At 45.1% G+C, this 72,089-nt stretch overlaps 2 protein-coding genes and 1 long non-coding RNA gene across 8 annotated transcripts; 2 read left to right on the forward strand and 1 right to left on the reverse strand.

The window, feature by feature from the left end:
- The first annotated feature begins 20,957 nt into the window (after positions 1–20,957).
- Positions 20,958–23,635, forward strand: LOC123074382 (uncharacterized). Its single transcript, XM_044497246.1, has 2 exons — positions 20,958–22,187; positions 23,267–23,635. The coding sequence occupies exons 1-2, from the start codon at positions 21,086–21,088 to the stop codon at positions 23,404–23,406; spliced, it is 1,242 nt and encodes a 413-aa protein (XP_044353181.1). The 5' UTR covers positions 20,958–21,085; the 3' UTR covers positions 23,407–23,635.
- Positions 23,636–28,820: 5,185 nt separating this feature from the next.
- Positions 28,821–37,596, reverse strand: LOC123077944 (uncharacterized). 5 transcript variants are annotated; one of them, XR_006436935.1, is made up of 4 exons: positions 37,067–37,596; positions 34,981–35,606; positions 33,873–34,023; positions 28,821–32,789 (listed from the first exon to the last, which is right to left on the reverse strand). It is a non-coding gene; the product is annotated as an uncharacterized lncRNA (long non-coding RNA). The 5 variants fall into 5 exon arrangements; XR_006436936.1 differs by having other exon boundaries at positions 35,176–35,611; positions 37,067–37,595; XR_006436933.1 differs by having other exon boundaries at positions 34,993–35,611; positions 37,067–37,595.
- LOC123077943 (uncharacterized) lies at positions 31,275–32,967 on the forward strand. Of its 2 annotated transcripts, XR_006436931.1 has the most exons (5): positions 31,275–31,636; positions 31,871–31,985; positions 32,293–32,363; positions 32,480–32,570; positions 32,668–32,967. XR_006436931.1 is itself a non-coding variant. In XM_044500302.1 (4 exons), the coding sequence occupies exons 1-4, from the start codon at positions 31,590–31,592 to the stop codon at positions 32,793–32,795; spliced, it is 381 nt and encodes a 126-aa protein (XP_044356237.1). In that variant the 5' UTR covers positions 31,361–31,589; the 3' UTR covers positions 32,796–32,967. The 2 variants fall into 2 exon arrangements, 1 of the variants encoding a protein (XP_044356237.1); XM_044500302.1 differs by lacking the exon at positions 32,293–32,363 and having other exon boundaries at positions 31,361–31,636.
- Positions 37,597–72,089: the final 34,493 nt, after the last annotated feature.

Genomic DNA, 72,089 nt, shown 5'->3' on the forward strand with positions numbered 1-72,089 from the left:
AAAGGTTCCTTTCGTATTCTCGAATGGTAGGACCCAACGGCGTACCAGCCAGACCTTGGCTCGTGTTGATCCTAAAAAAAAAAAAAAAAAAAAGAACCGGGCTCGTGTCCTTCGGTGGCGTGCATGGTACGCACATTAGGCAACCCCAACCAGTCGAGCCTCAGCGTTTCGAGTCGAAATATCTGGCGGCCAGAATTCCAGCCCTAGGAAATTCCCCTCATGTCCCCGGTCCATAATTACTACCGATGAACAACGGAGGGATGCTTTAGTAACTAGACAACGTTACCTATCGTGCCGAGCACGGTTCAATTCCCTCGGTCGCCGCTCGTCAAGGTCACCCGTCAACTGCATTGCCTAGTACTACTACTACACCAGGATGAGCACAGAATTGAGCCCGTTTGTTCATGCCTAGTACTTGAGTTAATATATCAGGCAATGCACTAGTACAGAGGGATTGTCCTTTTACTCTGCATATATAACTTGTCTGAAGTCTAACTAAGCAAAATGTTTGACCAAATCCTTTCTTAAGAAATACAACAGGACAGATGTACAGCTTGAAAATTTATTGCATGATGCAGGTTATGATATTGTTTCGAATCCTGGATCTTAAATTTCAGAAAATCCAAAAGTGTGCATAAATTCTTGAAACTGAGCATGGTCACGTGATATGGCACAAATATTACTTCGTAAGTTTTTTCTTCAATTTGAGACAAGCTGCTTATGACAAGTTGCACAAATGAAGAGACAAGGTATTTTGGAACAAAGACCTGTCACGTTAAGGCGAACGCTTTCACTATTGAAACCGTGGGCGTTTACGTGCCGCCACGAGTCCCCGCTTCTCATCGGCAGGTGCCGTCCGAGCAAGCGTGTGAGTCGACGGGAGGCGTGCGAGCAAACCGCTGCGCTGGCTGACAGGGAGGCGTGCAAGCAGACCACTGTGCAGGCTCACCAGGAGGCGAGCCCTTTTACCAGGCTCCGCCGCCCACCTTCGTCCCAACTGCTCCCACTTTTAATGTCGCCGGCGCCGCAGTTTAAAATCATCCCCGCACTACCCGGTATCGCTACAATCTTCTCTCTTCCTCTCCGATTCTCCTGTCATCTACCTCCAACTAGCCTGACCTAAACGTACGCCATGCCGCATCACGATGGTCTGCCCTTAGTCTTCCAGTTTCCTGAGGAAGACACCCAGCCGGAGTCTCAAGAACATAAGGCGCTTTGGGACGAGCTTGAACTGGCCTTGCGGGAAGACGCCGCGCCTGTCCCCGCTCCCGTTCCGGCTCCCGTCGCCCCGACTGCGCCAGCGCCCATCCCCATGGCATTGATGGGCTAGGAGCCGCACATTGTCGCCGAGCTTGATCCCACGGGGTTCCACGAGGTCCCCACCGACTTTCACGCGCCCGTACACCTGCCAGCGCATGCGCCTGCGCGTGCACTGACACGCACGCCCGTGCCGGTGCCCGTGCACCTGCCAGCGCATGCGCCTGCGCATGCACTGACGTGCGCGCCCGTGCCGGTGCCCATGCACACGAATGTCTCCGCCGCTCCGTTGACAGCGCCTGTCCCTGTGCGCGTGCCAGTGCCCCCCTCAGCGGCATGGATGGCCGCCGTCGACCGCTTCCTTGCACCAACGCCAGTCGCCTCCTCCCGCCAGTTGACTCGCTCTGAAGTCCAGAACATTTTGGCATTCCTTGAAGCTAGGCCAATGTCCAGGAGTACGCCAACAACGGCGCAAGATGCCGCCATCGGCGTCGGTCAGTGGCCCGACGACACACAGAGCACGGCAGAGGAGCCGCTTCCCACCGCAAGATGCCCCCACCGCCGCCGCGTAATCTAAATTTGCCATGAAAAATGTTCGGATTGCCATGCTTAAAATCCGAACGTTTATCATTTCCGTTTATTTTATATCGATCGTCGTATAATTTAAAGTCGGAGTCAGACTGAACGAAATCTATGGTTTGATTGATTGAATGTTCTGCTAGAGCCGTATCAAATTAAATATAAAACATCGTCAAGCCACATGTATTCCTTGTCATCCAACGACCTAGACTGCTTCAATGTCGAGCGCTCAACACGTTTAGCGTGCAGTTAATTTCATGCCAAAAATAGTGCTAATCACATAATAACACGCAAATAATATCCTACTTAATATCCGCATGCACTTGATATACTTCCAAATTAACGTGCATTGCACGTACACACTGACTAGTGCTGCTAGTACGTGAAACCGGTACCGTAACTTGTGAACGCGTCCAGATATGGTCAACGGCAACATCGCCCGCGAGTTCTTCGTGTTTACCCGTGCGTCTAAACGCAGAAGGGGAGGAGAGAGAGAGAGCACACATGGAACCCACCAGTAAGTGAAGGCGAATGGTACTAAAAATAATATTACATGTTATCCATTAAATAGGCTGTGGTAATATAAAAACATTATGTGAACAAAGGGGTGTACAACAAACATTGTTGTTCTAAGTATGTTGCCTATTGACGTGCGGCTTGAAGGCCCTGGTCGCATGTTGGATCCTCGTCCTTTATTTTTTAATTTGTATATGGGTCCAAATTTTTTTCATGACATGTGGGCCCCTCGGTGTGTAGTTTGTAGCACTTTAATTTGTGGGTAAAAATTTGTTCCATTCCAAATGGACTATCGGTGTGTAGTTTTGTAGCTTATTTATAATAATTAAAGAGAACAACAGAGTTTTTTGCCATAATACCATGGTGCGACGTTGAAGGCGAGAAAGGAAGTGCGAGAGAGCGATGACCGAGCCAGAGGGAAATCAACTAGGGGAGTTGCGGGGGTTGCAACGGTGTTTGGAGTAGTTATGGGCCGAATGCTACGAAAATATAATCTAAACCGACCGGAATAAATGCCTACATAAATTAATCCAAGGTTGTAGTGCCCCTCGCAATGTAAATAGCTCCGGCTTTGCGAGGGATGGAGAGGTAGCTTCAATGCGTGGAAGATACGGTGTGAGAAAGCGAGGTCAATCGAGAGACATATAGATAGAGAGACAAAGTGAGTGTGGTCCGACATTCATTGAACAGATATATATGCTCTGGAGAGATATTGTCCGATTGAGCTTTTGGCAAGGGTGAGGGCTGTAAGATAGAGCTTGAGAGATGATCCATTCACAGACGTGTAGATATATTTTGTGCGTGGGAGGAAGCAAGGTCAATCGATCACATAGGGTCGCCGTGCGATCGAAAGAGTGAGACGGGTTGGAGAGAGTGACCTAGATAGACAATGTGCGTGAGAGAGTATACAATGTGAATAAGTCAAATTGGGCTCAAACATGGTGATATATCGTTTGTCCGAGAAAGAGCGAGGTCAATCGAGACATACAAAGAGAGAGAGAGAGAGATTGAGTGAGAGTGGCCCGCCATGAGGTCGAAAGAGTGAGGGCGGCTTGGATGGACTGACCTAGATAGACAATCTGCGTGAGAGAGTATAGAGTGTGTCGATCGAGGCCCGAACAGGGAGATATATCATTTGTGTGTGAAAGAAAACGAGGTTAAACGAGACTCAGATAAAGAGAGCGAGATTGAGCGAGTGTGGCCCGCCGTGCGGAAGAAAGAGTGAGACAGTCTCGAGGGAGTGACCTAGATAGACAACGTGCGTGCGTGCGCACGAGAGGTTGGGGGCTGGATAGGCAATGCATGTATTTAGCGCGAGAGGGTGAGAGGGAGAGGGAGAGAGAGAGAGCTCGGCATGGGGTGCAATGGCGGGTGTGTGAGGTAAATACATTTGGTAACAGGGTGGAAAAAGGGGTTGTGTAGTTGAGAAACTTAGAGATCGAAACATTGAGAGAAAGAATGAACGTGTGTTGGAAACCGATAGCTTCCTAAGGTGGTTAGGAGAGGAAGATTGACCGATACAGGAAGTATGTAGCGTGTGTGCAGGGGGGGCTAAAAACAACATTTGAATGTACATAGTACGAGACATAATATTGATGTTTCAATTCGGTGTACATTGTAAGATTTGAACTGAGGACCATGCATACGGGTAATTATTTTGAATTCGTGCCATACTAAGTTTCGAAAAGTTGACATTGACTCAATTTGTTGTGCTATTTTGTAGGTCATATGTTTGAATCCATCCAAAAGTTTTCTCACTGCCATGGTGTTCCTCATATACATATGAATTTGTATTAAAAAAATTAGCATGGATACAGTGAAATGCGAAATCCACGTTAGAATTGGAGATCGCTACGTGACACACACTCTAATTCAAATAACTAATTATGTGACACACACTCTAATCCACGTTAGCGTGGATACCGTTTCGATTTTTTTCAAATAACTCCTCATTAATTAATTTATAGTACTCCCTCTGTTCACTTTTATAAGACCTTGAAGACATTTTCAGACAATGTGCAAAACAGTTCATTTTAAGTTGTCTGAAACGACTTACAAAAGTGAACGGAGGGAGTATCTCGTTTCGAATCACTAATTATTGCAAGGAAAACACGGGCATGGTAATACATACAGATTCGTTTTCAAATGAAAGAAGATTTGTTTGCATTCTCAAATGTAGGCGCACTAGGCAGACCAGGGTCATGTCGGGGTGGTCGTGTGTGTCGGACGGACGCGTAGCACCCAGCCACCCACCCCCCTCCCTCCCTCCCCCACTCCCCCCCCCCAAAAAAAGGACGACGACAAAATAAGTTCGCGCTTCCACGTTTCGGATTGAAATATCTAGCGGCCCCAATTCCAGCCCTGCAAAATCTCCCTTCTCCACCGTCCCCTTCTGCGCCCAGATTGCTCAAATCCCTAATTGGCCGCCAACCCAAGCAAAGTTCCAATCGCCCCTCGTGTCGTCTCTTTCCCCACCTTTGTGCCGGACGATGACGACGAAGACGACGGTCGCGCTTCACCACCGCACCGGAGCTACCTCATCTACGCCCTCGTCCACCGCACCGGGTGGTCCACCGACAACGTCGGCCGCCGCAACCGACGTGCCTCACAGACACCGACTTCCACCGCATCAGGTGCGCTTCACCGACGCCGTCTCCCAGCTCACCGGGGCTACTTCACCGAGCACATCGTCGCACCTCCGCCCCCCCAGGCCGTTGGGGCTTCACCAACGGTCTCGTCCACCGCATCGTAGCGCTCTGCTGCCACTCAAGATCTGCATCCGTGCGCGGCCAGCCAACGGTAGCGCATCACCCTCAACGGCTCTGAAGTGACCCGCACTCCAGCTAGGCGAGCATGCCCAAACGCCGGCCCGAACTAGGTATCCACACATCACTCCCTTATGCACTGTTCCGACGATGTTTGGATATCCTTTCACTGCTCTCTTAGCTTACACACCTATGCAACTCTGACTTTAACTATTATTTCTTCTGGAGATATCATCTGAAACAACCAAATCCATTTTTTAGCGAAGCATGACGGTGCTACGGGATCTGGTACACATCCTGCACACCCGTATAACCTTGTAAGTATCTATCCTCCGGTACAACATCAAGGTCGATTCCTCTTATTTGATCAACCATTCGCCGTGTCAAAAATGCAGAGGGGGATGCAAGGAGCACAAGGCCTGCACATCCAAGCAAGTGGTAACATGGACTTGTACATGGAACATCCCAAGCGCAAGCAGAGCTGCAGTGAGCCTATACAACGAGCTAGCGTAAGTCCCTGCATTTCATTTAATTCGTACTGGCATTCGTGTATGATTTGTGTGCAGTGGCGGATCCACGAATTCAAGTTACCAGGGGTGAACATTTAACTTAAAAAATACGAAGGCACTTGCACTCCGGAAATCAACATAACTTGAGAAATGTGAAGCTACATGCACTTTGAAAACCAGCTAATGATCCAAAGTAGTTCAGATTATAAACACTAAATGATGCAAGCACCAAAAAACACAAAATGCAACATGGTGTGCAAGGACTACAAACATGGTTTGTACCTGCTTGAATTATTCGTTCTCTTGCTGAAAATATCAAAGTGTAATTGCACCTATAACCAGTGCGCAAACTGCATATCGATATATCTATCCTGCACAAGTATGCCAATAGTTTCAAACAACAGATTAGAAAAGTATTTATGCTATGTTGTCATGATACGGGGACTTTCTCGTAGATGGCCTCGACGTTTCCTCAAGCTATGAAAATGCACTATAATTTGCTTGTCATCAATGCCTGCAAATATCTGTCTCTCTCAACATAGCAGATCATCATTAGACACTAAATCCTTCAATGAGCTTGCAAAATGCTTGCATTAGATCCCTCATTAGACACTATATGTTCATCACCAGGAGCATGTAAAATGTTTGCATCAAATCCTTCATTAGGAGTCTGTTCATTAGACACTTCAGGCTCAAGAACAATATGAGCTTGTATGTTTGCACCGGAAACTTGATTAGATACATCAGATTTAGTGAGTTCAGTATTGATTGGGGGAGTTATAAAATAAGTAGAAATTGGTTTCATTTTCTCATAGATTCCCTACATACAAGCAGTTTTACAACACCGTCAGGTTTAACTATTGGCCAGAAATTGAAGAGTTAAATTAGATATAATCAGGGATGTGATGTACCTGCTCGTTGCGCATGCTACTCTTGCAAGCTGCGACTGTCCGTGTGCGCAAGCTCGATGCCATGCCCGTGCTGCCGTCGCTGCCTCCCACGCAGGCTACACCCAGGGTTGGATCTTCACCTTCTTGTCCTTCCGTTCGCTTGAAGCCCGGCGACCGCCCTCCAACGAGGGCGCGAGGAAGTGTTGTGTCGGTCTGTCCAGCGGCGGCTAGCTTAGGAGCGAACCAGACTGGAGGCTGGAGCGAATGAATTGGGATTTTTCCTGCTGTCGATCGATATGGGAGGCGCTCGTTTGGGCCGCGAGCCTGCTATAGGGCCTGCCTTGCACTTATGTTATTGGCCCATCCAAATTGAAACATTTTTCTTCATTTTTTACATTGCCTGCTCATGCGTTGGGACAAACAAAACTAGCCTGGGCCAACCTGGACGACTCAAACTAGGTGCACACTTTCCAGCCACCTGAGGCGGCCGCCCATACCAGCCCCTATGGTGGCGTCGCCCCTTTTTGCGTGTATGATTGGGTAGTGAAAAATATTCCAGTGACGCTTTTGATTTACCCACAGAATGGTTGAATTGCTTATTTCTATGAACTGAGTTCGCCAATAATGTGAAAGATGCCAGTCTTTTCATCCTATTGTAGATTGCTTAGATCTCGATATGCCAAAAGTAATCGCATGAAATATACAGTAAAAGCCAGTGTGATGTGTGTGGCTACAACTAGTCTGACTACACGTCCTCATATAATATATCAAGGACGTACCATCTTACCAGATTAACCATTCGACTTACCAATGCAGTGTGGGAAGAAAGAAGTATTGGGACTGCGTATCCAAGTAATTGATGCCATGGACTCCTTCATACAACCTTGTAAGATAAAAAGAAGTTGCAGTGTGCCTGTACAAAGAACTACCATAAGTTCAGTTACCTGCTTCTCGGAATTTTAGTTGGCCACTTATTGCAAAATTGTTCAATTACGTTGCTTGGCTTAATTTAGTTTGCTACTGATTACATAATGCCACAGCCTGTTAATCCTATTGTAGACTGCGCCTATCTATGTGTTTGATACTTACTGTTAAGAATTACCTGTTTGCCTTAACTTAAATAGCTACTTGTTTGTTTAACTGCTTTGCTGCTGCAACAGCGGGTTACAATGATGTTAATAACTACTTTTCAGCATCCAATTGAAACTCTTTAATTCCTTGTTTGTTTAACTGGTTTGCTGTTATAACTCCCAGTTGAGATGTTTTGCTAACTTCAACTTTTCTGAATCCAATCGGAACTTTAATGGCAAAACAGGTTAGCCCAAGATCAAAGAGCAAGGTCCCCATGGACGTTGCATCATCCCACAGCAGTGGCACGGGCCCATCGTGCATTATGAATTGCCAACTGTTGATGCTCTAGAGGCTAAACTAGTGGTAGAAAGAGATTTTGCTTCTGCACTTAGAGATGAAGTTGACATGTTGAGGAAGCAAACAGCACAATCACAAGCAGTACTCAAGACAACCATTAAATATTTGGTGGATTTCAAAACAAAGCAAGCTGAGACTGACCACATTGTTAAGGTCCTGAAGGAAAAAAGGAAATTAAATTCCCACTTGGTAAATCATAGGTGAAATGTTCTTTCCATCGTTGAATAACCTTTGTGTTGTTTGTTCATGTAATCAATCAAACCATTTTTTTAGAGATCATGTAATAATTGTTGATATTATAGATGGACCATAAGTGGCACGCATTGGAAAGGGCCAAGATGTTGGCTAAAAAAAGGATGTTGTTGTAGCAAAAAAAAGTACAGCGGCCTGGCTTATGTATGTTAGTTGATATTATTGATCCATATACTCTATAAGTGTTTATATGTCTGTTAGTTCTGTACATTCTTGGTTGATTGACTCGGTATTTGAATCTTGATACATCGCTTGTGTACATATCTAAATGGGAGTACACATTATGCTGCGTGTGACATTTGAGTTCGACATGAAGTGTTCCAAATATTCGAATTCACCTTAAACTGGATTATAGCTTCTGAATTTGAGTATCGGCATTTGTAAATCATATTCATATATGACAGTGGAATACATCTTTATCGTCCTTTTGAAGATATATAAAAACACATAAAATGATTTATAAAGATTCATATAGGAATACAAAATGGATTCGAATTTAGTTGCCAGGGTAAACGTGGATGCTTATTGTCCCAAAATTCAAAAGAAGCGGCAAAATGTCCACTCCCATGTCGGCTGCCCGAAGCCAAGTGTTTGGGAGATGGAAATTATTGTCTACCCATTACACGGACAATCCATCGGCCCGATTTCCACTGCTCTAAATTGGGGTAGGTTAGTAACTTCAACTAGACGTGACAGGACCGCCTCTGAGCCCATTCCGACACGGTGGGCTTCAAACATGGGCGGCAAAACACATTTGATTCAAGGTCGTCCGAAAGACCTCTGTTTCTCCCTCCATTCCCCATTCATACACGGTGGGCGGCAAAACAAACTCGACTCGGCCAAAATCGATGTAGGCAAATATTTTCAATAGGGGCAGGTTTGTAACTTCACTCAGACGTGACACAACCGCCCTACCTGTCAGCCCCGTTCATACACCGTGGGCGCCAACCATGGGCGCCAACCACCCTCTTCTCGCCCGAAATTGCTCTAGGCAAATATTGGCGAGATGCGAGATTACCGTCCTATCCCCAACTGTCGAGACGTCCAAATTTTAAACAGGGGCTAAGTTCGTAACTTTCCCATATTTCAGATAGGCGCGTCCCAAAAACATGGTTCCCCGTACCTCTCCCTCCATTTTACCATTCATACGCCGTCTGCGCTAGAACACCATCCCAACATCAGCCTCCGTCCGCCACCCCATCCATCGCCGCCGTCCTCCACCACATCCATCGCCACCGTCCTCCACCATGCCGGAGCGCCTACCAAGACCGCGTCGTCCACTGCTAGAGATGGACGTTTCTCACCCACGGCGACGGACCAATAGCCTTACATCGCGTCCTCTCGCTTCATCGGCGCCGTCGTCCTCTTTGCCGAGGCCGCTCACACGACCTTCTCTTTCACTGCAACGGGACTTATCCCCCGATGCACCCGTCTACCGTCACAGATCTGCTTCAACACCACCGACAGCCATCGCACCCCCGATGCCTACACAGCGCCGCAAGAGAGGTGGTACTTCATATCTCCTCAACTTTTTGATCTCAACCAGAAAATAGATCTTAACTTGGTTACTCTACTTTATTTTCAGCTCTTAGAATTTAGTTCTTAGTTCGAAGCAAACAATGGATGCTAAATATCATTTCTCCAGTTTGCAGCTTCAAATCTGCCATGGCACAGTCATAATACGGTTTAATTGATCATGTTGGTTCCGTGGTGGTTTCTTTAATAGAAATCGGAGGGGAAACCCTCTTTTGCTAAAAAAATATGCTTAGAGTTTCCCCCTTTTATGATCACTATACGATCAGAATACGTGTTGCGTGTCATAATAACACTGCTCCACCCATCAAGCTAAACAAGCTTAGTTGTTCAAATACGAATCAGATATTATTAAAATAGAGTCGTTTAATTGGTCAGCTAAATGTTCCTAAATTAGTTTCGAAAATGCATGTTCGCCGCTCGGGTGTGTATCTCTACAGGGTGCCCACGGTGGGCCGGCCCACCCTGGGTGCCCACGCTCAGCTAAATTGATCAGCTAAATGTTCCTAAATTAGTCTCGAAAATGCACAAATTTCATATGATTCTAATGTTCCTACTTCAGTTTTGAAATGTGTGTCTGCCTGTTATAGAGACATAAGGGGTTTGTATTTCTGTGTGTGGTCTGGTCAGCACGGTTGGGGGTGAACTTTGCATATGCAGGGGTTTATAGGGAGACACTCTTCGAGTTGAATTTGCAATGCATTCCATAGATAATCTGACTACTTTTATGTTTTCATGAATCTCAGATTCTGAACAGCATCATAATGATTATGAGCTTGCGCGCATGAAAAGAATAAAGCAGAACAATGCCATGGCTGTCAAACTTGGCATTAAGGGACTGAAATCAAGTCTGGATGCAATGCAATGCAAACGCTCTCCACCTACAGATTCATGCTCAGAATATGATCCTAACAGTGATTCTGAGCTAGAGGGAGACCTAAGTCAATGTAGCTCCCTAGTGGAGGAGTCAGAGGAAGATGCCCTATCTTATTCACCCATCAAGGTGCTTGCTCTAACTTTCCAAGGTTACATTGGTCGCACATATCTTGCAACTGATGCTTTGCATTGCTTCTACTTTGTTGAACTGCCATTAGCTCAGTTTACACATCGTGTATGTGAATACGCCCTGCCCATCCATTTTCAGTACATATTCCATCTGTCATCATACCATATTTATCCATTCAAATGATGTTCTTGTGTATCAGACGTTCAAAAGGAAGAGGGCGATTGCTGATCGTGGAGGAGCACAAGCAAAGTATTTGGAAAAGGTAGTGGCACCTGATAAATCAAATAGCCCATTAGGTGTAGTTGCAATATCACCTGACCCACAAAACACCCCAACTCTAGCAGACTCGAGCCCTACTACACTGGTCATTTCTGATGCCCCAACTCAGCAGACCCCAACTGCAGCAAACAGTATGATTATGCCAGTTGACATAGCACCAGCTCTACGACGCAAAACCCCCATTCCAGCAAAGAGTACACCAAATCCAGTTGCCAAATCCCTTTTCGAACCAGAGAGAGCCCCAATTGCAGAAAATAGGACCCTTGTTCCATTTCTTCCCGGTTTAGAAGACGAAGCTTATGTTGTTGTCAGGAACTTTGTGCGCATCTTTCCTTCATGGAAAGATTAGACCGCAGACACAGAACAATTTCCAGTCTTCCTCCGCAACTTACGCATAAGTAATGTACTAATGTTATTCATGGTCATTACTGCATATGTTTCTGCTGATAGAAGACACAAGATTTCATTCTTTTAAATAGGCGAGGAGCAAACTGGATTGTGAAGACGAGCAAGGGTTGGTTGCGCTTTTCAAGCACTCGTTGATGAAGTATCGTTCCTACCTGAGGCAAGCACACTTCGATGGCAAGCCTCTGAACAAAATTTCTGTAAAGTCTCCGGTGCTACATTTATCCGACGGTGATTGGAATAATCTTGTTACACATTGGTCTCGGCTGCAGCGTAAGGTACTATCTATGATATCACATCACAATTTGAACTACATTTCTGCATTTGCCTTAATGTCTCACTTGTACGAAAACTGTTAGCAGAAGAACATTCATTCTCAAGGGACCACAGAATCTCGCAACTATACTGCACACTACATTGCTCTTGTGAGTACCTCTTGCCCTGTATGACCATACTTACTTTCATAGCTATTTGATTATGTAGATCACTGCACATGTTAGCCTCGTAATCGTCCATTTGGTGGACATTATAAGATCCGTATGGACTCTTACATAAATTTAGAATCAACCCAATGCTTTTGCAGAGGTTTAGCTCTGCAGTCCTCTTGTAAGGACTGAACGTGGTCTATCACTATACTTACATTAACAGCTACTCCCTCCGTCCCATAATATAAGAACGTTTTGTACAGCCAGTGTTCAAAACACTCTTGTATTATGGGAAGAGGGATTGGTTCATTGTGTAGCATTCTGCATCTTATCTCCCTCACCCACCATTTACTAAAAAAGATCAGATCTATATTTAATCTTATCAACAAGTAGAATACACAGACCATGCCAGTGCAGAAGTGTAGCCCATTGCTCTTGTCAGTACATTTTGTCCTGTAACGCTTGTACTTCCAGGGATTGGTAGTTGATTATGTAGCATCAATCTGCATCTTATCTTCATTATCCTCTATCCCTTTCAGTATTATCATATCTATAATTACTCTCTACAAAATGTAGAGTACATGCAGTGCTTATGAAGAAGATTATGTGCTGAAATTCTTGAGTCACTACTAGGAAAAGGGCTATAGCTAATATGAACATTAATGGCGCACCACATATGTGGTGCGCCACTGCTATATAGCAGTGGCGCACCATGTGTAGGTACGCCATTAGTGTCCATATCACTAATGGCGCACCACACCCACGGTGCGCCACTACTAACAAATTTTTTTTTCAAAACTAGTAATGGCGCACCAGGGTATAGTGCGCCATTATTAGTTTTAACTAGTAATGGCGCACCACACACTCTATGCGCCACTACTAACATTTTTTTTACTTTTTTTTAAAACTAGTAATGGCGCACCAGGGGATAGTGCGCCATTACTAGTTTTAACTAGTAATGGCGCACTATCCACTGATGCGCCACTACTAACATTTACACATCACCAAATGCACCCCCCCTCCTTGGGCCGCCTTTTCAGTTTCAAAAAAATAAAAGAAAATGATAGAAATGTCCAAAAATAAAAGGAAATAAGATTCCCATGTGATATGTGGTCTAGTTGTTAGCAAAATTTACAAACATGAATTTTCGACTTTTTTGCAAAATCTCTCGAGAATTTGTAAAATGGGCGTAACTTTTGCATACGAACTCCGATGAAACAGTTTTTTATATGAAAAATCATCTACTCGAAAAGTTATATCCGAATTCAACTAGGGGAACCCCATTGAACATTTTTAGAATCCTCAAAAACCTAACAGAAAAAAGTTACGGGGCTTTCAAGATCTGGAGAGGCAAAAAAAATCAAAAAAATCAAACTTAGTAATGGCACACCTGCCCATGGTGCGCCATTACTATCCTCCCGCCATCAAAATTCAAACTATATCAAAAAAATAAAAAAAATGTAATGGCGCACCTGCCTAAGGTGCGCCATTACTATCTTCCCGCCTTCAAAATTCAAAGTAAATCAAAAAAAAGTTAGTAATGGCACACCTGCCCACAGTGCGCCATTACTATGCCGTATATATGGCTGGGCGGGGTCCTCTCCTCCTTACCTCTTCATTTTTCTCCTCCACTCCACCTCTCCTCCACTCCATCTCCTCCTCTCCTCCACTCCATCTCCCCTCCTCTCCTCCACTCCATCTCCCCTCCTCTCCTCCACTCCATCTCCTCCTCTCCTCCACCATACTCCCCTCCGATGAGCTCCTCCTACCTCCTCTCTGGTGATCTCCTCCTCCCTCCTCTCCGATGATCTCCTCCTCCCTCCTCTCCGGTGAGCTCCTCCTCCCTCCTCTCCGGTGAGCTCCTCCTCCCTTCTCTCCTCCCCTCCCCTCACGGTTTCTCCTCCCTCCTCTCCGGTGAGCTCCTCCTCCCTTCTCTCCTCCCCTCCCCTCACGGTTTCTCCTCCCTCCTCTCCGGTGAACTCCTCTCCGGCGACCTCCTCCTCCTCTCCGGTGATGTAGGCAAGCTCCTCTCCGGTGACCTCCTCCTCCTCCTCCCTCCTCTCCTCCTCACGGTCTCTCCTCAGCCCTCCTCTCCGGCGAACTCCTATCCGGCAAAAGAACGTACAAGATCCAAAAACGAGATCAAAATTTGAAAAAATATCGTGCAAAAAAACAAGCAAAAAAAGGGCAAAAATATCGCGATCCAGATCCAAATTCAAAATTCAAAAATAGCAATGGCGCACGGTGGGGGTTAGACGGTGCGCCACTACTATTTTCCCGCCTTCAAAATTCAGAAAAAATCAAAAAAAATCAAAAAAAAAGTTACCAGTGGCGCACTTGTAGCAATAGTAATGGCGCACTACAAGGTGTGCCACTCTTACCTGCAATACTAATGGCGCACCTGTTACTAGTGGCGTGGTAACAGTGGCGCACCTATAGTGCGCCATTAATGGCCAAAACAGGTGCGCCACTAATTAGCCTTTTCCTAGTAGTGAGTTATCCTTCCCTTGACATGGAGAAGGGCATTATAAAGCCGGTGTTAACTGTTAATGTAAGTCAGTCCTTCTAAAGCCTTTATCCTCAACTGCTGTTTAATTTGCTCATACTCCCTATCGTTTACTACTGTTTAGTTTGCTGTTTCTACCAAAATGCATGTTCGCAAGAACCATAAGTTCTAAGTTTTACTTGTAAAACCAAATTCCTTATTCATACCATGCACATTACTTAATACTCCCTATATGTATGCTTGTTTTTGTGGATCTATAATCCAGTGTGTGGTGAAGCACCTTGTCATCTCCTATTTTATCTTACTGATGTGGCTGATGATATGAACAACATACCATGCAGATTAACCAAAATAGATACAATGATTTTCTTTGCCCTTCATCTATGCTTGTTATGTCGACATGGTAATCTAGTAGTGTGGTGAAGCTCCCCGCATTATGAACAATGCCAAATTATGCTATTGATATTTTGAACTTACTCTTTATTTTCTAATTTGAAATTGGATGGAATTGACAGCACAGTTATCATCTTTGTTTATACACGTGCAAAACATGTCATCTCTCTGCTTTGTTTCAGGGTGATATGCCTGATGGCATGCACAAGTCTGCTGAAGGCTGTGAGACAAACCCAACATATATTGCAGCAAAGAAGGCAAAACATCTTGAAGATAGCGAGACAACCCCAAAGTCTTGTCTTGATGCAGTGTTCAACTTACTTGAGACTAGCAGTCAGACAAGCTCACAGAATTCGTTGTCTGAATCAGTTCGACTTCTTCAGTCCCAAGTTCTAGCAGAAAGGCATTCTGCAACTCAACTTCGACTTGAAGTCCTATCTCTAAGAAAGATTGCAGAGAACACCAATGAGAACCTCATCGCTAAACAGCTACACCTGGAAGCTATGACCGACATGCTAGGCCGGTCTCACAGCCTTGCTTAGCAGCTTGCGCAGCAGTTCCCCCGCAAGGCTAACCTTTCTTGAACTGTCTTGGAAGTGGTCTCGGTTCAGTATTATTTTGTTACGCTGCAATGGTGCCCAGTTTTTGTAATCTGCTTCTTCGTTGCGCTTTATGATCACTGGTGGCGAACTTCGATGCCCAGTGGATGTAATATACCTTAAATCCTTTATTGTATAGTGTAGGTTTATTCTTAGTTACTATGCCGTAATTTCTTTATTGTATATAGTAGGTTTGTTCTTAATTCCTACTAGTTACTGCCATCATTCACTATCTGGAAAAAAAATTAGATGTAGTTGACCGGGCCGAAACATTCGACTCTAACGGGCCTAGTTTTTAGCGGGCCACAATTGGGCCGGCCTACGTCTTTCTTGGGCCCGAATGATTGGGGCCTTCACACATTGCGCCAGGCCCACAACTTACACCGGCCTATATTTTAGTTGGGCCTTTTGTCGACCCAGCGCTTAGTTTGGCCCAGGTAGCGTTGGGCCATTAACAGGCTAAATATTGTACTGGCCTGTTACGGCCCAGATGAAACCACGGGCCTTTAGCAGGCCGAAATGCATGTTGGGCCTCAATTTTCACTAGTCGTCGACGGGCCTTCAGCAGGCTGAAATGTAGACTGGGCCTTTTTGGGCCCAGTTAGCTCACGGGCCGTTACCAGGCTGAAACATATCTCGGGCCTTAGTTGGCCCACTGATATCATGGGCCTTTAAGAGGCCGAAAGCTTAGTACAGGCATCAACGGGCCAAATTACGCGACGGGCCTTTAACAGGCCCAAACTCACGCTGGGCTTAACTGTTGCCACCTTTAGCACGGGCCGTTAGTGGGCCCGATGTCCCGTCGGACCAAATATGGCCCATGGGCAGTACGGGCCATTCCCAGGTTGAAATGGGCCCATGTCTACATCGGGCCTCTAACAGGCCGAAAGTCACTGTGCTGTAGTTGGGCCCAAATATTCGGCGAACAATTAACGGGCCAGATCTGGCTTCGGGCCGTAAATGGGCCCAGATATTGGGCGAACAATTAACGGGCCAGATCTGGCTTCGGGCCGTAAATGGGCCCAAATATTGGGCGAACAATTAACGGGCCAGATCTGGCTTCGGGCCGTAAATGAGCCTTTATTAAGCAGGTCGTTATTGGGCTGGCCCACTAGTACCTGATTAAGTACTACGGGCCTTTGATTGGGCCGGCCTTTTTAACCTATATGGGCCTCTGTTGGGCCCAGCCACGTGTCGGCGTATCATAGGCATGTCTCCTCCAATGGACGGGCGACATCTGGCCCACTAACGAGCTGACAGGTGTTCCCTCCGGCCAATTGGAATTTTACACGTGGAAATTTCCCATTGGTCCGGGCTGTTAACGGGTTATTGGATCCAAAACCCGACCCGATAGCTTAACGATGTCCCATTGGTCCGGGCTGTTAAGGAGTCTGGATGAAGGAGTTCATATCCGATCTAGGTGTAATACCTATTGCATCGGGTCCAATGAAAATCTTTTGTGACAATACTGGAGCAATTGCCTTAGCAAAGGAATCCATATTTCACAAGAGAACCAAACACATCAAGAGACGCTTCAACTCCATCCGCGATCAAATCAAGGAGGGAGACATAGAGATTTGCAAAATACATACAGATCTGAATGTTGCAGACCCGTTGACTAAGCCTCTTCCACGAGTAAAACATGATCACCACCAAGACTCCCTGGGTGTTAGAATCATTACAATGTAATCTAGATTATTGACTTTAGTACAAGTGGGAGACTAAAGGAAATATGCCCTAGAGGCAATAATAAAGTTGTTATTTATATTTCCTTATATCATGATAAATGTTTATTATTCATGCTAGAATTGTATTAACCGGAAACTTGACACATGTGTGAATACATAGACAGAACAAAGTGTCCCTAGTATGCCTCTACTTGACTAGCTCGTTAATCAAAGATGGTTAAGTTTCCTGACCATAGACATGTGTTGTCATTTGATGAACGGGGTCACATCATTAGGAGAATGATGTGATGGACAAGACCCATCCGTTAGCTTAGCATAATGATCGTTAAGTTTTATTGCTATTGCTTTCTTCATGACTTATACATATTCCTTTGACTATGAGATTATGCAACTCCCGAATACCGGAGGAACACCTTGTGTGCTATCAAACGTCACAACGTAACTGGGTGATTATAAAGATGCTCTATAGGTGTCTCCGAAGGTGTTTATTGGGTTGGCATAGATCGAGATTAGGATTTGTCACTCCGAGTATCGGGGAGGTATCTCTGGGCCCTCTTGGCAATGCACATCATGATAAGCCTTGCAAGCAATGTGACTAACGAGTTAGTTATGGGATGATGCATTACGGAACGAGTAAAGAGACTTGCCAGTAATGAGATTGAACTAGGTATGAGGATACCGACGATCGAATCTCGGGCAAGTAACATACCGATGACAAAGGGAATAACGTATGTTGTCATTGCGGTTTGACCTATAAAGATCTTTGTAGGACATGTAGGAACCAATATGAGCATCCAGGTTCCACTGTTGGTTATTGATCAGAGAAGTGTCTCGGTCATGTCTACATAGTTCTCGAACCCGTAGGGTCCGCACGCTTAACGTTCGATAACGATTTGTATTATGAGTTGTGTGTTTTGGTGACCGAAGATTTTTGGAGCCCCGGATAAGATCACGGACATGACGAGGAGTCTCGAAATGGTTGAGAGGCAAAGATTGATATATTGGACGATAGTATTCGGACACCGGAATGGTTTCGGAATGTTTCGGATATTTATCGGAGTACCGAGGGGTTACCGGAACCCCCCGGGGAAAGTAATGGGCCAACATGGGCCATAGGGGAGAGAGAGGGCAACCCACAAGGGGTGCCCCCCCCCCATGGGCATTCCGAATTGGACAAGGGGAGGGGCGCGGCCCCCCTTTCCTTCTTCCTCTCCCTCTCCTTCCCTTTTCCCCCTCCGAAAGGAAGGAAGGGGGGCCGACTAGGACTAGGAGTCCTAGTCGGTTTCCCCCCCACTTGGCGCGCCCCCTAGGTCCAGCCTCCTCCCCTCCTCCTTTATATACGTGGGCAGGGAGCACCCCAAAGCACATCAATTGTTCTCTTAGCCGTATGCGGTGCCCCCCTCCACAGTTTACTCCTCCGGTCATATTGTCGTAGTGCTTAGGCGAATCCCTGCATGGATCACATCACCATCACCGTCACCACACCGTTGTGCTGACGAAACTCTCCCTCGACACTTTGCTGGATCAAGAGTTCGAGGGACATCATCGAGGTAAACGTGTGCTGAACTCGGAGGTGACGTATGTTCGGTGCTTGATCGGTTGGATCGCGAAGACGTTCGACTACATCAATCGCGTTAAGTTAACGCTTTCGCTTTCGGTCTATGAGGGTACGTGGACACACTCTTCCCCTCTCGTTGCTATGCATCTCCTAGATAGATCTTGCGTGATCGTAGGAAAATTTTTGAAATTGCATGCTACGTTCCCCAACAGTTGTACACCTGGGTCGAGGTGACCTCCTATCCACAGAAGTCGAACACCTGCTTTGCAACAAGGTTCAAGTGCACCTCCTTGAAGCCCTTGTCAGTCCTCACCCCACTAGCTATGATCTCACACATCTTGTTAAGCACAAAAGTGAAGAGGAATGGCTGTCATTTCGTGTTGCCCCCCTGCCATCCTTCTTCTCCTTTCCTGCTGCCTTAAGAGCAGCAGCATGAGCAACAACATTGAGCTGAGCTAGTACAAATGGAGGAACCGTAGGCGGCACCTCGAAAACCTCTGAATCAAGAGGCATCTGTTCCAGAGGAGGCTGGGAGTCCTCGACGTAGGACGGCGGGAACTGGCTCTCGGACAACAAGATGGCCTGACTAAACTCTTGGGTGGTCATGTCCTACAAACATAAGTGTCATCAACACCACAAGACACTACACATGGATAGTATGAACTAGTAGTACAACATGGACAGATCGAACTAGCAGTACAACATGGATAGATCGAACTAGCAGTACATCTTGGACAGATCGAACTAGCATTACATCTTGGACAGATCGAATTAGTATTACATCATGGACAGATCAAACTAGCAGTAACACATGCACAAGCATACCACAGCATAACAAAGCACTAATCATGGAGAACAGAGCACTAGTCATGGACACATGGATAATCTTGTTCAACACTTGCACACTAGCATACCACCGATTCATCGATGACCACTAACTACAAACACTTGCCCACATGGAAACAACCCCTAGCATGCTCCAGATCCATCACAACTAGCTACTACACCATCACAGTCAAACAGATCGGACGGCCTAACCTTAGCACATGGACAGATCTAGCTAGAACTAGAAGAGAGGAGGTGGTGATTGAACTTACAGAGGCCATCGGAACGGCCGCGGAGGAGGTGCCTGGCACGTCGGAGAGGAAGAGGAGTCGACCCGCCGGTGCAGTCAACCGGTCGCCGGAGTAGATGCGTCGCTTACCTCGTCATCGAAGTGGATCCGCGCCGGAGGGAAAGCTCGAGAGGGGGAAATGGTGGCGGGAGTTTTGCCGTGGTGGTGACCCTCGATATATAGGGCTACCGAATCGGCGGGCGGTGACTTGAATTCGTCCTGCCGCTTTTCCGGAGATGCGCCATCGCTCCCGCCATCTCCCTCCCCTGCGCGGCGCGATGTTCCCCTTCCCTGCATGGCTCGAGCCTGGCTCGTTGGAAACGGCCGAATCGGCCGTTCCTAGCGGGCCAGGCTGAAGGGTACTTTATGGTTCGTGCTATGCGGGCTAAACAGTAAACACAGGCATCCAAACAGCCCATTTTTATCCCGTGCGGGCCTGGCTGGGCCTAATGCAGGCTACCAAACGCGTCGTATGTTCCTGTGTGCAAACCTGGGGTGTAGCAAGGTGGAGATGGAGTCGGACTGTTCTTTTAGGGTGGACTCAATCAAGCTAATGGATGAATACATGGGACCAGATGTGATGGTCGTTATGGAATGTAAGGAGATGGCTTTGGACCTTGCCGGGATCACATTCCAACATATTAGCTAGGCATTCTTTTAGATAAGATCCTCTGGTCTTTGGGATGAGTTAATCCCTGACTTTATTTCCAATCTTCTTGTAAATGATATTTCCATCGTACATAAGGAATGAAGTCTTTTGCATTAACAAAACGATCATTCCCTCCGGCGCGGATCCAAAACTAGCTTTCTTTGAGGAACTAGTAATAATATACGTGCAATGCATGTTAATATTAGATAGGATATTAGTTGCACGTTATATTAGGTAACATATCTGTTGCACGTTGGTATTTGATAAGATATCAATTACTTTTTCACGTAGGATATTAATTACATGGCAGATTTTAAGGTATAGCGTTGAGTTAAAATGTGTTTATAACCAATGATAGTGGTGGATAATTAGAGCGTTAAACGTGTTTGATGCTCAACATTGAAACAATTTGAACCGCCAGATAACATGATTTGACGGTCGAGATTATTTGGGTCTTTTTATATTGGTATAGACATAGATATAAACAAAGTTGATTATGTTTTTGTTATAAAAGCTACTGTGTTCCGCCTGATCAAGCCGACTGATTGCGTCAGCGTGCGACCGATCGGAACCGGATGCGCGTTCCAGCCGAGCCATTCCGCTCGCATGCTTTGCTCGCCCCCTTAAGCACGCCACCCTTTAAGCCTTGATTGAAACCTAACCGCCACCGGGGGACTCGACCACCGCCGTCACCACCACCACGTACGGGGCCAGGGCAGGCATTCAGAGCCGGGATGGCGTCCGCGTCGCCGTCGTGGGTCATCCTGGGCCGCGTGGCCAAGGTGTCGGCCGCCGACGCCGATCTTCCTCCGGGCGCCGACCTCTCCCTCGCGCTGCCGGCGCCGCCGCGCGTCGCGCTCCTCACCATCCCCCCGCGCATCTTCCCGGGCCAAACTACCTCTGACAACTTCCCCTCCGTCCTCGCCGTCGACCGCTCCGGCCTCCTCCTCCTCCACGCCTCCCAGGGCCCCGCCGCGGGCCCCGCCATCGTCGACCTCCCCAGCCGCCAGGAGGTCTGCTGGCGCCCATTCGTCGCGGGCTACTTCGTCCTCGACTCCAAATCCGCCTCGGCCTTCCCGCTCCCCAACCCCGAGCGCATCATGAACCCGGGCCGCCTCGGCCTCATCGCCTCCCCCGAGGGCGCAGGCCGCTACATGGCCGCTGAGCTCCAGCCGATCGCCGGCGGCGAGCAAGCCGACCTCCTCTGCTTCTCGTCGCAATCCGGGCAGTGGGACCGGAAGACCGTCCCCTACCCGCTCCCGTCCCGGCCGTTGACCCCCAACGGCGTGGTCTCGCACTCCGGGAGGCTCTGGTGGGTCGACCTCTCCTGGGGCCTCATCACCTGCAACCCCTTCGCGGACGCGCCTGTGCTGAGCTTCGTCCCACTCCCGCCGCGCAAGGCGCTCAAGTACATGGAAGATTGTGCAGTGCTCGACAAGTACCGCCGCGTGGCTGTCAGCCGCGGCAAGCTGCGGTTCGTGGACATGTACAAGAACCGTAGCAGCTTCGGCTCTGCACAGATCAGCGTGTGGACGCTCGCCGATCCGGACTCCACCGAGTGGACGCTGCAGTATGAAGCGACCTTTTCGGAGATCTTTAATGATGCGAGCTTCAAGGCGACTCGTCTGACAAGGCAGCTCCCGGTGCTCGCGCTCATCCATCCCAGGGACCCCGACGTGGTCTACTTCTTCCTGGACAGGCACCTGTTCAGCGTCGACGTGCCTGACCGCAGGGTCGTGCAGTGCGAGCTCTACGAGCTGGTCGAGGAGCTATCCAGCGAACGCATCGCCACCCGTTTCGTTCACGCTTGGAGGCTGCCACCGGCTCTCCGCTCAGGTAATTATACCGTTTGCCCCCTTTGTAGATTCTTGTTACTAATTGTCAAGTGACTGGAAATGGTGTGTTTCTGTGTTAACATTGCGAGAGATGTATAGTGTCATCTTGGTGTGTAACATATACTGAATTAAGTCTAACATTTATTATTAAGTTGTGGGAGAGAAGGGATGCTAATGTTGGAAATTTCAGGCTGTGTTAGTTTAGCTTGTTTTAATTTAGTGACGCTGTAAGGGGCTTAAATTGGATTTTTGTAGAGTAAAGCACCGTTTGCTGTTAGATCTGACACTTCCAGTGAGTAATAGAAGCACACTTGTATCCATTAATTTTGCCGATGACTTGTTTGCAAAGCCTTATGTGCACAGGATGCAGGCAAGACTATGGAAGTAAATTGTCATATGGTATTCCTTCCATAGTTTTCATGTTGTTTCCCGGGTTGTAAGATGCAGTTTAACATTTAAGATGTTTGTTTCCCCCGCAAAAGAAAAGATGGACTAGTTTAATACTATTTCCAAAGATGGTGTCTGTTGAACTTCACAGTATACACAGACATTTCTGATAAAATTTGTCTCTAGGAATGCATACATCAGTGTGTAGCTCTTTAAAACATCTGTAGTATAGTTCTCACTTACTTGTAGTGTGCTAGTAGGTAGTAGTATAAGGATCAGGTGCTATTTTTCATGCACTTGCTTGAAGCCAGATTATATTTGTAAAGACACTCTGTTGCCCTTCATCATATTCATATATATGCAAACTTTTAATTAATACATGTTTAAGGAGGTACTATTTCTAATTGAAATTGTCACTGTATTCCGTTACGAAGAGTTCGGCTTCTTCAATTTTAGTGTTGCCCCTCTTTTGTTGCAGTACCAAACTACTAGGAATTACCGTATTAGGATGTTCTTTGTTGGTAATAATTATCTGGGTGCATGTGCCAGCTCCTGCACTTTTGTTTCGATTCAGCTTCCATTAGTGTAACAAAAGAGGACATGCTGAACTGGAACTGGGTTCCAACTCGCCCAATTCTGGGTACTATTAATTATCCTTCCTGTTATCTTTATGCGGCGTCAATCTATTTACAGCTGCGGATGCCGTTGCGGACAAGCTAAACGCAGGAGGAAATCAAGAAATCATTGATGCCGCTGCAGTCTCAACTTGCCAAACTGAAGTTGAAGTCGGTGGCGGCGACACGCCCGAGTCCAAGCGGCGTAGGCTAGAGTGACCTGAGCTTGTTGAGATCTGTTCTTGTAGTCTCTCTGTTTCAATCTTGCAGGCATCATCTTCCCAGAAAAAAATTCTTGTAGGCTTTGCTAGAGAGCTCGTAACCCCAGCATGTTATCGGATACCACCTTTTGTATCCCTGATTTGTTGATCTTTTTTAGACCGGGCATCAGCAGAGATGTCTTTGTTAGCTTGGACAAGCTGAATAGCATCCGTTTCCACCATGATCTTACTCGTCCCAAGTTCTTGGGCTTTGTATAACTCTTTCACGCAAGCTTTTTGTTTTACCCCGTGACCGTAGAGCAATAGTTGTACGGTATATTTTCATTAATAAAAAAGTATGTACATGAAAGAAAAAGAAAAAAAATGTAACAAACGTATCAATCAGCCTATGCCTGTTTTGTGAAACATCTCGAAAGAATTAGTTCAAAAACCGTTCAGTCCAGGTCTTGATTTTCTGTGCCTTGAGTGGCTTAGCTCTGTATTCCACTGCTTGCATTCCCTCCTTTAGATAAAAGATCCATCCATTGAGGTGCACTGGTGCTTGTCGAAAGATTTTATCGTTCCTAACAGACCATATACTCCAGCAGCTCATAACGATGATTTTCACGCAAGCTTCACCATCACAAGTTCACAGTGCAAGGCATCCTGAGCATGCTCCAGTCGTCCCGCCATGGCGATAGCCACATCTCCGTCGGAGTTGCGAATTAGAGTAAATTGCACAAAACCATCATTTTGAAGGCAAGGTTTACGAAAACCACTACAATACATTTTTTTGCAGAAAACACCATGTCTTCGGTAATCTTTTTGCATAAAACACTGATCAGCGTATCGGCTCAGATAAGTGAGTTTATGACAGAAGGGACCAGCCAGTCAGGCTGATGTGGCACCGCTTAACATCTCACATGTAACGGCAACGCCTGGTAACATTATCATCTCTATATGGGTCCACCTGTCATCGGAAGAAAAAAGGAAAAAACGGGTTCATCTTATCTTCACGCAGACTTCGTTATTGCCTCGCCAGGTCCACCATCGTTGTTGCCTTGCCCAGGCTCGCCGCTGCCGTTGCCTCGCCAAGGCCCGTCGCCGCCGTTGCCTCGCCCAGGCCCGCCGCCGCCGTGGTCTGCATCCCACTAGGCTGGAGCGCCACCGTGGTCTGCATCCCCCTCGGCACCGGTGCGCCCCAAGGTCTGCATCCCCTTGGGCACCGGCGTGCTCGAGCTCGGCGACGGAGCCGATGCTCCACCCCCCCCCCCCCCCCCCGACCAGCCACTGACGCTGGAGCTTGCCGACCGCGGGCCGCCGCACCTTCTCAACGTCGGGAACCGCCTCACCGCCCTCCAGTTCGTCCAGATCCCGTCGGGATCGGGTCATTGCCTCGCCCAGGTCCGCCGCCGCCGTGGTCTGCATCACACTAGGCTGGAGCGCCGCCGTGGTCAGCATCCCCCTCGGCACCGGTGCGCACCAAGGTCTGCATCCCCTTGGGGCACCGGCGTGCTCGAGCTCAGCGACGGAGCCGGTGCCCCCCCCCCCCCCCGACCAGCCACTGACGCTGGAGCTTGCCGACCGCGGGCCGCCGCACCTTCTCAATGTCGGGAACCGCCTCGCCGCCCTCCAATTCGTCCAGATCCCGTCGGGATCGGGTCATCCCCGCCGGATCCACGTTGCGCGCCTCTATTGCATCGCCGGAGACCGCCTCGGCGAACCTCCTGCGCCCTGCAACACCTGCACGGCCGCGGTGAGCTGCACCTGCTCGATAAAATGACTAAGTGGTCTGACACAGAGAAGAGAGTGTTTCACTGACAAGCGGGTCCCTGTCAAGCAAAACGATTCAATGTAACGGTGTGAGAGATTGGTGCCACGTCAGCCTGTCTGGCGGGCCCCATCTGTCATAATCTCACTTATCTGAGCCCAATCCGTCGATCAGTGCTTTCTGCAAAAAGATTACCGAAGACACGGTGTTTTCTGCAAAAAAAATGTATTGTAGTGATTTTCGCAAACCTTGCCTTTAAAGTGGTGGTTTTCTGCTATTTACTCTGTGAATTACAAACCGGCAGCCACCAGACGAGTTTTCCCTACTGAAGCTGCCATCCACGTTTATTTTGAGGTGGTCTGATGGTGGTTTCTACCAGTGGACTGTACTGCAAGTTTCACGCCTCCTCCAAAATACTGAGCAAATTGATATTCCTCGGGAGCCACGGATCCTCGTAGACTTTGATGCTTGTGACATCGCCGACTCGCTTGATAGCTCCATTCTTCATCACTTCCAAACCCGTAGAATGCTACGCCAAGTGTATGACATCCAAAATTTACCTGGTACACCATTGGCCTACTGCTCCTTTCGGTGGCGAGACTGTCTTAAACTCATGCCCACTTATAAGGATGCTGCTTGTTCTGTTCAAATGGACACAGCATTATTTTTTGGTCTGACATGTGGAATGGCCAAGCTCAAGCTCAAACTTGGTCACCATGAAATGCTTTACTGTTTTGGTGTGCCCTTTTTGTTTGGTGTTTTTGGATAAATAAATGGACTGGCCGAGAGACTAAGGCAAAGATAGAGGAATGAAGTTTTTGGATCCGTCTTGTTTTGTTGGTACCATGTTGTCCGGGGAGCATTAGATCTAGCTACATTCGTTTTATAAAGTATGTCTTTGTTGTTGACCGCGGGGGGGGGGGGGGTTGTCAGGCCTGGGGCCAGACGATAAGTAGATGGATTCATATTTTTGGACGAATAGATGAATCTTGAATCTTGTGAGAGATGAAGGCTTCAACTGTCTTCCAGTTGTGCTATATGGATCTGATGAGAGCCGAGCGCTAAAATAGATTCAGTCGTCTTGGAGTTGTTTTTGTCATTTGATAATTAGGAGATACTTTGTTGCTTCAGTTGTGTCCCTTTTGATTTGTATTTTTGGATGAATAAATGAATCTTGTTAGGGATGAAGGCTAAAATATATTCAGTTGTCTTTGAGTTGTACTCCCTCAGTCCCATAATATAAGAGCGTTTTTTACACTAGTGTAGATAAATGAGAGCTTAGATAGTTTCGGTTGTCTGTTTTGGGGTGTTAGGTTCATATTGATATTGTACTGTGGTGGTAAATGGATGGCACACTGCGACATGCTTTTTTTTGCGGTGAAAAAAAAGCATGTCGCAGTGTGGGTCATTTAATTGGTGTTCTTGAATGAGTTGATCGATTTGGTGTCGGTTTGGGTCACTGGTTGGGTGTGGTATATTGTGTTTTCTGTTTATTGGGATGGTTAGGTGCCATTGATTGAGTTATTTGTGCTGCCTGGTGATCATGGGCATTATCATATATAGCATATTCAGGGTTCCACTCCTGTTAGTTGCGTGTGTTTGCCAGGTTGTACACCGCATGGTCTTGCAATTAGGTTTACTTCGTGTGTCTTGTTGTGGTCAATTCCTATGTATGTATTGTTTTGTACTTTTGTTTCTTTGGTTTTAGCTTCTGTCCGCCGATGCAGTGAGAGCTCGGTGTCGTGTCCGCTAGCTGAGCGGCAAGCTGGAGCTGCAGGAAAAAAAAGCATGTCGCAGTGTGGGTCATTTAATTGGTGTTCTTGAATGAGCTGATCGATTTGGTGTCGGTTTGGGTCACTGGTTGGGTGTGGTATATTGTGTTTTCTGTTTATTGGGATGGTTAGGTGCCATTGATTGAGTTATTTGTGCTGCCTGGTGATCATGGGCATTATCATATATAGCATATTCAGCGTTCCACTCCTGTTAGTTGCGTGTGTTTGCCAGGTTGTACACCGCATGGTCTTGCAATCAGGTTTACTTCGTGTGTCTTGTTGTGGTCAATTCCTATGTATGTATTGTTTTGTACTTTTGTTTCTTTGGTTTTAGCTTCTGTCCGCCGATGCAGTGAGAGCTCGGTGTCGTGTCCGCTAGCTGAGCGGCAAGCTGGAGCTGCAGGTCGATGAACATGGTGGCCCTACTGTGAGGTTCTGATGCCTCACTCTGTGTCTATCTCTTTCAGTCCCGTTCCCCTTTATATATGCTAATCCTTCATGCCTCACTAAGATTTTTCTTGGTTTTGTAGTTATGGATTACTGTGAAGAATGATTACCCTGATTAATTAGGATTTGAATGTGTTAGCCTAGACCCAGATGGATTGGTTTCAAGTTATTTCTTGGGTGGGAGATCATATGTACCTCTACAGGCTGAAAAAGAACAGCCTCAAACATTTGGTATATTCCTCATTTAGTTTATTTATTGTCTTACATAACTAACTTAGTGCTTGGGGCTACTTTGTGTTTTAGGTTACTGGCCAGGTCTTTAGCCGCCAAGAGCAGTGGCTAGGGCTGTCCAGCTTGGCAGGTATACTGCATGTTCTATTAGGTTCTTGTCCTTGTCTGGTTTGTTTACCTATAACTAACATACATGCCTTTATTTCTTCCAGTTGTGTGTGTTAGTCTTTTTTGGTTGTTCCTATGGCTTGTTGTGGCTTCCTTTGTTTTCTGTCGGGCAGTGTGCCTTTGTTTGGGTCAGTTGCCATGGTGCTTCATAGGTGATCTTGAAGATAATCAGGGATAATGTCTCACTGTGCGCAAGCGGTTCCTCCTGTGCTGCCTTGTTGAATGCAAGCTTCTCTATCTTGGAAACCAGCAGCGTTCCCTACCTTGTTTGAGAGCTTTTTCTTTGTGTTCTGTTCCACTGCCGCCCACTCGCTCCGTCGGTCTGGCATTAGACTCCAGAGAGGTTTACGTTGATGTTTAGTCTCTGTCTCACTCAAAAGGCTCGCTGGTTCCCACATCATGGGAATTCGCAGGGCCCTATGGAGCGGTTTCTTGTGCGGATGCATGACGGTGGTCGGCCAAGGCCATGGCTGGTGCCACCCACTCACTGGGCAAGGGCAAGGAGGTCGTCGTTGTTCTATCGGACGACGACACTGACTAGTTTAGTTTCGTTTAACTATAGTAATATGGTGTCTTATGGGTACTGTATACTCATTTGACTGTTAGCATTGAGTTGGTAAATGCCAACCCCAGTAAGTGTTGTTTCTGGCTATTAAATCAAGCTATGCTTATATTATTTTTGTTTGTCTTGGTTGTGATGATGTTTCTCTCTAGGATGTATACTTCATTAAAACTCAGTTTACGATATCGCTTGCTAAATGCTGATTGTTACTGCAATAGTGGATCACATATATACACCATATATATACTTATTGTTGAATGTTGATTGTTTCTTCTAGTTTGGTGACGACCTTGCTATTCCGTGCACTGTTGGCTGCTGTTTTTACCATTCGGTTCATATAGAGGTAATACGGAAGGACCATCTCAAAGGTGAGAGATCCAGTTTTTAGAATATCATGTTCATATTAAACAAAATCTCCAACGCTAGCAAGTGAGGGCATGCTTGCACCAATCATGCGTTTTGTCCTTTTGAAGCAGAGACCGTAGACCAATCGTTCGACAGTATTTTCATTAATAACAACAAAGGTACAAAATATTACAGAGCATATGACAGTTCACCCAACACCAATTTTTGGAAACATCAAGTTAAACATAGATAATCAATTGAGGTGAGCTGCAATCCAGGCCTTGAAACTTGCTACATACCTAGCCTTGATCTTGTGAGTGAGCAGATTGAGGTCTTTTTTCAGTAGAAGTCTCCAAGACTCCACTGGGGGTTGGATCTGCTGAAAAATCCTTCCACTCCTTTGCATCCAAATATGCCAGCATCCCATAATGATTATTATTAGACCAAAATTCCTGGGAAGAGCATTAGTGTTCAAGAGAATCTCATCCAAGACTGAGATACCCCTAAACTTGTGTAGGCCAAGGGATGCCCAACAAACATAAGCAAACAGACAGTCCCAAAACAGTCTCATCCGCATTTAGAGTACAAATGGCACGATTCTGATAAGACAGGTCAAAACCTTTTCTATGGAGGAGGCATCTGGTGTTGATTCTGTCATGCAAGGGCAGCCAAAAAAATATTTTATATCTTGGCATTGCCTCACATTTCCAGATTTTCAAGAAGGGGGAGCAGCATTGCCCTGCTTTAAGAACTTGTACATGTTAATAGCAGTAAAAACTTTAAAGTTCCAACTGTAAGTCCAGGTGTCTCTCTGATCAGTAATCACCACATTGCTCAACAACAATTGCATCTGGTTTAGTTGTTGAAATGCCTGTAAGGATAGAGGTGAATGCGTTGTTCTTGGGAAATGCACATGGCAAAAGTCAATGGCGATAATGCGTCTCTTCTCTATCCGATGCTGACGTGTGCTGAGTGTAAACTGCACCTTATGAGCATGGCTAATAGTAAGGTGCTATGTCATCTATAGTCATTGATAAAGTAGCGTTAACTATTAGACTAATACTTTTCTTAATATTTTTTTCTTTTCTACATTTGTACTACGATTGACTAGGAGCATGTGTAAAGCTGGGCTTTTGCATGAGAACTCACTCCTCTTTTTTTTAATGTCCCTTTTCTCCACACGGACAAATGTGTCGTGTAAACAGGCTACTAACCACTTACTATATTTCCTCTCAGACTTTTCGACTACTAGATGATGAGTTAAACGGGTCTGTTTTTTTTAAGGAGCGAAATGACCAAGGTCTTTTTTACATTCACCTTTTTTCGGGAGAGAATTTGTAGTATGCAGGTGTGGGGGCATGCAGCCCCCTTTTTCATTTGGCTTTTGATTTTCAGCCTTTCATCTCTTTTAAACCAAAAGTTTAAATTAACTTCTGTTTTCATATTTGTGTTTCTGGTGACGAGTGCTTTCAAATGAGATCCATTTTGAATATATTTTGACGGGTTTTTAAAAGTTTTAACTTCTGAAACTTGGTATGACCGATCAAGAACAGCCAAAAAACTTTTCTATGGAGGCATCTGGTGTTAATTCTGTCATGCAAGAACAGCCAAAAAAATATTCTATATCTTGGCATTGCCACACATCTCCAGATTTTCAAGAAGGCAGGGAAGCAGCATTGTCCTGCTATAAAAACTTGTACATGTTAATCGCACTAAAATCTTTTTGAGTTCCAACTGTAAGCCCAGGTGTATCTCTGATCAGTAATCACCACATTGCTCAACAACAATTGCATATGGTTTAGTTGTTGAAATGCCTGTAAGGATAGAGGTGAATGCGTTGTTCTTGCGAAATGCACACGGCAAAATTCAATGGCCACAATGCTTCTCTTCTCTATCCAATGCTGACGTGTGCTGAGTGTATACTGCACCTTATGAGCATGGCTAATACTCCCTCCGTTCCGAATTACTTGCCGCAGGTATGGATGTATCTAGATGTATTTTAGTTCTAGATACATCTATTTCTGCGACGAGTAATTTGGAACGGAGGGAGTAGTAAGGTGCTATGTCATCTATAGTCATTGATAAAGTAGTGTTAACTACTAGACTGTTTCCTTAAAAGCTCACAGTGCTTTAAGAAAAGTAGCGTGCATGACCTACTTTATCAATTGAGTAAGTTTCAGAAACTAAACCTTAAAGCTCACAGTGCCCTCATACGGAATCCAACTACTTTGTTGATTGCGATGCAATAGGGCAGCTGGCACGGCTGGGCTGGTGCGAGCTTCCACAGCTTTGTGCCCGTGCGAATTTTTGTTTTTGTGGGGAGAAATAGCTGCCGCTGTGTCAAACCAAAGGAGACAGTCTAGGATGCCCAGAAGATATTTATGGATAGAATATTACACGTGTCTGGACTCGGTGCAAGAATTTTATTGATTCTTCCAATAATTTTCTTCAGTGGAAGCAGGCATCTTGGTTGGTCCACCACAAACACGAGCTTAACCGTGCAACGCATATGGATAAGCACGAGCAAGACATGCATATGCATGTATGTAGGCTGCGTGAAAGCTCTACTGCTCTTAACCGTGCATGGGTTCTTTAGAAATAGCCATTTCTCGGCCAGACATGCATTATCATTCATTGGTTGACCGATCTGGAAAACCACAATCCACATTGGTTGCCGCACTAGCATGTTTTGGGTACTTCGGTGCTGATTAATTGGATGTATAGAATCGACTGGCACCTCACCAGTGGCGTCCAGCCGAGGTAGGCCCGAGACGTGGACGGTGGATAGCCAGCCTCTCTCCCCGCTCTATAAATCACGGGCACACCAAGCTTCCCTTCCAAAGCAGAACAAGCGCGGATCTGAGAGCAGATGAACTCGAGGTATTTCGTTGAGTGAGATCATCACCATGTCGTGCTGCGGAGGCAGCTGCGAGTGCGGCAGCGGCTGCGGGGGGTAAATTATCTCGAATCCCCTCCTGATTTCTGCCTTCGATCTCTCCATCTTTACGCTTTCTTTCTCAACCTTTTCTTTCATCTCTCCTCGATCCATCTTGTTCCGCTGCATCGATCCCCTCTTCCCGCTTTACACACACAGCGCGGATGCCTGTTGCAGCTTTGTTTTTCCCAAGTTTTTTCTAGGCTGTTTCTGGGACGAAATCATCACTACCTTTTGTCTGAAATTGAACAGGGCTCGATGTGGGGGACGATTCATTGACTCATTGTACGGCCATGATGACATCCACGGCCTAGATTACTGGGCTAAGAAGTGCGCGGATTATTTGTTGTCAGAGCCACCTGATATGGTACATCTATCAAATTTCCCTCTTCGTCAATCATATTATGTAAAAAAATAACTAATGCTAATGAACATGGGTGCTGCCGTTGCACTATACTCTGCCGGATGCTTTGCCATGGGTAGAATTTCTAATGGGTTAGCATACCCAGTTACACTTGATTTTGTCACTGGGTTTAGCGGCTGGCTTCCCTTCTCAGGGTCTGAATCCTTAATATTCTGGAAGAAAATAAATACTAGTGATTTACTCATGACATGTGCGCAGTAGTATTTGTTAAACTCATACACGAAGTCTTGTTCATGGCCTGGAAGAGCAGGATGGAGAGCTCAGGGACGACTGCTCGCAGGAGAGCCGCTCATTTAAAAATCCTGCTCTTGCATGGAGACGGTTAGCAGTGCTATTGTTTTGCTAAATACTCATGTTAAGTTCCTTTTTTTAGGGAATACTCATGTTAAGTTCCTTGTCAGCACTAAGAATGGTTTCTTTATTTGGTGTTCCTGCAGATGATCCTCAAGTACCATACGAAACCAGTATATGGTACGCTAAGTTTCTGCGAACCTCAGGCTTTTCAGTGGATTTTAGAACCTTCAACAGGTACTACAGTTGAACATACACAATTTTTTCACTGATCATTTGCTCTCATATTGTTCTTCTAAAATTTAGTACTAACATTATCATGTCATTTATGCAGACTGCAGCATTTTTGGACATACCGTGAGATGGATTATGTCAAGCAGTGGCTCCGCCCTAGGATCGCAGTGCCCAGAATCACAGTGCCCAGACGCCATGGAAGGCTGTAGTTTAGTACTCCCTCTGTAAAGAAATATAAGATCGTTTAGATTACTAATAAAGTGATCTAAACAATCTGAAAGGCTGTAGCTTAGTAGTAAAAGTCGTACCACCATTACTAGTATAGTAAGTACTAAAGAGGATGGCAGTATTGTATGGCAGTAAGTACTAAAGAGGATGAACAATTGCAATTTCCAGTGAAGCTTGGCATAGGTGGCTTTGGCATGGGTGCTGCCGTTGCCCTCTACTCGGCACAGTGCTATGCCTTGGGAAGATTTTCTAATCGGTTACCATACCGATTACCCTGGGCTTTGTCATTGAGTGTAGCAGTTGGCTTCCCTTCACAGGGTCTGAATCCTTAATATTCTGGATTTGAAAATCCACTGACAAAATCTAAGGTAATTGACGGTTCAAAGAATCTAAGGTAATTGGGTATGGTAACTGATCCGGAGGATCTTACGGATGTCATCATGTCAAGAGCCCCATTATTATAAGACACGCCCAACATCTACTTCAAACATACTAAGGTGGATTCCATCGTTAATGCATGTCTTCTTGGTTCTCATGAGGATGGTATACTACTTGATTTTCATGCCATTTGCACATATAGGTTTGAGTCCAATGATGAGCGTGCCATAGAGGAGGTTATCCCCAAACAAGTGCCTACACCATCCGCGAGACAAGCATGAAAGCGGAGAAGGAACCGTCAAGATGAAGACAAGGTTCCGCAAACATCAACGGGTGTCCATGAAAAGGCTACAAGCAATGCAGACTGTAAAATGATCTCCGGCAATATAGCGCCGTAGCACATAGATTCACGTCTTTCAAGTTCCTAATTATATCCTGGCAGTCTGAACTCCGAAGTAATCACGATATGCCTTTGTGTTCATGTCTGGCACCAGGGCCAAGGCTTTGATGCGAACGTCATCTGGGCGAGTGAGCACTGCAATCTATTTTTGGGTTGTGTTCAGACTTCAGACACAAGCGGTAGTCAGCTCGGTTTAAGTCGATAAACTAAGCTTGTGGTTTCTCCTCCAAATCATCGAGGAAGTGATTAATGAAACCAAAAGTGGATGCTGGCCTATAATAGATGACTTCATGAATTACCTTTCTTCTCAAAGACCATGTGACTGAGCAAACAATTCACGTTTTGATGAAGTCAGGGATCCATCATATGAGAGCACCACCGTTTGATGTTCTGGATACCAAAATCTGGATAAGTGTTCAATATAAGCTCCTCACCGATCAAGGACACACCCTGGTTGACAATATACCAGAAGAAAATCAGTCGATGCATTGGCACACAAAAAATATGGCAAACAAATATGTTACATTAAACCAAAAGAAAAGTCTGTTTAGTACAAGAAAATGAAAAACGTGAAACCAATAGTCCTATTTTTATTTTTATCACTGATCGTAAGAAATCCATAGCTATTGGCTGCATACAAAGAAACAAAAATTATACCCACACAACCCAAAAAATTGAACACATGGGGCAACCCATAGAAAAGCATAAGGCCTAGGTTCAAGCTGCAAAACTATCAAAGAACGAAGTAATGTGGCATAGAGAAAGCATAAGGCCCGTGTTCAAGTTGCAAAACATCAAAGAAGAAACAAAGTAATGCAGTACAGAGAGACAACAGGCGCGGCAAAGCGCACCTATGCTTCTAGTCATGGCTATAGCCTACTACTTCCAATAATGGTAGCACTCAGGATAGCCCACACCGCCAATTAGTTTGATGCATGCAAAGAAAAAGAATGAAGCACCCAACGACTACTTTTGATTTGATGCAAGTGAAATTCCTACGTTCGGCCCGGAAAAGGGTAAAAGGACCATGAAATTGATCTTGACGCCCACGTTAAGTGTGCATTGGAGATGGACTATAGAAGTATAGAGGTTAGCCACAAGATCAATTACAACATTGTGATGGTTTTTCCCCCTAAAATTCCAACATTGTGATGGCTTTTACACTTCTTTTACTCGATTCATCAAGCTTCTTATAATAGATCAAATGCTATTTCTTGAAATCAGGTAAAACTCTTGTAATCGTGTGACAGCTATTATTTTTTGTAATCGGGTAAAAGGCAAGTTACATGGCTCACTACTTTTACTCGATTAATCAGGATTCTTATAATGGGGCAAATGCTATTTCTTGGAATCGTGTAACAATTGCTTTTTGTAATCGGGTAAAAGGCAAGTTATTAGATGGCTCACGGAATAACATACACTCCTCGCCTGTTTTGCCCTCTTCCGTCCAGATTCTCACCCGAGACCCTATAAATATAGTTCCACCTTAGCTATGTGTACCAGCAACAGCAACAGCAGCATTGATCGATCATTTGTGACCCGATGACACACACCACGAGCTCCTCCAATGGCACACATATAATCCAGGTCAGGGAGGCCCACCTGGCCACCGTTATCTGGTTGTGACGGCGAGAGGTATATATACTCTGTACTGCATTGCTGTGCTGAGTCCATTTCTAGTGACTGGACTGTTGTGACGGCGAGAGGTATATATACTCTGTACTGCACTGCTCTGCTTTGCCATGATGAGTTCACTTCTAGTGACTGAACTGTTGTGACGGCGAGAGGTATATATACTCTGTACTACACTGCTCTGCTTTGCCATGATGAGTCCATTTCTAGTGACTGAACTGCGAAAGGTATATATACTCTGTAATGCACTGGCCTGCTTTGCCGTGATTGAGACCACTTCCAGTGACTGAATTGTTGTGACGGCGAGAGGTATATATACTCTGTACTGCGCTGCTCTGCTTTGCCATGATGAGTCCACTTCTAGTGACTGAATTGTTGTGACGGCGAGAGGTATATATACTCTGTACTGCATAAATTTGAATGTGAAGTGAGAGCATAACTATGGAAGTATTTGTGGGCGATCGAGGTTATGTTTTCTTGGGAGGGCGAACATTAATTCATAGTGAACCATAGTGTAAATAAAAAACAAACATTTTTCATATAAATGTTCATGTTAGTGTAACAAGCGTTCTTGACAATTTTCATGCGAAAATGAATAGCAGTGCTTCATCAGTGAAAAAAACAAAATTAAGTGTAACATTTGAAGGTCACATTTAGTGTTTGACTTTGTTTTTTTGGACAGGTCAAAATTCTACAGCTTTTCAACTAAAATTTGCAGGTAGCATTCGGATGTGACCACGAACACATATAATTTTATTTTGATTTTTCTTACATTTGAAAAATGCATTTTTGGCACTCAGGAGCATGTGCTTCTGGAAGCCAAACTGGATTTCCGTGTTTTCTCATACTTTTTCCCTAATCATATATTTGTGTTTCTGTATTAATTGCAATCATAATCAACTGTAGTTAATTGCATTGTGAATCGACTATTCAATATTTGAAAGTGCCACAAGAGCTGTTTCTGTATTAATTGCACTGTGTGCGTTTGTATTCCACCTGACCACCTGTACTAAGTTTCTGGTACTCCCAACGGTAGTGCATAGCCTGCACATGACCGGCACCAAAAACACCTTGTATATGCATCTACTACGGTTGCCCAGATGTCGCTTTCCGTGGATGAAATACAACGAACTCCCCTATCTATACAGCGAGATGATCCCAAGGCATCAGGTGCTCGTCCACCAAAACTGCTTTTCGTAGAAACTTACGTAGCTTACTAGTGAAGCTAGTATATGACGCAAATGCTTACCTCAGATAGGTCGGTTCAGAACTGCTATATAAGGAGCAGCTCACCACAAATTGTAACAAGCTCATCAGTACTGAAATACACTAGAAAAACAGCTTCACAGCGTGGATGTCATCATGGTTAACTAGACGAGAGAAAGATGAGGGGGACAAAGTATCCACCTCTCATCACTATGCCTTGATCGGGAGCTTCACACCGTGGATGTCATCGTGGCCGTACATGAATCGTCCCCCACATCCAGCTCTGTTCAATTTCAGACAAAGGTGGACGTTTCATTGTACGGCCTGATGACATCCACAGCGTGGCTCTCCCAGAAACAGACTACTCAAGGGAGAAACAAAGCTGTAACAGGCAGCCAAGCCGTATGTAAGTTTTGTTAAGAATTAATTAGATGTGATGAATTAGTTAAGGGCTGCTACAGACCCTGGAACCAAGCCACGCGATGCAATCGGCCACCACTCCGTTCACGGCAAAACAGCGTGCAGAAGGGAAATTATAATGATCTAACGATTGATTTGTTTTCTTCACTGTACGTTTTTGCACCCAAGATTGCTAATCCAGGAACAAATTTCTTCGACAAAGAACAGACAAGTGAAGTGTGCACCCGACGGTTACCTTCAGGCGAGGCACAGAGCCACGGCCGTCTTCGGGGACTTCTCGGGGAGGCGGCTCCAAGCGGTGGCCTCGCTGAACGGACGGGAGCGCCCTCACACGCCACAACAACAGCGCAGCACGGCTGCACGGCGGGCATGGTCGCCACCGGAGCGTGGCGGCAGCGACCGCGTCGCGTCAGCGAAGGCGACGGGCGCACGGCCGAGGCCTTGTGATCAGTGCGCAGCCCGGTCCACGCGCAAGGCGAGGCGGAAGCCAAACCTCCTGGCGTGGCTCTCCCGGTCGCATGGCGGCCCATGGCGCAGCGGAGGTTCTGCCCGGCGCGGTGCGGCGGTGTAGCGCGTGGCTATGCGCCGGCGCGGCATTGGCAACGTGCGGTTGCCTGACCCGAAGGCATGGCCGGGCTGGCTGTTGGCCGCCCGTCGACGGCGACGGTGCGGCGTTGACTGTGCGGCACGGATTTCTCCGGCGATAGGCCATGCGGCTTGGAGGAAGCGGGGATTGGGTAATCCTATCCCTTTGGAATATTTACAGTTCGGTCTACAATATTTCTGTTATTCACAGAAACGACCATATATTTCTCTATATTTTCTTTTGAACACCATATATTGGCAAAGGCACCGGTTTGCAATTGGACGCTGCTACGCGTCGGCCGGCGGATCTTTTCGAAAGATCCGCCACCTCGCAAGCCTCAAATCTCGAGCGGCCGACCGTCACCATGTACCATTGCAATATATGTTGTGTTTTAGAATTTTTCTGCAACACGGGTCATGATGCAGAAAATTTTACAACATAGATTAAGTTGCAGATTTTTTTACAACAAAAGTCTTGTTAGAGTTTTATTTCCCCTTGCAACAGAGGTCTTGCCGCAGAATTTTCATGGCAAGAGTCTTATAAATTTTTCGCAACAAAGATCTTGTTGCAGAATTATTCTGCAACAGAGGTCCAGTTGCAGTAATTTATAGTTTTTTCACAACCGATGCTCGTGCGAGCCGAGGCTCTGCAACTGTTCCTGGGTGAAACGAGAGCGATAGGATCATGATTTTTCTGGAAGATGGAGGCGGTTGACGCTTGGAAGCAATCCACAGATGGATGCTAATCATTTCACGTTGAGATTAGTCTTCCGTTCGAATGATAGAAGAGTTTCGACAATCTTGTCATCAGCATGGCTTGGGATCTTTTCACAACCGAAAGGAACAATAGGTGGTTGCAGCTGACCTCGCTCAAATGATCTTGGAAGAGCTTAGAGAATGGAACTTAGCATTTCACGGTGTAGGAGGTTTACAGCGTTTTGTGAGACGGTAGCTTTGTAGATGTGTGGAGTAGGTGTTCCCACGTCGATGTTCGCATCGTCGTGTGGATTCTTGTAAATCTATTTTTTATATATATAAATACGGTATGCAATTGCATACTTTAAAAAAAGAGCATCTATAGGCAGACTTGGCAAATTCGACCCCTTATAGTTAGTGCTATGCATCCGAGTCTCATATTTTATCCCTAGATCCATACAAACAATGTAAAATAAGCCAACGTAGTGCGACACACTAGCTACTACGCTTCGTCGTCGGAGATGGCCGCGACGTCGGTGCCGGGCACCGGGTAGATGGGCGCGTAGGAGGACTCTGGCTCCTCCTCATAATCGTCATCATCAATATACGCGAGCATCTCGTCGACTTCCGCGGCGTGCTCCGCTTCCACCTCCTGCCGACGACGATGTTTGGCCTCCGATTTCGACCGAAGGAAATCAAGGATCGCCTGCTGCTCCGCCTGCAAATCAGCGTCCCCAGCTTCCCCCACATCCTTCTCCTCCTCAACCACCTTCAAGTCCTCCTCCGGATCCACCACGTCCGGAGGTAGCCCTGCGACGATCCGGGCTTCGCGCCTTGCCTGGATCTGCTCAAGGAGCTGCAGCCGGCGCTCCGGCGTTAGATATGGGTAACTCCTTATCGTACGGCGTGCATGGCTACTAGTGGTTGCGGGTGGCGATTGGAAGTGCGGCGGCGGCGGACGAGAGGGGGGAAATGTTGACGGGTAGGGTTTCAGTACCGACAGTCCGCTTAAATAACCGGGTTAGGAAACTACGCGGCCCTCCAAAGTGGCGCCACGCGGCGCCATTGGTCCGATGGAGGAGACGAGTTTCGGACCATCGGGTTTCTGAGTGTTTTCCTATGAGACCCCATCGTCAGCCGATGTGGCGGACGCGCCTGGGCCTCCCCATATCCGCCCAGATTTAGACTAGGCACGAGGGATGTTGGTCAGCCCGGACAAATGAGGCCCATTTGAGGCGTTCTTTGGGTCGCTTTTTTGTGACCGGTCACTGACCGGACCGTCCACCCAAACGTTTGAGGCTGATTTGAGATGCCCAGCCGTAGATGCTCTCCGGTACCTGAAAATTTTTGTGTCCTTCGGTTAGCGAGTGATGCGTTGCCAATTTTTCCAATCGATCAACACATTCTTCTTCACTTTTCCTAATTTTTGCTCGTCTATTTTCTATTTGGCTTCAGGCTATTTTTTGAGCCGTCCGATTGTGCAGGAATCTCACCGTCTCTCACGTCCTCATTCACGGTTATTTATAATCTTACCAACTACTTCCTTCATCCTATAATATAAGATCGTTTTTACGCTATATTATTGGACAGTGGGAATAGTAGATAATTACGCACGTAAACAAACAGTATTGGAACAGGGGATACCCCGACGGCCGAAACAATGCCGACGGCCCCCGTCGGCCTATTCGGAGCTATGCCGATAGCCAGGTCCAGGCCGTCGGCGTATCTAGGCCGTCGGGCTACCCCGAGATAGGCCGACGGCCACCGTCGGCACAGAAAGGCCGTCGGCCTAGATAAGAGCACGCCGACAGCAGCCGTCGGCATCCATGGGCCGTCGGCATACTTGTGGGCCCGGCGACCCCGCTCGTGACGGGCGGCTAACGGCGTCCGAACTATGCCGACGGTGGAGACGGACGGCCGTTGGCATAGGTACGCACGCCACGTCACTGATGATCCGGGGCGCACCGACCAGTGTATATGTCGACGGCAGCCGTCGGCATATATGCCACGTCACCGATCCGCGGCATGCCGCCTGCCTAAGCCCTGCCCGTAGCTATGCCGACGGCAGAGCCGTCGGCATAGTTATATATATTTTTCATTTTCATATATAATTTTTATACGCACGCCACGTCACTGATCCGGGGCGCACCGATGTATATGCCGACGGCTGCCGTCGGCATATATGCCACGTCACCAATCCGCGGCTCGTCGCCGGCCTAAGCCCTGCCCCATAGCTATGCCGACGGCAGAGCCATCGGCATAGTTATATTTTTTCGTTTTCATATATAATTTTTGTTTTTTAGTATTATTATTTCATTAACTTACATGTAGCATCGGGTCTATACGGAGGGGTGTGCCCCCCCTCGCGGACGGCGCCGCCGCCGGCACCTGGAGGGGGGAAACAGCCGCATCAGGTCTATACGGAGGGGACGGTGCTCCCAAGTGTTTCTATGGGATGACCTACCACAACCGGGTAGTGTGGTAGCATGTCTGAAGAGGCAGCACGCGTCTCGGGGGTATGGCCCCCTCACGGACGGCGCCGCCGCCGGCACCTGGAGGGGGAAAGGACCGCGTCGGGTCTACACGGAGGGGATCTTCCTGTGGGTTTGGCCGGGACGTTGCTCTCAAGTGTTCGTATGGGCTGACCTAACACAACCGGGTGGAGAGATCCACTGGTCAAAGCCCGTCCGTGGAAAGTCAAAGGGCTAGATCTCGTGGTCAAACGCTACAGGGTTAGGCGGGGCGGGGGCCTGGGGGCTAGCAATGCCACTGAAGCGTCGTACTGGGCCCTCATACATGCAGTACGGTGTGGTGGCATGTCTGAAGAGGCAGCACGTGTCTCCGAGGTGTGGCCTCCCTCACGGACGACGCCGCCACCGGCACCTGGAGGGGGGAAACGACCGCGTCGGGTCTACACGGAGGGGATCTTCCTGTGGGTTTGGCTGGGATGTTGCTCCCAAGTGTTCCTATGGGCTGACCTAACACAACCGGGTGGAAAGGTCCACTGGTCAAAGCCCGTCCGTGCAAAGTCAAAGGGCTAGATCTCGTGGTCAAATGCTACAGGGTTAGGCGGGGCGGGGGCCCTGGGGGTAGCAATGCCACCGGAGCGCCGTACCGGGACCTCATACGCCGTACGGTGTGGTGGCATGTCTGAAGAGGCGGCACGCGTCCCCGGGATGTGCCCCCCCTCACGGACGGCACTGTCGCCGGCACCTGGAGGGGGGGAAACGGCCGTGTCGGGTCTACACAGAGGGGATCTTCATGTGGTTTTGGCCGGGACGTTGGTCCCAAGTGTTTGTATGGGCTGACCTAACATAACCGGGTGGAAAGGTCCACTGGTCAAAGCCCGTCCGTGGAAAGTCAAAGGGCTAGATCTCGTGGTCAAACGCTACAGGGTTGGGCGGGACGGGGGCCTTGGGGGGTAGCAATGCCACCGGTGAAGGGAATATGCCCTAGAGGCAATAATAAAGTTATAATTTATTTCCTTATTTCATGATAAATGTTTATTATACATGCTAGAATTGTATTAACCGAAAACTTAGTACATGTGTGAATACAAAGACAAAACAAAGTGTCCCTAGTATGCCTCTACTTGACTAGCTCGTTTATCAAAGATGGTTATGTTTCCTAACCATGGACATGTGTTGTCATTTGATGAACGAGATCACATCATTAGGAGAATGATGTGATGGACAAGACCCATTCATTAGCTTAGCATTATGATCGTTACAGTTTCATTGCTACTGCTTTCTTCATGACTTATACATGTTCCTCAGACTATGAGATTATGCAACTCCCGAATACCGGAGGAACACCTTGTGTGTTATCAAACGTCACAACGTAACTGGGTGATTATAAAGATGCTCTACAGGTGTCTCCGATGGTGTTTGTTGAGTTGGCATAGATCGAGATTAGGATTTGTCACTCCGTGTATCGGAGAGGTATCTCTGGGCCCTCTCGGTAATGCACATCACTATAAGCCTTGCAAGCATTGTGACTAATGAGTTAGTTGTGGGATGATGCATTACGGAACGAGTAAAGAGACTTGTCAGTAACGAGATTGAACTAGGTATGAGGATACCGACGATCGAATCTCGGGCAAGTAACATACCAATGACAAAGGGAACAACGTATGTTGTTATGCGGTTTGACCGATAAAGATCTTCGTAGAATATGTAGGAGCCAATATGAGCATCCAGGTTCCGCTATTGGTTATTGACCGGGGATGTGTCTCAGTCATGTCTACATAGTTCTCGAACCTGTAGGGTCCGCACGCTTAACGTTCGATGACGATTTGTATTATGAGTTATGTGATTTGATGACCGAACTTTGTTCGGAGTCCCGGATGAGATCGGGGACATGACGAGGAGTCTCGAAATGGTCGAGAGGTAAAGATCGATATATTGGAAGGCTATATTCGGACATCGGAAAGGTTCCGAGTGATTCGGGTATTTTTCGGAGTACCGGAGAATTACGGGAATTCGCCGTATTGGGCCTTATTGGGCCATACGGGAATAGAGGAGGCAGGCAAAAGGGAAGGAGGCGCGCGCCCCCCCATGGGTCCGAATTGGACTAGGGGAAAGGGGGCGGCGCTGCTATGTCTTGAGCTTGCGTTGGTTTTCCTTGAAGAGGAAAGAGTGATGCAGCACAGTAGCGTAAGTATTTCCCTCAGTTTTTGAGAACCAAGGTATCAATCTAGTAGGAAGTTCCTTCAAAGTCCCACGCACCTACACAAACAAACAAAGAACTCGCAACCAACGCAATAAAGGGGTTGTCAATCCCTTCACGGCCACTTGCGAAAATGAGATCTGATAGAGATAATATGATAAGATAAACATATTTTTGGTATTTTATAATATAGATGCAAAAAGGTAAAGATGCAAATAAAAGTAGATTGAAAGCTTATATGATAAAAGATAGACCCGGGGGCCATAGGTTTCACTAGCGGCTTCTCTCAAGATAGCATAAGTATTACGGTGCGTGAACAAATTACTGTCGAGCAATTGATAGAAAAGCGAATAATTATGAGATTATCTAGGCATGATCATGTATATAGGCATCACGTCCGTGACAAGTAGACCGAAATGATTCCGCATCTACTACTATTACTCCACACATCGACCGCTATCCAGCATGCATCTAGAGTATTAAGTTCATAAAGAACAGAGTAACGCATTAAGAAAGATGACATGATGTAGAGGGATAAACTCATGCAATATGATATAAACCCCATCTTTTTATCCTCGATGGCAACAATACAATACGTGCCTTGCAACCCTTTCTGTCACTGGATAAGGACACCGCAAGATTGAACCCAAAGCTAAGCACTTCTCCCATGGCAAGAAAGATCAATCTAGTAGGCCAAACCAAACTGATAATTCGAAGAGACTTGCAAAGATAACTCAATCATACATAAAAGAATTCAGAAGAGATTCAAATATTTCTCATAGATAAACTTGATCATAAACCCACAATTCATCGGATCTCGAGAAACACACCGCAAAAGAGTTTACATCGAATAGATCTCCACGAGAGAGGGGGAGAACATTGTATTGAGATCCAAAAAGAGAGAAGAAGCCATCTAGCTAATAACTATGGACCCGAAGGTCTGTGGTAAACTACTCACAACTCATCGGAAGGGCTATGGTGTTGATGTAGAAGCCCTCCGTGATCGATTCCCCCTCCGGCGGAACACCGGCGAAAGCTCCAAGATGGGATCTCGCGGATACAGAAGGTTACGGCGGTGGAAATTGTTTTTTGGTGGCTCCCTGGATGGTTTCGAGGTATGTAGGTATATATAGGAGGAAGAAGTGGGTCGGTGGCCGCTCATGGGGCCCAGGAGACAGGGGGCGCGCCCACCAGGGAAGGGTGCGCGCTCCACCCTCCTGGCCTCCTCGATCGCTTCTTGACGTGCACTCCAAGTCCTCTGGATCACGTTGGTTCCAAAAATCACGTTCCCGAAGGTTTTATTCCGTTTGGACTCCGTTTGATATTCCTTTTCTTCGAACTGAAATAGGCAAAAAAACAGCAATACGGGCTGGGCCTCCGGTTAGTAGGTTAGTCCCAAAAATGATATAAATGTGTAAAATAAAGCCCATAAACATCCAAAAGGGGTAATATAATAGCATGGAACAATAAAAAATTATAGATACGTTGGAGACATATCAAGCATCCCCAAGCTTAATTCCTGCTCGTCCTCGAGTAGGTAAATGATAAAAACAGAATTTTTGATGTGGAATGCTACCTAGCATATTTCTCAATGTAATTTTCTTTATTGTGGCATGAATGTTCAGATCCAAATGATTCAAAATAAAAGTTCATATTGACATAAGAAATAATAATACTTCAAGCATACTAATAAAAGTAATCATGTCTTCTCAAAATAGCATGGCTAAAGAAAGTTATCCCTACAAAATCATATAGTCTGGCTAAGCTCTATCTTCATCACAGAAAGTATTTAATCATGCACAACCCCGATGACAAGCCAAGCAATTGTTTCATACTTTAGTAATCTCAAACTTTTCAATCTTTCACGCAATACATGAGCGTGAGCCATGGACATAGCACTTATGTGGAATAGAATGGTGGTTGTGGAGAAGACAAAAAGGAGGAAGATAGTCTCACATCAACTAGGCGTATCAACGGGCTATGGAGATGCCCATTAATAGATATCAATGTGAGTGAGTAGGGATTGCCATGCAACGGATGCACTAGAGCTATAAATATATGAAAGCTCAACAAAAGAAACTAAGTGGGTGTGCATCCAACTCGCTTGCTCACGAAGACCTAGGGCATTTTGAGGAAGCCCATCATTGGAATATACAAGCCAAGTTCTATAGTGAAAATTCCCACTAGTATATGAAAGTGACAACATAGGAGACTCTCTATCATGAAGATCATGGTGCTACTTTGAAGCACAAGTGTGGTAAAAAGGATAGTAGCATTGTCCCTACTCTCTTTTCTCTCAATTTTTTGGTGGGCTTCTTTGGCCTCCTTTTTTTATTAAGTCCGGAATCTCATCCCGACTTGTGGGGGAATCATAGTCTCCATCATCCTTTCCTCACTAGGACAATGCTCTAATAATGAAGATCATCACACTTTTATTTATTTACAACTCAATACTTAGAACAAGATATGACTCTATATGAATGCCTCCGGCGGTGTACCGGGATATGCAATGAATCAAGAGTGACATGTATGAAATTATGAAGGTGGCTTTGCCACTAATACGATGCCAACTACATGATCATGTAAAGAGCAATATGACAATGATGATGCGTGTCATATGAACGGAACGGTGGAAAGTTGCATGGCAATATATCTCGGAATGGCTATGGAAATGCCATAATAGGTAGGTATGGTGGCTGTTTTGAGGAAGGTATATGGTGGGTGTATGGTACCGGCGAAAGTTGCACGGCACAAGAGAGGCTAGCAATGGTGGAAGGGTGAGAGTGTGTATAATCCATGGACTCATCATTAGTCAAAAGAACTCATATACTTATTGCAAAAAATCTACAAGTCATCAAAAACCAAGCACTACGCGCATGCTCCTAGGGGGATAGATTGGTAGGAAAAGACCATCGCTCGTCCCCGACCTCCACTCATAAGGAAGACAATCAATAAATAAATCATGCTCCGACTTCATCACAAAGCGGTTCACCATACGTGCATGCTACGGGAATCACAAACTTCAACACAAGTATTCTTTAAATTCATAATCACCCAACTATCATGACTCTAATATCACTACCTCCATATCTCAAAACAATTATCAAGTATCAAATTGATCATAGCATCCAATTCACTTTCTATGATAGTTTTTATTATACCCAACTTGGATGCCTACCATTCTAGGACCAATTTTATAAACATAGCAAATACCATGCTGTTCTAAGAGACTCTCAAAATAATATAAGTGAAGCATGAGAGACTAGCAATTTTTACAAAATTAAGCCACCGCCGTGCTCTAAAAGATATAAGTGAAGCACTAGAGCAAAAACTATTTAGCTCAAAAGATATAAGTGAAGCTCATAGAGTATTCTAATAAATTATAATCAAGTGGGCTTCTCCCAAAAGGTGTGTACAGCAAGGATGATTGTGGCAAACTAAAAAGCAAAGACTAATATCATACAAGACGCTCCAAGCAAAACACATATCATGTGGTGAATAAAAATATAGCTCCAAGTAAAGTTACCGATAAACGAAGACGAAAGAGGGGATGCCTTCCCGGGGCATCCCCAAGCTTAGGCTTTTGGGTATTCTTGGATATCTTGGGGTGCCTTGGGCATCCCCAAGCTTAGGCTCTTGCCACTCCTTATTCCATAGTTCATCAAATCTTTACCCAACACTTGAAAACTTCACAACACAAAACTCAACAGAAATCTCGTAAGCTCCGTTAGTGAAAGAAAGCAAAACCACCACAAAAGGTACTGTAATGAACTCATTATTTATTTATATTGGTGTTAAAACTACTGTATTCACACTTCTCTATGGTTTATAAACTATTTTACTAGCCATAGATGCATCAAAATAAGCAAACAACACATGAAAAACAGAATCTGTCAAAAACAGAACAGTCTGTAGTAATCTGTAACTAACGCAAACTTCTGGAACTCAAAAAATTCTACCAAAATAGGACGATCTAGATAATTTGTTTATTGATCTACTGCAATTGGAATCAGTATTTTATCACGTTCTGGTGATTTTAAACAATTGTTTTCGTGAACAGAAAGTTTCTGGAATTTTCAGCAAGATCAAATATTCATCATCCAAGAAAATCCTATAGGTTCTACTTGGCACAAACACTAATTAAAACATAAAAACACATCTAAACAGAAGGTAGATGATAAATTTATTACTAAACAGAACCAAAAACAAAAAACACAAATAAAATTGGGTTGCCTCCCAACTAGCGGTATCGTTTAACGCCCCTAGCTAGGCATAAAAGCGAAGATAGATCTTAGTAGTGCCATCTTTGGCACCCAATTCTTTAATAGAGAACTTAATATCCTTAAGAGTTTCTTTCTTTTTAGTAATGATTAAGCTTGAAGGAAAGAAATCAAGAAACTCATTTGTAGAAAAAGGTTCCTTAATGATAGCAAAAGCATTGGGATGAACACTATTGATTTGAGATCGGCACAATCTTTGTTAGAAGATTCACCCTTATTTTTAGGAACATACATGACTTTGGGAATTTTAGTAGGAGGAGTTGAGGTATTTTTCACAGATGAAAAAGCAGACCCTAAATTGGTGATAACATCCTCTAGTTTACTAATTCTTGTAGAATCGAGATCTATCCTTTCATTAACTAAAGGTTCTTTTTCTTTAAAAAATTTCAAGGTAACCCCAACCTTAGATCCATATTGGGTAATCTGATTGTGGATCTTTTTATCTAAATTTTCAATTAACTCAACAGTGGCAACTTTATTCTCAATAATTTCAAGCCTTTGCATGACATGTTCCAAAGTTAAAACAGTTCCATTAACCAAAAGAGGGGGTGGACCAAACAGATCTAACATGGCATTATAAGCATCAAAAGTATGGCTACCCAAGAAGTTTCCTCCGGTAATGGTATCGAGAATATATCTATTCCAAGGAGTAATGCCTACATAAAAATTGCGAAGAAGAACGGAAGTGGATTTCTTCCTAGTAGATCTATTTTAAGCATTGCAAATTCTATGCCAAGCATCTTTTAAATTTTCTCCCTCCCTTTGTTTAAAATTGAGAACTTCATGATCGGGAGTATTAATAATGATAGGTGAACTAGCCATGGTGACAAGATAAAAGACCCAACACACGAGCAAACAAGAGGCAAGCGAAAAAGAGAGGAGAAGATTGGGAAAGAGAGGGCAAATAAAAAGGCAAGGGTGAAGTGGGGGAGAGGAAAACGAGGGGCAAATGGCAAATAATGTAAATGCGAGGGAGATGAGTTTGTGATGGGTACTTGGTATGTCTTGACTTGATGGAAGCTTCCCCGACAACGGCGCCAGAAATCCTTCTTGCTAGGTCTTGAGCTTGTGTTGGTTTTCCTTGAAGAGGAAAGGGTGATGCAGCACAGTAGCGTAAGTATTTCCCTCAGTTTTTGAGAACCAAGGTATCAATCCAGTAGGAAGTTCCTTCAAAGTCCCACGCACCTACACAAACAAACAAAGAACTCGCAACCAACACAATAAAGGGGTTGTCAATCCCTTCACGGCCACTTGCGAAAGTGAGATCTGATAGAGATAATATGATAAGATAAATATATTTTTGGTATTTTATAATATAGATGCAAAAAGGTAAAGATGCAGATAAAAGTAGATTGAAAGCTTATATGATAAAAGATAGACCCGGGGGCCATAGGTTTCACTAGTGGCTTCTCTCAAGATAGCATAAGTATTACGGTGCGTGAACAAATTACTGTCGAGCAATTGATAGAAAAGCGAATAATTATGAGATTATCTAGGCATGATCATGTATATAGGCATCATGTCCGTGACAAGTAGACCGACTCCTGCCTGCATCTACTACTATTACTCCACACATCGACCGCTATCCAGCATGCATCTAGAGTATTAAGTTCATAAAGAACAGAGTAACACATTAAGAAAGATGACATGATGTAGAGGGATAAACTCATGCAACATGATATAAACCCCATCTTTTTAACCTCGATGGCAACAATACAATACGTGCCTTGCAACCCTTTCTGTCACTGGATAAGGACACCGCAAGATTGAACCCAAAGCTAAGCACTTCTCCCATGGCAAGAAAGATCAATCTAGTAGGCCAAACCAAACTGATAATTCGAAGAGACTTGCAAAGATAACTCAATCATACATAAAAGAATTCAGAAGAGATTCAAATATTTCTCATAGATAAACTTGATCATAAACCCACAATTCATCGGATCTCAACAAACACACCACAAAAAGAGTTTACATCGAATAGATCTCCACGAGAGAGGGGAGAACATTGTATTGAGATCCAAAAAGAGAGAAGAAGCCATCTAGCTAATAACTATGGACCCGAAGGTCTGTGGTAAACTACTCACAACTCATCGGAAGGGCTATGGTGTTGATGTAGAGGCCCTCCGTGATCGATTCCCCCTCCGGCGGAACACCGGCGAAGGCTCCAAGATGGGATCTCGCGGATACAGAAGGTTACGGCGGTGGAAATTGTTTTTCGGTGGCTCCCTGGATGGTTTCGGGGTACATAGGTATATATAGGAGGAAGAAGTAGGTCGGTGGCCGCTCGTGGGGCCCAGGAGACAGGGGGCGCGCCCACCAGGGAAGAGCGCGCCCTCCACCCTCATGGCCTCCTCGATCGCTTCTTGACGTGCACTCCAAGTCCTCTGGATCACGTTTGTTCCAAAAATCACGTTCCCGAAGGTTTTATTCCGTTTGGACTCCGTTTGATATTCCTTTTCTTCGAAATACTGAAATAGGCAAAAAAACAGCAATACGGGATGGGCCTCCGGTTAGTAGGTTAGTCCCAAAAATGATATAAATGTGTAAAATAAAGCCCATAAACATCCAAAAGGGGTAATATAATAGCATGGAACAATAAAAAATTATAGATACGTTGCAGACGTATCAGGCGCCCATTGCCCTTTCCTACTCCCTCTCTCTTTCCCTCTTTCTTCTCTCCTACTCCGGAAGGGAAAAGGGGAATCCTACTAGGACTTGGGAGTCCTAGTAGGGCTCCCCACACTTGGCGCGCCCCCTCTAGGGCCGGCCTCCTCCTCCTCCCTCCTTTATATACGTGGGCAGGGGACACCTCAAAGGCACAACAGACAATTTCTTAGCCATGTGTGGTGCCCCCTCCACAGTTACACACCTCAGTCATATCGTTGTAGTGCTTAGGAGAAGCCCTGCGCCGGTAGCTTCATCATCACCGTCATCACGCCGTTGTGCTGACGAAGCTCTCCCTCGACACTCTGCTGGATCGTGAGTTCATGGGACGTCATCGAGCCAAACGTGTGCAGATCGCGGAGGTGCCGTACTTTCGGTGCTAGGATCGGTCAATCGTGAAGACGTACGACTACATCAACCGCGTTATCATAACGCTTCCGCTTATGGTCTACGTGTTGGGAAACGTAGTAATTTCAAAAAAAAATCCTACGCACACGCAAGATCATGGTGCTTCATAGCAACGAGAGGGGATAGTATTGTCCACGTACCCTCGTAGACCGAAAGTGGAAGCGTTATGACAACGCGGTTGATGTAGTCGTACGTCTTCACGATCGACCAATCCTAGTACCGAACGTACGACACCTCCGCGATTTGCACACGTTCAGCTCGGCGACGTCCCGCGAACTCACGATCCAGTAGAGCTTCGAGGGAGAGCTTCGTCAGCACGATGGCGTGATGACGGTGATGATGAAGCTACTAGCGCAGGGCTTTGCCTAAGCACTACGACGATATGACCGAGGTTGAATATGGTGGAGGGGGCACCGCACATGGCTTGGAACAATCAACTTGTGTGTTCTAGGGTGCCCCCTGCCCCTGTATATAAAGGAGCAAGGGGGGAGGGCGGCCGGCCCTTGGTGCGCCCAAGGAGAGGAGGAATCCTCCTCCTAGTAGGAGTAGGATTCATCCTTTCCTAGTCCTACTAGGAAGGGGGAAGGGGGAAGGAAGGAGAGGGAGAGAGGGAGGAAAGAGGGGGCGCCGCCCCCCTCCTTGTCCAATTCGGACTCCCAAGGGGGGGGGCGGCCAGTATAACAACATACGTTGTTCCCTTTGTCATCGGTATGTTACGTGCCCGAGATTCGATCGTCGGTATCTCAATACCTAGTTCAATCTCGTTAACGGCAAGTCTCTTTACTCGTTCTGTAATGCATCATCCCGCAACTAACTCATTAGTCACATTGCTTGCAAGGCTTATAGTGATCTGCATTACCGAGAGGGCCCAGAGATACCTCTCCGACAATCGGAGTGACAAATCCTAATCTTGATATATGCCAACTCAACAAACACCATCGGAGACACCTGTAGAGCACCTTTATAATCACCCAGTTACGTTGTGACATTTGGTAGCACAAAAAGTGTTCCTCCGGTATTCGGGAGTTGCATAATCTCATAGTCATAGGAAGATGTATAAGTCATGAAGAAAGCAATAGCAATATACTAAACAATCAAGTGCTAAGCTAACGAAATGGGTCAAGTCAATCACATCATTCTCTAATTATGTGATCCCATTAATCAAATGACAACTCATGTCTATGGCTAGGAAACATAACCATCTTTGATTCAACGAGCTAGTCAAGTAGAGGCAAACTAGTGACACTCTGTTTGTCTATATATTCACACATGTATCAAGTTTCCGGTTAATACAATTCTAGCATGAATAATAAACATTTATCATGATATAAGGAAATATAAATAACAACTTTATTATTGCCTCTAGGGAATATTTCCTTCAGTCTCCCACTTGCACTAGAGTCAATAATCTAGATTACATAGTAATGATTCTAACACCCATGGAGTCTTGGTGCTGATCATGTGTTGCTCGTGAGAGAGGCTTAGTCAACGGGTCTGCAACATTCAGATCCGTATGTATCTTGCAAATCTCCATGTCTCCCTCCTTGCCTTGATCGCGGATGGAATTGAAGCGTCCCTTGATGTGCTTGGTTCTCTTGTGAAATCTGGATTCCTTTGCCAAGGCAATTGCACCAGTATTGTCACAAAAGATTTTCATTGGACCCGATGCACTAGGTATGACACCTAGATCGGATATGAACTCCTTCATCCAGACTCCTTCATTTGCTGCTTCCGAAGCAGCTATGTACTCCGCTTCACATGTAGATCCCGCCACTACGCTTTGCTTAGAACTGCACCAACTGACAGCTCCACCGTTCAATATAAACACGTATCCGGTTTGTGACTTAGAGTCATCTGGATCAGTGTCAAAGCTTGCATCGACGTAACCATTTACGATGAGCTCTTTATCACCTCCATAAACGAGAAACATATCCTTAGTCCTTTTCAGGTATTTTAGGATGTTCTTGACCACTGTCCAGTGATCCACTCCTGGATTACTTTGGTACCTCCCTACCAAACTTATAGCAAGGCACAGATCAGGTCTGGTACACAACATTGCATACATGATAGAGTCTATGGTCTGCAGTGGTCGGGCATTGAGTCTGACTCAACTTCACACCTTGTAACACAGGCAAGAACCCTTTCTTTGCTTGATCCATTTTGAACTTCTTCAAAACTTTGTCAAGGTATGTGCTCTGTGAAGTCCAATTAAGCATCTTGATCTATCTCTATAGATCTTAATGCCCAATATATAAGCAGCTTCACTAAGGTCTTTCATTGAAAAACTCTTATTCAAGTATCCTTTTATGCTATTCAGAAATTCTATATCATTTCCAATCAATAATATGTCATCCACACATAATATTAGAAATGCTATAGAGCTCCCACTCACTTTCTGGTAAATACAGGCTTCTACAAAAGTCTGTATAAAACCATATGCTTTGATCACACTATCAAAACGTTTATTCCAACTCCGAGATGCTTGCACCAGTCCATAAATGGATCGCTGGAGCTTGCACACTTTGTTAGCATCCTTTGGATCGATAAAACCTTCAGGTCGCATCATATACAACTCTTCTTCCAGAAATCCATTCAGGAATGCAGTCTTTAAATCCATTTGCCAAATTTCATAATCATAAAATGCAGCAATTGCTAACATGATTCGGACGGACTTAAGCATCGCTACGGGTGAGAAGGTCTCATCGTAGTCAACTCCTTGAACTTGTCGAAAACCTTTTGCAACAAGTCGAGCTTTGTAGACAGTAACATTACCATCAGCGTCAGTCTTCTTCTTGAAGATCCATTTATTCTCGATGGCTTGCCGATCATCGGGCAAGTCAACCAAAGTCCACACTTTGTTCTCATACATGGATCCCATCTCAGATTTCATGTCCACAAGCCATTTTGCAGAATCTGGGCTCATCATCGCTTCCTCATAGTTCGTAGGTTCGCCATGGTCAAGTAACATGACCTCTAGAACAGGATTACCGTACCACTCTGGTGTGGATCTTACTCTGGTTGACCTATGAGGTTCGGTAGTAACTTGATCTGAAGTTACATGATCATCATCATTAGCTTCCTCACTAATTGGTGAAGGAGTCACATGAACTGATTTCTGTGATGAACTACTTTCCAATAAGGGAGCAGGTACAGTTACCACATCAAGTTCTACTTTCCTCCCACTCACTTCTTTCGAGAGAAACGCCTTCTCTAGAAAGGATCCATTCTTAGCAACGAATGTCTTGCCTTTGGATCTGTGATAGAAGGTGTACCCAACAGTCTCCTTTGGGTATCCTATGAAGACACATTTCTCCGATTTGGGTTCGAGCTTATCAGGTTGAAGCTTTTTCACATAAGCATCACATCCCCAAACTTTAAGAAACGACAACTTTGGTTTCTTGCCAAACCACAGTTCATAAGGTGTCGTCTCAACGGATTTAGATGGTGCCCTACTTAACGTGAATGCACCCGTCTCTAAAGCATAACCCCAAAACGATAGCGGTAAATTAGTAAGAGACATCATAGATCGCACCATATCTAGTAAAGTACGATTACGACGTTCGGACACACCATTACGCTGTGGTGTTCCGGGTGGCGTAAGTTGCGAAACTATTCCGCATTGTTTCAAATGAAGACCAAACTCATAACTCAAATATTCTCCTCCATGATCAGATCGTAGAAACTTTATTTTCTTGTTACGATGATTTTCCACTTCACTCTTAAATTCTTTGAAATTTTCAAATGTTTCAGACTTATGTTTCATCAAGTAGATATACCCATATCCGCTCAAATCATCTGTGATGGTGAGAAAATAACGATATCCGCCGCGAGCCTCAACATTCATCGGACCACACACATCAGTATGTATGATTTCCAACAAATCTGTTGCTCGCTCCATTGTTCCGGAGAACGGAGTTGTAGTCATCTTGCCCATGAGGCATGGTTCGCAAGTACCAAGTGATTCATAATCAAGTGATTCCAAAAGTCCATCAGAATGGAGTTTCTTCATGCGCTTTACACCAATATGACCTAAACGGTAGTGGCACAAATAAGTTGCACTATCATTATCAACTCTGCATCTTTTGGCTTCAATATTATGAATATGTGTATCACTACTATCGAGATTCAATATAAATAGACCACTCTTTAAGGGTGCATGACCATAAAAGATATTACACATATAAATAGAACAACCATTATTCTCTGATTTAAATGAATAATCATCTCACATCAAACAAGATCCAGATATAATGGTCATGCTCAACGTTGGCACCAAATAACAATTATTCAGGTCTAAAACTAATCCCGAAGGTAGATGTAGAGGTAGCATGCCGACCATGATCACATCGACTTTGGAACCATTTCCCACGCGCATCGTCACGTCGTCCTTAGCCAATCTTCGCTTAATCCGTAGTCCCTGTTTTGAGTTGCAAATATTAGCAACAGAACCAGTATCAAATACCCAGGTGCTAATGCGAGCATTAGTAAGGTACACATCAATAACATGTATATCACATATACCTTTGTTCACCTTGCCATCCTTCTTATCCGCCAAATACTTGGGGCAGTTCCGCTTCCAGTGACCAGTCCCTTTGCAGTAGAAGCACTCAGTCTCAGGCTTAGGTCCAGACTTGGGTTTCTTCACTTGAGCAGCAACTTGCTTGCTGTTCTTCTTGAAGTTCCCCTTCTTACCTTTACCCTTTTTCTTGAAACTGGTGGTCTTGTTGACCATCAACACTTGATGCTCCTTCTTGATTTCTACCTCCGTAGCCTTTAGCATCGCGAAGAGCTTGGGAATTGTCTTATCCATCCCTTGCATGTTATAGTTCATCACGAAGCTCTTGTAGCTTGGTGGCAGTGATTGAAGAATTCTGTCAATGACACTATCATCCGGAAGATTAACTCCCAGTTGAATCAAGTGATTGTTATACCTAGACATTTTGAGTATATGCTCACTGATAGAACTATTCTCCTCCATCTTGCAGCTGTAGAACTTATTGGAGACTTCATATCTCTCAATCCGGGCATTTTCTTGAAATATTAACTTCAACTCCTGGAACATCTCATATGCTCCATGACATTCAAAACGTCATTCAAGCCTGGTTCTAAGCCGTAAAGCATGGCACACTAAACTATCGAGTAGTCATCAGCTTTGCTCTGCCAGACGTTCATAACATCTGGCGTTGCTCCTGCAGCGGGTTTGGCACCTAGCGGTGCTTCCAGGACGTAATTCTTCTGTGCAACAATGAGGATAATCCTCAAGTTACGGACCCAGTCCGTGTAGTTGCTACCATCATCTTTCAACTTAGCTTTCTCTAGGAATGCATTAAAATTCAACGAAACAACAACACGGGCCATCTATTTACAACAACATAGACATGCAAAATACTATCAGGTACTAAGTTCATGATAAATTAAAGTTCAATTAATCAAATTACTTAAGAACTCCCACTTAGATAGACATCCCTCTAATCATCTAAGTGATCACGTGATCCATATCAACTAAACCATGTCCGATCATCATGTGAGATGGAGTAGTTTTCAATGGTGAACATCACTAGGTTGATCATATCTACTATATGATTCACGCTCCACCTTTCGGTCTCAATGTTCTGAGGCCATATCTGCATATGCTAGGCTCGTCAAGTTTAACCCGAGTATTCTGCGTGTGCAAAACTGGCTTGCACCCGTTGTATGTGAACGTAGAGCTTATCTCACCCGATCATCACGTGGTGTCTCGGCACGACGAACTTTCGCAACGGTGCATACTCAGCGAGAACACTTGTACCTTGAAATTTAGTGAGAGATCATCTTATAATGCTACCGTCGATCTAAGCAAAATAAGATGCATAAAGGATAAACATCACATGCAATCAATATAAGTGATATGATATGGCCATCATCATCTTGTGCCTTTGATCTCCATCTCCAAAGCACCGTCATGATCACCATCGTCACCGGCGCGACACCTTGATCTCCATCGTAGCATCGTTGTCGTCTCGGCAACTATTGCTTCTACCACTATCGCTACCGCTTAGTGATAAAGTAAAGCAATTACATGGCGATTGCATTTCATACAATAAAGCGACAACCACGTGGCTCCTGCCAGTTGCCGATAACTTTGTTACAAAACATGGTCATCTCATACAATAAAATATAGCACCATGTCTTGACCATATCACATCACAACATTGAAGGAAATATGCCCTAGAGGCAATAGTAAAGTTATTATTTATTTCCTTATTTCATGATAAATGTTTATTATTCATGCTAGAATTGTATTAACCGGAAACTTGATACATGTGTGAATACATAGACAAAACAGAGTGTCCCTAGTATGCCTCTACTTGACTAGCTTGTTTATCAAAGATGGTTATGTTTCCTGACCATAGACATGTGTTGTCATTTGATGAACGGGATCACATCACTAGGAGAATGATGTGATGGACAAGACCCATTCGTTAGCTTAGCACTATGATCGTTTAGTTTATTGCTATTTCTTTCTTCATGACTTATACATGTTCCTATGAATATGAGATTATGCAACTCCCGAATACCGGAGGAACACTTTGTGTGCTACCAAACGTCACAATGTAACTGGGTGATTATAAAGGTGCTCTACAGGTGTCTCCGATGGTACTTGTTGAGTTGGCAAAGATCGAGACTAGGATTTGTCACTCCGATTGTCGGAGAGGTATCTCTGGGCCCTCTCGGTAATGCACATCACTATAAGCCTTGCAAGCAATGTGACTAATGAGTTAGTTGCGGGATGATGCATTAAGGAACGAGTAAAGAGACTTGCCGGTAACGAGATTGAGCTAGGTATTGAGATACCGACGATCAAATCTCGGGCAAGTAACATACCGATGACAAAGGGAACAACATATGTTGTTATGCGGTTTGACCGATAAAGATCTTCGTAGAATATGTAGGAACCAATATGAGCATCCAGGTTCCGCTATTGGTTATTGACCGGAGACATGTCTCAGTCATGTCTACATAGTTCTCGAACCCGTAGGGTCCGCACGCTTAAAGTTCTGTGACGATCGGTATTATGAGTTTATGTGATTTGATGTACCGAAGGTAGTTTGGAGTCCCGGATGAGATCGGGGACATGACGAGGAGTCTCAAAATGGGCGAGACATAAAGATCGATATATTGTAAGTCTATATTCGGACATCGGAAAGGTTCCGAGTGATTCGGGTATTTTTCGGAGTACCGTGGAATTACGGGAATTCGTCCGGGGAGTCAATGGGCCTTAATGGGCCTTAGTGGGAAGGAGAGGCAGCAGCTAGGAGGTGGTGCGCGCCCCTCCCAAGCCCAGTCCGAATTGGACAAGGTGTTTGGGGCGCGGCCCCCTCTCCCTTCCTTCTCCACTCCCCCTCCTTTCCCCCTTCTCCTAGTTGGACTAGGAAAGAAGGAAACCTACTCCTACTAGGAGTAGGAATCCTACTCCCTTGGCGTGGCCCTCCTAGGGCCGGCCTCCTCCTCCCGCCCTCCTTTATATACGGGGGCAGGGGGCACCCCAAAGACACAACAATTGATCATTGATCTCTTAGCCGTGTGCGGTGCCCCCCTCCACCATAATCCACCTCGGTCATATCGTAGCGGTGCTTAGGCGAAGCCCTGCGTCGGTAGCTTCATCATCATCGTCATCACGCCGTCGTGCTGACGAAGCTCTTCCCGGAAGCTCTACTGGATCGTGAGTTCGCGGGACGTCACCGAGCTGAACGTGTGCTGAACGCGGAGGTGCCGTACGTTCGGTGTTGAGGATCGGTCGATCATGAAGACGTACGATTACATCAACCACGTTGTTATAACGCTTCCGCTTACAGTCTACGAGGGTACGTGATGACACTCTCCCCTCTTGTTGCTATGCATCACCATGATCTTGCGTGAGCGTAGGCAAATTTTTGAAATTACTACGTTCCCCAACAGTGGTATCAGAGCCAGGTTATTGCGTAGATGTTATATGCACGAGTAGAACACAAGTGAGTTGTGAGCGATACAAGTCATACTACTTACCAGCATGTCATACTTTGGTTCGGCGGTATTGTTGGATGAAGCGGCCCGGACCGACATTACGCGTATGCTTACGCAAGACTGGTTCTACCGACGTGCTTTGCACACAGGTGGCTGGCGGGTGTCAGTTTCTCCAACTTTAGTTGAACCGAGTGTGACTACGCCCGGTCCTTGAGAAGGTTAAAACAACACTAACTTGACGAACTATCATTGTGGTGCTGATGCGTAGGTAAGAACGGTTCTTGCTCAGCCCGTAGCAGCCACGTAAAACTTGCAACAACAAAGTAGAGGACGTCTAACTTGTTTTTGCAGGGCTCGTTGTGATGTGATATGGTCAAGACATGATGCTATATTTTATTGTATGAGATGATCATGTTTTGTAACGGAGTTATCGGCAATTGGCAGGAGCCATATGGTTGTCGCTTTATTGTATGCAATGCAATCGCCCTGTAATTGCTTTACTTTATCACTAAGCGGTAGCGATAGTCGTAGAAGCAATAGTTGGCGAGATGACAATGATGCTATGATGAAGATCAAGGTGTCGCGCCAGTGACGATGGTGATCATGACAGTGCTTTGGAGATGGAGATCAAAGGCACAAGATGATGATGGCCATATCATATCACTTATATTGATTGCATGTGATGTTTATCCTTTATGCATCTTATTCTGCTTTGATTGACGGTAGCATTATAAGATGATCTCTCACTAAATTTCAAGGTAAAAGTGTTCTCCCTGAGTATGCACCGTTGCCAAAGTTCATCGTGCCAAGACACCACGTGATGATCGGGTGTGATAAGCTCAACGTTCATCTACAACGGGTGTAAGACAGTTTTGCACACGCAGAATACTTGGGTTAAACTTGACGAGCCTAGCATATGCAGATATGGCCTCGGAACACTGAGACCGAAAGGCCGAGCATGAATCATATAGTAGATTTGATCAACATAGTGATGTTCACCATTGAAAACTACTCCATCTCACGTGATGATCGGACATGGTTTAGTTGATTTGGATCACGCGATCACTTAGATGATTAGAGGGATGTCTATCTAAGTGGGAGGTCTTAAGTAATATGATTAATTGAACTTTCATTTATCATGATCTTAGTCCTGGTAGTATTAGCATATCTATGTTGTAGATCAATAGCTCGCGTTTAGCTCCCCTGTTTTATTTTTAATATGTTCCTAGAGAAAAATAAGTTGAAAGATGTTAGTAGCAAAGATGCAGACTAGCTCCATGATCTGAGGATTATCCTCATTGTTGCACAGAAGTATTATGTCCTTGATGCACCGCTAGGTGACAGAACTATTGCAGGAGCAAATGCAGACATTATGAACGTTTTGACAAAAGCTCGGTATGATGACTACTTGATAGTTTAGTGCACCATGCTTTACGGCTTAGAACCGGGACTTCAAAAATGTTTTGAACGCTGCGGAGCATATAAGATGTTCCAAGAGTTGAAATTGGTATTTCATACTCATGCCCGTGTCGAGAGGTATGAGACCTCTGACATTACTTTGCCTACAAGATGGAGGAGAATAGCTCAACCAGTAAGCATGCGCTCAGATTGTCTGAGTACTACAATCACTTGAATCAAGTGGGAGTTAATCTTCCAGATAAGATAGTGATTGACAAAGTTCTCTAGTCACTATCACCAAGTTACTTGAACTTCGTGATGAACTATAATATGCAAGGGATAACGGAAACGATTCCCAAGCTCTTCGTGATGCTGAAATCGACGAAGGTAGAAATCAAGAAAAGCATCAAGCGTTGATGGTTGACAAGACCACTAGTTTCAAGAAAAGGGCAAAGGGAAGAAGGGGAACTTCAAGAAGAACGGCAAGCAAGTTGCTGCTCAAGTGAAGAAGCCCAAGTCTGGACCTAAGCCTGAGACTAAGTGCTTCTACTGCAAAAGGACTGGTCACTGGAAGCGGAACTGCCCCAAGTATTTGGCGGATAAGAAGGATGGCAAAGTGAACAAAGGTATATTTGATATACATGTTACTGATGTGTACTTTACTAGTGTTTATAGCAACCCCCCAGTATTTGATACTAGTTAAGTTGCTAAGATTAGTGACTCGAAACGGGAGTTGCAGAATGAACATAGAGTAGTTAAGGGTGAAGTGACGATGTGTGTTGGAAGTGGTTCGAAGATTAAATATGATCATCATCACACACTCCCTATACTTTCGGGATTAGTGTTGAACATAAATAAGTGTTATTTGGTGTTTGCGTTGAGCATGAATATGATTTGATCATGTTTATTGCAATACGGTTATTCATTTAAGTCAGAGAAACATTGTTGTTCCGTTTACATGAATAAAACCTTCTATGGTCATACACCCAATGAAAATGGTTTGTTGGATCTCGATCGTAGTGATACACATATTCATAATATTGAAGCCAAAAGATGCAAAGTTAATAATGATAGTGCAACTTATTTGTGGCACTGCCGTTTAGGTCATATTGGTGTAAAGCGCATGAAGAAAATCCATGCTGATGGGCTTTTGGAATCACTTGATGCTTGCGAACCATGCCTCATGGGCAAGATGACTAAGACTCCGTTCTCCGGAACAATGTAGCGAGCAACTAACTTATTGGAAATAATACATACTGATGTATGCGATCCGATGAGTGTTGAGGCTCGCGGCGGGTATCGTTATTTTCTGACCTTCACAGATGATTTGAGCAGATATGGGTATATCTACTTGATGAAACATAAATCTGAAACATTTGAAAAGTTCAAAGAATTTCAGAGTGAAGTGGAAAATCATCATAACAAGAAAATAAAATTTCTATGATCTGATCGTGGAAGAGAATATTTGAGTTACGAGTTTGGTCTTCATTTGAAACAACGCGGAATAGTTTCGCAACTCACGCCACCTGGAACACCACAGCGTAATGGTGTGTCCGAACATCGTAACCGTACTTTATTAGATATGGTGCAATTTATGATATCTCTTACCGATTTACCACTATTGTTTTGGGGTTATGCATTAGAGACAACTTCAATCACGTTAAACAGGGCACCATCTAAATCCGTTGAGATGACACCTTATGAACTATGGTTTGGCAAGAAACCAAAGTTGTCGTTTCTTAAAAGTTTGGGGATGCGATGCTTATGTGAAAAAGCTTCAACCTGATAAGCTCGAACCCAAATTGGAGAAATGTGTCTTCATAGGATACCCAAAAGGAGACTGTTGGGTACACCTTCTATCACAGATCCGAAGGCAAGACATTTGTTGCTAAGAATGGATCCTTTCTAGAGAAGGAGTTTCTCTCGAAAGAAGTGAGTGGGAGGAAAGTAGAACTTGATGAGGTAACTTTACCTGCTCCCTTATTGGAAAGTAGTTCATCACAAAAATCTGTTCCTGTGACTTCTACACCAATTAGTGAGGAAGCTAATGATGATGATCATGTAACTTCAGATCAAGTTACTACCGAACCTTGTAGGTCAACCAGAGTAAGATCCGCACCAGAGTGGTACGGTTCTGGAGGTCATGTTACTTGACTATGACGAACCTACGAACTATGAGGAAGCGATGATGAGCCCAGATTCCGCGAAATGGCTTGAGGCCATGAAATCTGAGATAGGTTCCATGTATGAGAACAAAGTGTGGACTTTGGTTGACTTGCCCGATGATTGGCAGGCCATAGAAAATAAATGGATCTTCAAGAGGAAGACGGACGCTGATAGTAGTGTTACTATCTACAAAGCTAGACTTGTCAAAAATGGTTTTGACAAAGTTCAAGGTGTTGACTACGATGGGATTTTCTCACTCGTAGCGATGCTTAAGTCTGTCCAAATCATGTTAGCAAATTGCCATATTTTATGAAATCTGGCAAATTGATGTCAAAACTACATTCCTTAATGGATTTCTTAAAGAATAGTTGTATATGATGCAACTAGAAGGTTTTGTCGATCCTAAGGGTGCTAACAAAATGTGCAAGCTCCAGCGATCCATCTATGGACTGGTGCAAGCATCTCGGAGTTGGAATATACCCTTTGATGAGTTGATCAAAGCATATAGTTTCATACAGACTTGCGGTAAAGCCTGTATTTATAAGAAAGTGAGTGGGCGCACTACAACATTTCTGATAAATATATGTGAATGACATATTGTTGATCGGAAATAATGTAGAATTTTCCGCAAAGCATAAAGGAGTATTTGAAAGGAGTTTTCAAAGAAAGACCTCGGTGAAGCTGCTTACATATTGAGCATCAAGATCTATAGAGATAGATCAAGACGCTTGATATGTTTTTTCAATGAGTACATACCTTGACAAGATTTTGAAGTAGTTCAAAATGGAACAGTCAAAGAAAGAGTTATTGCCTGTGTTACAAGGTGTGAAATTGAGTAAGACTCAAAGCCTGACCATAGCAGAAGATAGAAAGAGAATGAAAGTCATTCCCTATGCCTCAGCCATAGGTTCTATAAAGTATGCCATGCTGTGTACCAGATCTATTGTATACCCTACACTGAATTTGGCAAGGGAGTACAATTTTGATCTAGGAGTAGATCATTGGACAGCGGTCAAAATTATCCTTAGAAGAGTAAGGATATATTCTTGGTTATGGGGGTGATAAAGAGTTCGTCGTAAAGAGTTACGTCGATGCAAGCATTGACACCGATCTGGATGACTCTAAGTCACAATCCGGACACATATTGAAAGTGGGATCAATTAGCTAGAGTAGCTCCGTGCAGAGCATTGTAGACATAGAAATTTGCAAAATACATACGGATCTGAATGTGGCAGACCCGTTGACTAAATTTCTCTCACAAGCAAAACATGATCACACCATACTACTCTTTGGGTGTTAATCACATAGCGATGTGAACTAGATTATTGACTCTAGTAAACCCTTTGGGTGTTGGTTACATGACGATGTGAACTATGGGTGTTAATCACATGGTGATGTGAACTATTGATGTTAAATCACATGGCGATGTGATCTAGATTATTGACTCTAGTGCAAGTGGTAGACTGAAGGAAATATGCTCTAGAGGCAATAGTAAAGTTATTATTTATTTCCTTATTTCATGATAAATGTTTATTATTCATGCTAGAATTGTATTAACCGGAAACTTGATACATGTGTGAATACATAGACAAAACAGACTGTCCCTAGTATGCCTCTACTTGACTAGCTTGTTTATCAAAGATGGTTATGTTTCCTGACCATAGACATGTGTTGGCATTTGATGAACGGGATCACATCATTAGGAGAATGATGTGATGGACAAGACCCATTCGTTAGCTTAGCACTATGATCGTTTAGTTTATTGCTATTGCTTTTTTCATGACTTATACATGTTCCTATGACTATGAGATTATGCAACTCCCGAATACCGAAGGAACACTTTGTGTGCTACCAAACGTCACAACTTAACTGGGTGATTATAAAGGTGCTCTACAGGTGTCTCCGATGGTACTTGTTGAGTTGACATAGATCGAGACTAGGATTTGTCACTCCGATTGTCGGAGAGGTATCTCTGGGCCCTCTCGGTAATGCACATCACTATAAGCCTTGCAGGCAATGTGACTAATGAGTTAGTTACGGGATGATGCATTACGGAACGAGTAAAGAGACTTGCCGGTAATGAGATTGAGCTAGGTATTGAGATACCAACGATCAAATCTCGGGCAAGTAACATACCGATGACAAAGGGAACAATGTATGTTGATATGCGGTTTGACCGATAAAGATCTTCGTAGAATATGTAGGAACCAATATGAGCATCTAGGTTTCGCTATTTGTTATTGACCGGAGACATGTCTCGGTCATGTCTACATAGTTCTCGAACCCGTAGGGTCCGCACGCTTAAAGTTCTATGACGATCGGTATTATGAGTTTATGTGATTTGATGTACCGAAGGTAATTCGGAGTCCCGGATGAGATAGGGGACATGACGAGGAGTCTCAAAATGCTCGAGACGTAAAGATCGATATATTGGAAGGCTATATTCGGACATCGAAAAGGTTCCGAGTGATTCGTGTATTTTTCGGAGTACCAGGGAGTTACAGGAATTCGTCCGGGGAGTCAATGGGCCTTAATGGGCCTTAGTGGGAAGGAGAGGCAGCAGCCAGGAGGTGGCGCGCGCCCCTCCCAAGCCCAGTCCGAATTGGACTAGGGGTTTGGGGCGCGGCCCCCCTCTCCCTTCCTTCTCCCCTCCCCCTCCTTTCCCCTTCTCCTAGTTGGACTAGGAAAGAAGGAAACCTACTCCTACTAGGAGTAGGAATCCTACTCCCTTGGCACACCCCTCCTAGGGCCGGCCTCCTCCTCCCTCCCTCCTTTATATACGGGGGCAGGGGGCACCCCAAAGACACAACAATTGATCGTTGATCTCTTAGCCGTGTGCGGTGCTCCCCTCCACCATAATCCACCTCGGTTATATCGTAGCGGTGCTTAGGCGAAGCCCTGCGTAGGTAGCATCATCATCACCGTCACCATGCCGTCATGCTGACAAAGCTCTTCCCGGAAGCTCTACTGGATCGTGAGTTCGCGGGACGTCACCGAGCTGAACGTGTGCTGAACGCGGAGGTGCCGTACGTTCGGTGCTGAGGATCAGTCGATCGTGAAGACGTACGACTACATCAACCGCGTTGTTATAACGCTTCCGCTTATGGTGTACGAGGGTACATAGACGACACTCTCCCCTCTTGTTGCTATGCATCACCATGATCTTGCGTGAGCGTAGGCAAATTTTCGAAATTACTACGTTCCCCAACAAACATGCCCTGCAAAAACAAGTTAGACGTCCTCTACTTTGTTGTTGCAAGTTTTACGTGGCTGCTATGGGCTGAGCAAGAACCGTTCTTACCTACGCATCAAAACCACAACGATATTTCTTCAAGTATGTGTTGTTTTAACCTTCATAAGGACCGGGCGTAGCCACACTCGATTCAACTAAAGTTGGAGAAACTGACACCTGCCAGCCACCTGTGTGCGAAGCACGTCGGTAGAACCAGTCTCGTGTAAGCGTACGCGTAATGTCGGTCCGGGTCGCGTCATCCAACAATACCGTCGAATCAAAGTATGACATGCTGGTAAGCAGTATGACTAGTATCGCCCACAACTCACTTGTGTTCTACTCGTGCATATAACATCTACGCATAAACTTGGCCCGGATGCCACAGTTGGGGAACGTAGTAATTTCAAAAAAAATCCTACGCACACGCAAGATCATGGTGATGCATAGCAACGAGAGGGGAGAGTGTTGTCCACGTACCCTCGTAGACTGAAAGCGGAAGCGTTATGACAACGCGGTTGATGTAGTCGTACGTCTTCATGATCGACCGATCCTAGTACCGAACGTACGGCACCTCCGCGCGCTGCACACGTTCAGCTCGGTGACGTCCCATGAACTCACGATCCAGTAGAGCTTCGAGGGAGAGCTTCGTCAGCACGACGGCGTGATGACGGTGATGATGAAGCTACCGGCGTAGGGCTTCGCCTAAGCACTACGACGATATGACCGAGGTGGAATATGGTGGAGGGGGGCACCGCACACGGCTTGGAACAATCAACTTGTGTGTTCTAGGGTGCCTCCCTGCCCCCGTATATAAAGGAGCAAGGGGGGAGGCCGACCGGCCCTTGGTGCGCCCAAGGAGAGGAGGAATCCTCCTCCTAGTAGGAGTAGGATTCATCCTTTCCTAGTCCTACTAGGAAGGGGGAAGGGGGAAGGAAGGAGAGGGAGAGAGGGAGGAAAGAGGGGGTGCCGCCCCCCTCCTTGTCCAATTCGGACTCCCAAGGGCGGGGGCGCGGTCAGCGCTAGGCCCTCTCCTCTCTCTCCCACAAGGCCCATGTTGGCCCATTATATCCCCCGGGGGTTCCGATAACCCCCCCGCACTCCGATAAATATCCGGTGACCCCCGGAACTCATCCGGTGTCCGAATATAGTCGTCCAATATATCAATCTTTATGTCTCGACCATTTAGAGACTCCTCGTCATGTACGTGATCACATCCGGGACTCCGAACTATCTTCGGTACATCAAAATACATAAACTCATAATACCGATCATGACTGAACGTTAAGCGTGCGGACCCTACGGGTTTGAGAACTATGTAGACATGACCGAGACTCATCTCCGGTCAATAACCAATAGCAGAACCTGGATGCTCATATTGGTTCCTACATATTCTACGAAGATCTTTATCGGTCAAACCGCATAACAACATACGTTGTTCCCTTTGTCATCGGTATGTTACTTGCCCGAGATTCGATCGTCGGTATCTCAATACCTAGTTCAATCTCATTACCGGCAAGTCTCTTTACTCGTTCCGTAATGCATCATCCCGCAACTAACTCATTAGTCACATTGTTTGCAAGGCTTATAGTGATGTGCATTACAGAGAGGGCCCAGAGATACCTCTTCGACAATCGGAGTAACAAATCCTAATCTCGATCTATGCCAACTCAACAAACACCATCGAAGACACTTGTAGAGCACCTTTATAATCACCCAGTTATGTTGTGACGTTTGGTAGCACACAAAGTGTTCCTCCGGTATTCGGGAGTTGCATAATCTCATAGTCATAGGAACATGTATAAGTCATGAAGAAAGCAATAGCAATATACTAAACGATCAAGTGCTAAGCTAACGGAATGGGTCAAGTCAATCACATCATTCTCTAATGATGTGATCCTGTTAATCAAATGACAACTCATGTCTATGGCTAGGAAACATAACCATCTTTGATTCAACGAGCTAGTCAAGTAGAGGCAAACTAGTGACACTCTTAAGCGTAAAAAAAAACTAGTGACACTCTGTTTGTCTATATATTCACACATGTATCAAGTTTCTGGTTAATACAATTCTAGCATGAATAATAAACATTTATCATGATATAAGGAAATGTAATTAACAACTTTATTATTGCCTCTAGGGCATATTTGAAGGAAATATGCCCTAGAGGCAATAATAAAGTATTATATATTTCCTTATATCATGATAAATGTTTGTTATTCATGCTAGAATTGTATTAACCGGAAACATAATACATGTGTGAATATATAGACAAACAGAGTGTCACTAGTATGCCTCTACTTGACTAGCTCGTTAATCAAAGATGGTTATGTTTCCTAGCCATAGACATAAGTTGTCATTTGATTAACGAGATCACCTCATTAGGAGAATGACGTGATTGACTTGACCCATTCCGTTAGCTTAGCACTCGATCGTTGAGTATGTTGCTATTGCTTTCTTCATGACTTATACATGTTCCTATGACTATGAGATTATGCAACTCCCGTTTACCGGAGGAACACTTGTGTGCTACCAAACGTCACAACGTAAATGGGTGATTATAAAGGTTCTCTACAGGTGTCTCCAAAGGTACTTGTTGGGTTGGCGTATTTCGAGATTAGGATTTGTCACTCCAATTGTCGGAGAGGTATCTCTGGGCCCACTCGGTAATGCACATCACTATAAGCCTTGCAAGCATTGTGACTAATGAGTTAGTTGCGGGATGATGTATTACGGAACGAGTAAAGAGACTTGCCGATAAAGAGACTGAACTAGGTATCGAGATACCGACGATCGAATCTCGGGCAAGTAACATACCGATGACAAATGGAACAATGCATGTTGTTATGCGGTCTGACCGATAAAGATCTTCGTAGAATATGTGGGAGCCAATATGGGCATCCAGGTCCCGCTATTGGTTATTGACCGGAGACGTGTCTCGGTCATGTCTACATAGTTCTCGAACCCGTAGGGTCCGCACGCTTAACGTTACGATGACAGTTTTATTATGAGTTTATGTATGTTGATGTACCGAAGGAGTTCGGAGTCCCGGATGAGATTGGGGACATGACGAGGAGTCTCTAAATGGCCGAGACGTAAAGATCGATATATTGGACGACTATATTCGGACTTCGGAAAGGTTCCGAGTGATTCGGGTATTTTTCGGAGTACCGGAGAGTTACGGGAATTCGTATTGGGCCTTAATGGGCCATACGGGAAAGGAGAGAAAGACCCCAAAGGGTGGCCGCACCCCTCCCCATGGGCTAGTCCGAATTGGACTAGGGAGGGGGGGCGCACCCTTCCTTCTTTCTCCTTCCCACTTCCCTTCTCCTACTCCCACAAGGAAAGGAGGAGTCCTACTCCCGGTGGGAGTAGGACTCCCCCCTATGGCGCGCCTCTCCCCTTGGCCGGCTGCCTCCCCCTTGCTCCTTTATACACGGGGGCAGGGGGGCACCCCAGAGACACAACAATTGATCCTTGAGATCTCTTAGCCGTGTGCGGTGCCCCCCTCCACCATATTACACCTCGATAATACCGTTGCGGAGCTTAGGCGAAGCCCTGCGTCGGTGGAACATCATCATCGTCACCACGCCGTCGTGCTGACGAAACTCTCCCTCAACACTCGGCTGGATCGGAGTTCGAGGGACGTCATCGAGCTGAACGTGTGTAGAACTCGGAGGTGTCGTACGTTCGGTACTTGATCGGTCGGATCGTGAAGACGTACGACTACATCAACCGCGTTGTGATAACGCTTCCGCTGTCGGTCTAAGAGGGTACGTGGACAACACTCTCCCCTCTCGTTGCTATGCATCACCATGATCTTGCGTGTGCGTAGGAATTTTTTTGAAATTACTACGTTCCCCAACAATATTTCCTTCACTACACGTGGACTACACTCTCCCCTCTCGTTGCTATGCATCACCATGATCTTGCGTGTGCGTAAGAATTTTTTTGAAATTACTACGTTCGCCAACAGTGGCATCCGAGCTAGGTTTATGCGTAGATGTTATATGCACGAGTAAAACACAAGTGAGTTGTGGGCGATAATAGTCATACTGCTTACCATCATGTCATACTTTGATTCGGCGGTATTGTTGGATGAAGTGACTCGGACCAACATTATGCGTACGCTTACGCGAGACTGGTTCTACCGACGTGCTTCGCACACAGGTGGCTGGCGGGTGTCAGTTTCTCCAACTTTAGTTGAATAGAGTGTGGCTACGCCCGGTCCTTGTTGAAGGTTAAAACAACACATACTTGACGAAAAATCGTTGTGGTTTTGATGCGTAGGTAAGAACGGTTCTTGCTCAGCCCGTAGCAGCCACGTAAAACTTGCAACAACAAAGCAGAGGACGTCTAACTTGTTTTTGCAGGGCATGTTGTGATATGATATGGTCAAGTAGCGATGAGATATAAATTGTTGTATGAGATGATCATGTTTTTGAAATTATCGGCAACTGGCAGGAGCCTTATGGTTGTCTCTTTATTGCATAAGATGCAAGTGCCACGTAATTGCTTTACTTTATCGCTATGCGATAGCAATAGTTGCAAAAGCAATGGTTGGCGAGATGACCATATGACGACACGTTGATTGAGATCAAGATGGTAGAGATCATGGTGTCATGCCGGTGACGATAGAAATCATGAAGGTACTTTGGAGATGGAGATAAAAGGCACAAGATGATGATGGCCATATCATGTCACATATTTTGATTGCATGTGATGTTTATCTTTTATACATCTTATTTTGCTTGGTTCGGCAGTAGCTTTATAAGATGATCCCTTACTAAAATTTCAAGGTATAAGTGTTCTCCCTAAGTATGCACCGCTGCGACAGTTCTTCGTGCTGAGACACCACGTGATGATCGGGTGTGATAAGCTCTACGTTCACATACAACGGGTGCAAGCCAGTTTTGCACATGCAGAATACTCGGGTTAAACTTGACGAGCCTAGCATATGCAGATATGGCCTCGGAACACTGGAGACCGAAAGGTCGAACGTGAATCATATAGTATATATGATCAACATAGTGATGTTCACCATTGAAAACTACTCCATCTCACGTGATGATCGGACATGCTTTAGTTGATACGGATCACGTGATCATTTAGATGACTCGAGGGATATCTATCTAAGTGGGAGTTCTTAAGTAATTTGATTAATTGAACTTAAATTTATCATGAACTTAGTCCTGATAGTATTTGCATATCTGTGTTGTAGATCAATAGCTCGCAAATAGCTTCCCCATTTTATTTTTGATATGTTCCTAGAGAAAAACTATGTTGAAAGATGATAGTAGCAATGATAGGGACTAGGTCCGTGATCTGAGGATTATCCTCATTGCTGCACAGAAGAATTATGTCCTTGATGCACCGCTAGGTGACGGACCTATTGCAGGAGCAGATGCAGACGTTATGAATGTTTGGCAAAGCTCGGTATGATGACTACTTGATAGTTTAGTGCACCATGCTTTACGGCTTAGAACCAGGACTTCAAAAACGTTTTGAATGCCACGGAACATATAAGATGTTCCAAGAGTTGAAATTGGTATTTCATACTCATGCCCGTGTCAAGAGGTATGAGACCTCTCACAGTACTTTGCCTACAAGATGGAGGAGAATAGCTCAACCAGTGAGCATGTGCTCAGATTGTCTGGGTACTACAATTGCTTGAATCAAGTGGGAGTTAATCTTCCAGATAAGATAGTAATTGACAAAGTTCTCTAGCCACTATCACCAAGTTACTAGAACTTCGTGATGAACTATAATATGCAAGGGATAACGGAAACGATTCCCAAGCTCTTCGCGATGCTGAAATCGACGAAAGTAGAAATTAAGAAAAAGCATCAAGTGTTGATGGTTGACAAGACCACTAGTTTCAAGTAAAAGGGCAAGAGAAAGAAAGGGAACTTCAAGAAGAATGGCAAGCAAGTTGCCACTCCCATGAAGAAGCCCAAAGCTAGACCCAAGCCTGAAACTCAGTGCTTCTACTGCAAAGGAAATGGTCACTGGAATTGGAACTGCCCTAGATACTTGGCGGATAAGAAGGATGGCATAGTGAACAAAGGTATATTGGATATACATGTTATTGATGTGTACTTTACTAGTGTTTATAGCAACCCCTCAGTATTTGAAACTAGTTCAGTTGCTAAGAGTAGTAACTCGAAACGGGAGTTGCAAAATAAACATAGACTAGTTAAGGGTGAGGTGATGATGTGTGTTGGAAGTGATTCTAAGGTTGATAAGATAACCATCGCAAACTCCCTTTACCTTCGGGGTTAGTGTTGAACCTAAAATAAATGTTATTTGGTGTTTGCATTGAGCATGAATATGATTGGATCATGTTTATTGCAATTCGGTTATTCATTTAAGTCAAAGAATAATTGTTGTTCTATTTACATGAATAAAACCTTCCATGGTCATACACTCAATGTAAATGGTTTATTGAATCTCGATCATAGTGATACACATATTCATAATATTGAAGCCAAAAGATGCAAAGTTAATAATGATAGTGCAACTTATTTGTGGCACTGCCGTTTAGGTCATATTGGTGTAAAGCGCATGAAGAAACTCCATGCTGATGGGCTTTTGGAATCACTTGATTATGAATCACTTGATGCTTGCGATCCATGCCTCATGGGCAAGATGACTAAGACTCCGTTCTCCGGAGCAATGGAGTGAGCAACTAACTTATTGGAAACAATACATACTGATGTATGCGGTCTGATGAGTGTTAAAGCTCGCGGCGGGTATCGTTATTCTCTGACCTTCACAGATGATTTTGAGTAGATATGGGTATATCTACTCAATGAAACATAAGTCTGAATCATTTGAAAAGTTCAAAGAATTTCAGAGTGAAGTAGAAAATCATCGTAACAAGAAAAATAAAGTTTCTATGATCTAATCGCGGAGACGAATATTTGAGTTATGAGTTTGGTCTTCATTTAAAACAATGTGGAATAGTTTCACAACTCACGCCACCTGGAACACCACAGGGTAATGGTGTGTCGGAACGTCATAACCGTACTTTATTGGATATGGTGCGATCTATGATGTCTCTTACCAATTTACCACTATCGTTTTGGGGTTATGCATTAGAGATAGCTACATTCAAGATAAATAGGGCACCGTCTAATTCGTTGAGACAACACCATATGAACTATGGTTTGGGTAGAAAC

This window comes from Triticum aestivum, chromosome 3D (genome assembly GCF_018294505.1).
Source record: "Triticum aestivum cultivar Chinese Spring chromosome 3D, IWGSC CS RefSeq v2.1, whole genome shotgun sequence".
Taxonomy (NCBI): domain Eukaryota; kingdom Viridiplantae; phylum Streptophyta; class Magnoliopsida; order Poales; family Poaceae; genus Triticum; species Triticum aestivum.

Coding starts and splice junctions, on each gene's coding strand:
- LOC123074382 (XM_044497246.1), top strand. CDS start 21,086: ATGGCGTCCGCGTCGCCGTCGTGGGTCATCCTGGGCCGCGTGGCCAAG. Junction 22,188..23,266: donor GCCACCGGCTCTCCGCTCAG/GTAATTATACCG, acceptor ATCTATTTACAG/CTGCGGATGCCGTTGCGGAC.
- LOC123077943 (XM_044500302.1), top strand. CDS start 31,590: ATGTCGTGCTGCGGAGGCAGCTGCGAGTGCGGCAGCGGCTGCGGGGG. Junction 31,637..31,870: donor TGCGGCAGCGGCTGCGGGGG/GTAAATTATCTC, acceptor GAAATTGAACAG/GGCTCGATGTGGGGGACGAT. Junction 31,986..32,479: donor TGTCAGAGCCACCTGATATG/GTACATCTATCA, acceptor GTGTTCCTGCAG/ATGATCCTCAAGTACCATAC.